Source organism: Ovis aries, chromosome 4, assembly GCF_016772045.2.
Source record: "Ovis aries strain OAR_USU_Benz2616 breed Rambouillet chromosome 4, ARS-UI_Ramb_v3.0, whole genome shotgun sequence".
NCBI classification, from domain to species: Eukaryota; Metazoa; Chordata; class Mammalia; order Artiodactyla; family Bovidae; genus Ovis; species Ovis aries.
The window spans coordinates 48,661,489-48,733,577 of record NC_056057.1 but is presented as its reverse complement, the minus strand read 5'-3'; the positions used below and the strand labels follow the sequence as shown (position 1 = coordinate 48,733,577).

At 40.9% G+C, this 72,089-nt stretch overlaps 1 protein-coding gene and 1 non-coding gene across 3 annotated transcripts; both read left to right on the top strand.

Annotated features, from left to right (window-relative positions):
- Positions 1–12,440: 12,440 nt before the first annotated feature.
- On the top strand, positions 12,441–12,547 carry LOC114114678 (U6 spliceosomal RNA). Its single transcript, XR_003589295.1, has one exon. It is a non-coding gene; the product is annotated as a U6 spliceosomal RNA (small nuclear RNA).
- Positions 12,548–39,923: 27,376 nt separating this feature from the next.
- On the top strand, positions 39,924–71,794 carry SYPL1 (synaptophysin like 1). 2 transcript variants are annotated; one of them, XM_027968587.2, is made up of 5 exons: positions 39,924–40,075; positions 61,463–61,584; positions 62,851–63,058; positions 67,440–67,628; positions 70,228–71,794. In XM_027968587.2, the coding sequence occupies exons 1-5, from the start codon at positions 40,007–40,009 to the stop codon at positions 70,354–70,356; spliced, it is 717 nt and encodes a 238-aa protein (XP_027824388.1). In that variant the 5' UTR covers positions 39,924–40,006; the 3' UTR covers positions 70,357–71,794. The 2 variants fall into 2 exon arrangements, with proteins under 2 accessions (XP_027824388.1, XP_042104452.1); XM_042248518.1 differs by lacking the exon at positions 61,463–61,584.
- The last annotated feature ends 295 nt before the right edge of the window (positions 71,795–72,089 follow it).

The window sequence follows — 72,089 nt, the reverse complement described above, 5'->3', positions numbered from 1 at the left end:
GTCCATCCTAAAGGAAATCAGTCCTGAATATTCATTGGAAGGACTGATGCTGAAGCTGAAACTCCAATACTTTGGCCACCTGATGTGAAGAACTGATTCCTTGGAAAAGACCCTGATGCTGGGAAAGATTGAGGGTGGGAGGAGAAGGGGATGACAGAGGATGAGATGGTTGGATGACATCACAGACTCAATGGACATGAGTTTGAGTAAGCTCTGGGAGTTGGTTATGGACAGAAAGACCTGGTGTGATGCAGTCCATGGGGTTGCAAAGAGTTGGACACAACTGAGTGACTGAACTGAACTGAACTGAAGGAAGAAGTGAGGGGGTGAAAATAACCCATTTCCTATTGAAGCTTGGTTTGTGTCAGCCAGTGGGCAGAGGTAAGACCATTATTCACAAGAACTGACGAAGACTGAGCTGGAAAATTTTAAAAGTTTAATCCAAAGCAGGAAAGAGAAATTATAAGGTAGAAAACATTTGAAAGGTGTGGATGCAGGGGTTAGAGAACAACAGTGTTACTAGAACTGTTAAGTGTAGGACTGAAAACATCAAGGGCCATGGAGAATAGGCAAAAACAAGGTCAGAAACCACTAGAATCTAAGGCCCTGAGTGCAGAAAGCAGAGCGCACACTTCTGGGCCTGAATCTGAGTGAAGAACTGACTTCAACCTCCTGTAGTTACTATACATTCCTCAACTGTGTCCCTTGGTAAAGAAAAAGATTTTAGGTTGTTAGGATTCTTCTAACGTCCTGTATTGCTCATCACCCTGGAAGTCAGTAGTCACTGCATAATCTTAAACTTTCTCTACACCTTCGTTACCTCACCTGTTAAATGGACACAATAACAGCCCAAGGTAGTTGTGTTTTCTATGAAGGATTCAACAGAGACTTCATATTATGGAAGACAGTAATTTAAGATTGATCCAGACAAAGAATATCAAGCAATTCTATTGTCAAGCTGCATAGTTTACAATGCACTCAACCAGTCAACCTTGAAGTTACACAATTCTTGGCAAAATTTGATTGTTGGGTCATAGAGGAGACACAGATTTGTCTTTATTTCAAAATTTTCACACAAACTGAGACTTTGATTTTATTACACTATATAAATTTTTGCATTAAATTTTAAATTAAGTAAGTACTAATTAAATGGAGTCTTGGACAAAAAGGACATGAGTAGAATTTGATAAATATTTTTATCTGTCAGCTACTGCAGTGTAACAAAACATCCAAAACTCAGTAAGTAAAAACAGAAACCATTTGTTAATTCCCACCTATCTGCCAGTCAGCTAGGGAGCTGGCTAATATAGGCCAGGCTTGCCTGGAAGGTTCCACTGGTCTCATCTGGTTTCACTCATACATCTAGTAGTTAGCTGCTGCTGCTGCTGCTGCTAAGTCACTTCAGTCGTGTCCGACTCTGTGCAACCCCATAGACAGAAGCCCACCAGGCTCCCCCGCCCCTGGGATTCTCCAGGCAAGAACACTGGAGTGGGTTGCCATTTCCTTCTCCAGTGTGTGAAAGTGAAGTCCCTCAGTCGTGTCCAACTCTTAGCGACCCCATGGACTGCAGCCTACTAGGCTCCTCCATCCATGGGATTTTCCAGGCAAGAGTAGTAGAGTGGGGTGCCATTGCCTAGGGGTCACATAATCTAGGCTAAATTAAACTGAGATGCCCCTATCTTTTCAGCTTCCTCCTGTGGTTATCAAGCCAGGCAGGGCACATCCCTTTCCTGGAAGTAGCAGAAAATGAGTGGAAATAGACAAAGACTTGAGACCCAGTCTTGGAACTGGAGCTCCATCACTTCTGCCTCATTCCATTAGCCAAGCAGAATTATACAATCAAGTCCAGATCAAGGATGTGGAAATAGAGTCCGCTAACACATGTCTTTTTTTTTTTAATGTCTCCCACAACTAGAAGGTGTGTATGCTAAGATCCCCTAAATGTCCAACAACAGGCAAAGAAATAAACATGTGATACACGTATACAAAGGAATACTACTCAGCCATGAAAAAGAATGAACTCATGCCATGTGCAGCAACATGGATGAACCTAGAGATTATCACACTAAAGGGAAATAAGTCAGAGAGAGAAAGACAAACACCATACTATGATATCACTTTCTACGTGGAATCTAAAACATAAATGAACTTATCTACAACAGAGAAAGAGTCACAGATGTAGAGAACAGACTTGCGGCTGCTAAGGGGGAGGGGGGAGGGAGGGAGCTTGGGTCTAGCAGATGCAAAAAATTATATACAGAATGCATAAACAACAAGGTCCTACAGTACAGCGCAGGGAACTATACTCAATATCCTGGGATAAACCATGATGGAAAAGAGTATGAAAAAGAATGCACCTATAACTAAATCAATTTGCTGTACAACATAGTAAGTAAACTATACTTCAATAAAATAAATTTAAAAGTATAGGGATCCAATCAGTCTTGTTCCCATTTTACTGGCGAGGAAACTGAGACACAGAGAGGTCACATAGGTATGAAGTGGTAAAGCCAGGATTTGAACTAAAATAGTCTGTCCCTAAAGTGCATGCTGTTAACCACTACATTATATCATCTCTCCTAACAAATGCAAATAATTAACAATACACAAGATTCTGGGCCCTAAATTAGACCTAATTACTATGCCTTTGACTATGTGGATTGCAATAAACTGTGGAAAATTCTTAAAGAGATGGGATACCAGACCACCTGACCTGCCTCTTGAGAAACCTGTATCCAGGTCAGGAAGCAACAGATAGAACTGGACACGAAACAACAGACTGGTTTCAAATAGGAAAAGGAGTACGTCAAGGCTGTATATTGTCCGCCTGCTCATTTAACTTATATGCAGAGTACACCATGAGAAACACTGGGCTGGATGAAGCACAAGCTGGAATCAAGATTGCTGGGAGAAATATCAATAACCTCAGATATGAAGATGACACCACCCTTATGGCAGAAAGTGAAGAAGAACTAGAGAGTCTCTTGACAAAAGTGAAAGAGGAGAGTCAGAAAATTGGCTTAAAGCTCAACATTCAGAAAACTAAGATCAAGGCATCCAGTCTCATCACTTCATGGCAAATAGATGGGGAAACAGTAAAAACAGTGAGACTTTTTGGGGGGCTCCAAAATCACTACAGATGGAGACTGCAGCCACGAAATTAAAAGACACTTGCTCCTTAGAAGGAAAGTTATGACCAACCTAGACAGCATATTAAAAAGCAGAGATATTACTTCGCCAACAAAGGTCCATCTAGTTAAGGCTATGGTTTTTCCAGTAGGCACATATGGATGTGAGACTTGGGCTATAAAGAAAGCTGAGTGCCGAAGAATTGGTGCTTTTGAACTGTGGTGTTGGAGGAGACTCTTGAGAGTCCCTTGGACTGCAAGGAGATCCAACCAGTCCATCCTAAAGGAGATCAGTCCTGGGTGTTCATTGGAAGGACTGATGCTGAAGCTGAAACTCCAATACTTTGGCCACCTGATACAAAGAGCTGACTCATTTGAAAAGACCCTGATGCTGGGAAAGATTGAGGGCAGGAGGAGAAGGGGACGACAGAGGATGAGATGGTTGGATGGCCTCACCGACTCAATGGACATGAGTTTGGGTAAGGTCTGGGCGTTGGTAATGGACAGGGAGGCCTGGTGTGCTGCGGTCCATGGGGTCGCAAAGAGCTGGACATGACTGAGCTACTGAAATGAACTGAACTATAATGCTTTTTTTCTGAAGCCAGAAGGTCTCCATGAAGCATCAAATCACTGCATTTATTATTGGGTCAGATGATAACACAGAAGGAAAGTGTTAAGAAAACTGAATTTGTTAGATAGGCTAGACAATCCATTAAACAACCCAGAAAGGTGATAATGTTCATCTTCCTGCTTCCAAGTAGGGCTGTGTATCACTTGTATCAGGAACACTACAGTTAGCTGTGATTTTTAGTCTTCAGAGACTATTTCTACAACCACCTATGGAAATTCTGTCCATGTTTCATAATTCCATAATTATGAAACATAATTCCATGTTTCATCATTTCATAAGGTAAGCAAGTTTCCTTACCATTAGACCTAAACTGTTCAATTTAATTGCACTATGACTTGGATCAGCTCTGTAAAGTTTAGATCAAGGGTTGCAAACTGGCAGACTGTGGGCTCAAACCAGCCTGCAGACATACTTTGTTTTGCCTGCACTGACACAAACGTTTCAATAGTTGCCAACATTTAAAAATAGGGATCTTCATATTAAAAATCCAGCTCTTGTTGAATTAAATTCTCTAAAAGGGTTTGCTTAGAATTGTCTCGTGTTTGAAAGTTTGGCAGTCACTTACAAAACCTGAACTTGGTGATTTTTCTGAAGAAAAAATGATGATGTTAACTACCAATTCATTTCTACATTTCTATGAATTTACTTATTTAGACTGTCTTCAAATATAATGACAGAAAGTTATCCATGATATCCTTTTATTATCTATACATATCTAAAATCTATACATATCTGTCAGAGAAGGCAATAGCACCCACTCCAGTACTCTTGCCTGGAAAATCCCATGGATGGAGGAGCCTGATGGGCTGCAGTCCATGGGGTCGCGAAGAGTTGGACACAACTGAGCAACTTCACTTTCGCTTTTCACTTTCATGCATTGGAGAAGGAAATGGCAACCCACTCCAGTGTTCTTGCCTGGAGAATCCCAGGGGCGGGGGAGCCTGGTGGGCTGCCGTCTATGTGGTCGCACAGAGTCGGACACGACTGAATTGACTTAGCAGCAGCATACATATCTGTAGTTGTTTTTCTCTTTTCATTCCTATTATTGTTGACCTACAGCTTTTTTTTTTTTTTGTATGGGATAAATTTGGCCTGAACTGAACCAATTCTTGGTTTTTATTGTCTCTATTGATTCTTTATTTGCTATGTATAATTATTGAATTAAGCTCTTATCATTTCTAAACTGCAATTTTTCACTAGGTATGATATGCTAGGTTTATTCTTAAATTTTTGAAGCTGGAATCTTAGCTCATTGATGTTGATCCTTTCTTTTCTGATATAAGCTATTGATTTCTGAGTATAATTTTAAGTGTACCTCACAAGTTTGAATATATAGTGCTTTCAGTTTTCAGTGCTAAATAATTTTAAATTCACGTTATGATTGTTTTCCTTTGACCCATGAGTTGTAGTGGGTTTGGCAAACTAGCATTCATCATTCATGCCAAACCTCTTTCTAGTTGCCTTCCAACCCTCCAGAGCATGGAAAGATAAAGCTTCATATGTCAGTCTCCCATACTTCATATTCAGACTCCCTGAATGTGAATTAGGTTCTTTCACTGGATGTGCCTACCCATGAATTGAAAGAAGGAAAAAGAGTACATATCATCAGGACAATCTTTTAAGATGGTGACATGGAAGGATCCTGAGCACCACCTCCCATCCCACCGCCCCCTGGACACATGGAGCAATTCCCTCTGAAAGAAATTTGGCATCTACCTAAGCAACTGCAGGCTTCCCTGGTGGCTCAGCAGTAAAGAATCCACCTGCAATTCAGGAGACACAAGTTTGATGCTTGGATTGGGAAGACCCCCTGGAGAAGGAAATGGTAACCCTCTTCAGTATTCTTGCCTGGCAAATCCCATGGACAGAGGAGTCTGGCGGGATACAGTCCATGGGGTCACAAAAGAGTCAGACATGACTTATCGACTAAACCACCACCACATAAGCAACTCCTCCACACTGGGCAAACAAGAAAATAGCCACATCAAAACATGTAAGAAGGGCTGAGACACACTCCCATCATAAACCCTGCTACAGTGCTGCTGCTGCTGGTGCTGCTAAGTCGCTTCTGCAGCGGCATACAACTGGAGAGAACCCCTAACTCCCAGCTTCTCCCTGAGTGAAGAGTTTGGAACTCATATTGAAAGTCTCTCACCTAAGGGACAGGTCCCCCAAAATACCTAGCTCTGAAAGCTAACCAACAAGGTTTGCACGCATGAAACCCACAAGACTACAGCCAGCAAAGCAGCTATTATTAAAGGTGCAAGCACTCACCACGGCTATGCCCTCAGGGCTTAAGGTAGAAAGAGCTGGCAGAAAGGGCCATTTCCCCACCTTTCCCTGAAAGGGTTCTAATTTGCAGACTTCAAAGGCCGCTGCCTGAGGGTCAGGCTTCTAACTCTGCACACATCTGTGATTACATACAGAGATCATGTGAAACCTCCCCTGTCCTTTCTCCTTGCCTACTCCAGTCACCAGTAGCTCCCTGGAAGGAGTTTGTACACCTGTCTGGTACGCCAGTTTTTGCTGCCGCTGCCTGAGAAATGACTCCCCAGATCGCCAGTCTCTCACAGCAATGGGGATTGATTCAGGAGTCCTGGAGATATATAGCAAATACTCTTCCAGGCCTGTACATCAAGACCCAGGGCAGAAGAACAGACAAAAACGCCTATTTTGCAGTTTCTTCCTGGAAGGGGCCTAACTACTGATTTTCCACGCTGTTGCCTGAAGGTCCAGCTTCCAACTGACCTGCATCTAGGTGCTGACTGCAATCTTCCCTTTGGGATACTTGAGAGTTTTGACACACCCTTAACTACTAGGAGCCACTAGGAATAAAGAAGGAAGTCTGGACAATCTCAAACGTTTGAGACACAGCCTGGGGCATAAGCCAGGCCGCTTGACAAGGTTCATCTCCTACATAAGACTACTCTATCAAGACTGGGAGAGGTCCAGTCTTGAAGTCCTAAGCCTGGTGGTCCAGTGGTTAGGACTCCATGATTCCATTGCAGGAGGCACAGTTTCCATCCCTGGTTGGGGAATTATGAATAAGATCCCGTATGCCACTTGGTGCGGCCCAAAAAAACCAAAACAAAGCCCCCAAACCAAATGACAAGTCAAGTGGCCAAGGCTCTTCCACCAATACATTTTAAAGAAAAGAATGGAGGGGGAACCTGTAGATTAAAAGTGACCTGACATACCACATAAACTTCCAAAGGGCAGATACCACTGAATGATGGTGTCTAGAATTACACACTTACACAACAAACTAGAAAGAAAGGAGACATTTGTGAGAAAGTAATTGCTATAGAAAGTAGTGGTGTTTGGATGTTTGTTCACACAAGGTGGATATTTACTTTTGAATAATTCATTAAGCTAGACTTTTGTAGTTTTGTGCATCTGGTTTCATTTCACAACAAAAAGAAAGTGGCAGGGGGGAATGATTCCTATTTCAAAACATGATCTTATTGCATAGCCTTTATTGATCCAACCCCACATGAACTATTTGCTGGATCTCAAGATTAGTCTGTAAGAAACCTGAAACAATCTCATTCCACTATTTTACAAACACATGGGTACATAAATAAACATAAGCTATTTTATACTTGTGTATACATATCTAGTAGAGAAGGAAATGGCAACCCACTCCAGTGTTCTTGCCTGGAGAATCCCAGGGACGGGAGAGCCTGGTGGGCTGCTGTCTATGGGGTCGCACAGAGTCAGACACGACTGAAGTGACTTAGCTTATACATATCTAGATGTGTGTGTCTATATAGTTAAGAGTGACAATAAGTAGATTCAGTTTATCAACCACGAATATCAAACAATACCTGAATATGGAATAAAGAGGGAAAAGAGAAGTACCTTCCCACAATAGAGTATATCACAGTCTGGACTCTATTCTCTGGACATACTTGACCACTCTCCAGTTCCAAACAGTCCATTCCTCCATTCTCCCCTCTACGGAGACCTTGCTCCTACAGTTCGTCACTAGAATACTCCCCTCTTCACAACCTAGGTGCATTTGCTGCTTGTCCTAGACCTCTCTGATCTCTAACTGAACCTGAGCGCTCCCTCGTCTGAGTCCCATCATGGTCTGGTACTGTCTCATGCAATTTATTTTGAATTGCCTGGTTTTGTAATTGCCTCTCCTCCTTTCAGATCATGTGATTATAAACTCACTGCAAACAGAAGCTGTATAACTCATTCTATGTGTCCCTTTAAGAATGAGCACAATATCTTATACAGTATAGCCATCAATTATCTTTTCTTTTTTTAGTACAATAAATTTACTATCTTTTTTTCTTGGTTGATAGTTCAGTTCAGTTAAAAAGCAACTGTCTTCATCAGTAGCTTGTTAACACTGAAGATGCACATTCTATGTTAACATAGCATTGATTTTACTTAGTATTCAGTTATAAGTCACAAAAATCTGTAACCTGTATGTCAGTTTCTCAGTTATAGTCCAAAACAAAGTTATCAAGAATTCACCAAAAGCTTTAGGAAGCTGTCACCTCTAGTGGTGCTGGCAGCAACCTTCCAGCAGAGGGCAGAAGAGGGCTGAGAGAAGGGCAGTGACCTGCTAGGAGGCTCCAAGATGCTTTTGTGAGCTGAGTGAGGGACGTGGACCCAGGTGGTTTAGTCGCTAAGTCGTGTTCACCTCTTGCTGCCCCATAGACTGTATGTAGCTCGCCAGGCTCCTCTGTCCATGGGATTTTCCAGGCATGAACACTGCACTGGGTTGCTATTGCCTTCTCCAGGGCATCTTCCCGACCCAAGGATAAAACCTTGGTCTCCTGCATTGCAAGCAGATTCTTTACCAACTAAGCTACCAGGACATAGACCCAGGGGAATCTCCCATTTCAAGGTAGAAGTTTTCCAGAGCTAGGGAACAAGCAACGCTAGAACACTCCACGAGCCTCTTAGATCTCAAAGCAGTCATAGCCCTGATGTGATCTTTTTTTTTTTCCAAAGTTTAGACTGAGAGGGATGCAGACTGGGTGGGAGTGGAATAGAGGGCTCAGTTTCCTCTTATGTAACATCCTGAAGCAACTTGTAGACTCAAAATCTGCCTCCTGAGAAACCACCTCCCTTCTAAATGCTGCCTTTGCCTGGGAATTCCTCCCAGGGGCAGCTTCTCCCATGCTAAGAATGGGACCAGCTCTTAAAGCAGCCTTGTTTCCTTCCGTGGACTGCCCTCTGCCTTACCTAATTCTGGTCAGCAGGTTCTCTGCAGTTACAGGCTGTCCCATCCGGGCTTTGAAAGAGACCATTATTTTCAGGCCCAAATAATGTATTAGCACAATTTTTCCATATTTCAAGGAGTACATGTTTAGAAGAGAGATTCTGTGACAGTTCTACCTTAATCATTTGTCATACAAGATGAGTTTTTTATAAGAAAGCCCATCTCTAGTCACTGGGGGTCCCTGAGTCTCACTGCTCAAGATTTACCCTAGCCCACAAAAGTGTAGCGGGTTCCTTCTAGAAACTGCAATGCCAAGAATATCTGCAACTTTGGTGGTGGTTTAGTCACTAAGCCGCGTCTGACTCTTGCAACCCCATGGACTGTAGCCCTGTCAGGCTCCTCTCTCTATAGGATTTTCCAAGCAAGAATACTGGAGCAGGTTGCCATTTCCTTCTCCAGAGGATCTTCCTGACCCAGGGATCGAATCCACGTCTCCCACATTATAGGTGGATTCTTTACCGCTGAGCCACCAGGGAAGCCATCTGCAACTTTCAGTTCAGTCACTTAGTCGTGTTCAACTCTTTGCGGCCCCATGAATCACACACAGCACGCCAGGCCTCCCTGTCCATCACCAACTCCCGGTGTTTACCCAAACTCATGTCCGTTGAGTCGGTGATGCCATCCAGCCATCTCATCCTCTGTTGTCCCCTTCTCCTCCTGCCCCTAATCCCTCCCAGCATCAGTCTTTTTCAATGAATCAACTCTTCGCATCAGGTGGCCAAAGTACTGGAGTTTCAGCTTCAACATCAGTCCTTCTAATGAAAAACCAGGACTGATCTCTCTTAGGATGGACTGGTTGGATCTCCTTGCAGTCCAAGGGACTCTCAAGAGTCTTCTCCAACACCACAGTTCGAAAGCACCAATTCTTGGGCGCTCAGCCTTCTTCACAGTCCAACTCTCACATCCATACATGACCACAGGAAAAACCATCGCCTGGACTAGACGGACCTTTGTTGGCAAAGTATGCCAAAGTATGTTGGCAAAGTATGCCAAAGAATGCTCAAACTACCGCACAATTGCATTCATCTCACACGCTAGTAAAGTAATGCTCAAAATCTGCAACTTTAGCCACTGTCAAAAGAATTCCAGGGGCCCAGCCATTTGTGGACAGAGGCAACAGGGGCATGACAAATAAGAACCTCTGCTCCTGTGCTGGCTTTCCTTGATCACCTGCATTGAGACCCCTGAGCGCTGACAGGTGCCAGCCCCGCTGCTGCACTCTGCCCTGAGGGTGAACATGGGGAGGACCCTGGCTGACCAACTGCAACAAAAGAACCATCTTGTTGAGCAGAGTTTCCAGGGCACTCTTTGTAACACCTTCAGTTTTCCAGTTTTTCAAAAGCCTACCTTGGTCCTGAAGTCTCTGGAACACTATGAAGTATGGACTTTGCTGTGAAAAGCAGAGCTTTTAGAATATCTGAGATGGCTTATTGCCTGCCTGGGATCTAGCTTCTCCCCCTCTTTAGAAACAGACCTCTGGACAATGTGCCAGGTTGTTTGTTTATAAAAATAAATATTTAAATAAAACAACTATTTATGCATGTACATATAAATAAGTTAGCTAACTACTCTGAGCCTCTCGTGAAGACTGGATGATTATAATACAATGTGTTTCTAGTCATGCCCAACTCTTTGTGACCCCATGAGCTGCAGCCCACCAGGCTTCTCTGTCCATGGGATTTCCCAGGCAAGAATACTGGAGTGGGTTGCCATTTCCTCCTCCAGGGGATCCTCCTGGCCCAGGGACCAAACCCGAGTCTCTAGCATCTCCTACATTGGCAGGCAGGGTCTTTACCAGCTTCACTACCTCTAAGCCTCTTGTGCAGATCAGATGTCACTAAATACAAGCTTTGGGGTGAGGCCTCTTGGAAGCCATGTCTGTTCTCCCCTCATCCAGTCCCAGCTTAAACAGGGACACAATGGCTGAAGGTCCAGCCCCGGTCTTGTGAGCCCAGTTCTGGGGCAGAGACAAGAAGAGCTTGGTCACTGAGGACCTCTGGAGCCACCATACCAGCCCCACTCTTCCTTCCATCTGTTACTTGAGAAAATGAACCCCTAATTGTCTTGGGCAGCCCCCACTGTAAACTGCAGAAGGCAACACTGACTGATGTTACACAAACATCACCGCCAGACACTGAGGACAACTAGACAAAAGATGCCTGCTTGTGTTTCCCCGATCTAGACAGAATCTTTCAGTTTTATTTTCCCATATTGCATGCAAACAACCTTAGCCACACCTTTAAGGTTTAGGTGGGGGGCGGGGTTTCACCCTTAAACTGGAAGGAAGCCCACATTTAGCAGCTGGTCAGAGGCCAACATGTGGAGGTAAACCTGTAACAGGTGTGTAAGTACGATATTTGTTACATGCATAATACGAGTGACGCTTGATCCCAAATACTGACTCTAACAGAAACCCGTGAATCTACCCCCATTCCAGACAAGTTAAAGGAAACATCCTAATGATGTTCCTTCTCTTTTTATTCTAATTATAAAAGTAATATAAAAACTCATACAACTGGAAAAATCTGCAGATGCAACATACAAATGCAGAAAACAGAGGGACATAAAAAGCATAAATAATTCCAACCAGAAATGATAACTTTTATGCCGTGGAAATAACCTCTTGAACCTTTTGAGACAGACAATTGCCCACACACACATTTACTGTTGGATGGGATCAGAGTAGAGGTGTAACTGTGCCATTGTACTTGTGTGATTGTGTAATTGGAACCCCTGTTCAGCACATTGCAAACATATTTCCATTTCAGTGCAACAAGTGCAGCCTCCTCTGTCGAGGTGCTGGACCTGGGACTGTCCCTCCTATACTGCTACCTCCCTGTTTCTAGAAGGCCTTCCGAGGTAGTGGTAGCCTTCGGGGAATGGCCCTGAAGCCAGGACAGCCAAAGCCACTTCTCTGGCAAGCCTTGGGGGAGGGGCAGGCTGGCTGCCCCAGGGCGTGTGGGCTGTTCTGGGGGACTACCCCACACCATCCCCCGACCCAGCCTTTTGACTTGCCCAGGACCACATCTCTCCTCTCCTCCAGGCCCTCAGCCCTGTCCAGTGTGCTCCAGGGCATTATACATACATATATACATACATGCAGACGCACAAACACACACTCAGTCGTTCACTCCTCCCCATCTCTCTCTCTTTCTCTCTCTCAGTCTCTGTCTCACTGCTATCCAGTCTCTTACAGATAACATATTGCTCTGCTCCATGGGGCTCTTTCATTTTCGTTCCCTAGTTTTCAGCCAAGAAAATAAACCATTTTTCCCCCCTGTACTGCTGAGGGGCAGATGATATTAGATCACTCTGCTAATGACTGTCCAGAGGAAAACCCTCTGCATCTAGAAACGTAGGAGGAATGTCCATCTGCCATCTTCCCAGGTGGGTCTCAAAGCCATGGGCGGGAAGAGGAATTCTTCTCAAGAATAATGGCATGCTCGCTTCAGCAGCACGTATACTAACATTGGAACAATACAGAGAAGATTAGCATGCCCCTTGTGCAAGGAGGACACACCAATTTGTGAAGCATTCCATATTTTTATGGAAGCAACCTAGATGTCCACTGACAGGTATGGGTGAAGAAGTCGTGGTACATATATACAATGGACCACTACTCAGTCATAAAAAGGAATGTATTTGAGTCACTTCTAATGAGGTGGATGAACCTAGAGCCCATCATACAGAGTGAAGTAAGTCAGAAAGGTAAAAACAAATATCATATATTAACACATATATATGGAATCTAGAAGGATGGTACTGACAAATCTGTTCACAGAGCAGCGATGGAGATGCAGACATAGAGAACAGACTTATGGACAAGGCTGGGGGAGAAGCAGGAAAGGGTGAGATGAACGGAGAGAGTAGCATGGATGTATATACACTAACATATGTAAATAGCCAATGGGAATTTGCTGTACATCTCAGGGAACTCAAACTGGGCCTCTGTAATAAACTAAGGGGTGGAAATGGGTGGGAGGTAGGAGAGAGATTCAAGGAGGCAACATATGTACACCTATGGTTAATTCATGTTGGTGTATCACAGAAATCAAACCAATATTGCAAACCAATCAATCAATTAAAAATAAATAAATATTAAAAGGAAAAAAAGAAAAAGAATGGTCAACATTTACCAAGCACTCATTCTATGCCAGGCACTTTTCATATATTATCTCATATAACTCTCATGAACACCCATGATGTAGATACTATTATTATCCCATTTTACTGACGAGGATGGACTTCTCAGGTGGTGCTAGAGATAAAGAACATGCCTGCCAAGAGAAGCAGGTGGTTTCAATTCCTGGGTCGGGAAGATCCCCTAGAGGAGGGCTTGGCAACCCACTCCAGTATTCTTGCCTGGAGAATCCCGTGGACAGAGGAGCCTGGCAAGCTACAGTCCACTGGATTGCAAAGAGTTGGACATGACTGAAGTGACTTAGCATGGATACAAATTGAGGATGGGGAAATTAACTAGGCCAACGTCACATGACTAGTAGTTGGTACACCTGAGAACTGAACCCCTAAACCTGACTTCAGAGTTCATTCTCTCTCCAGGGTGCAGTTCCCAGAGGAGGATGACCTCTTTGTCAGCTCTCCATTTCTAGAGGTCAGGTGACTTGACCTAAAAATTCACCAGCTATTTCAAATTCAATTTCTATACTTCAGCCTGAGAAGTAGAATTTAGCAACTGTGGGGATTCCAAACACTGGACTTGCATGAGCTCAAACCAGATCTTTATTTAAGCCTTGGATAGCAAATTCCCTGGAAAGGACCAACTAGGAATTTAGATAAATCACTTCTGAACACATGGCCCAGGAAAGACTAATAACCCCACGATCCTTATTCCAAAAGGGAAGCTCAGGTTTGAAGCTTGTATAAAATGTCAAAATCTGAGCCAAGGCATTCCTGAAGCAATACAGAAGAAGAACTTGAACAGCTGGATGTCAAGATTTAGTATAAAGGTACAGTAACTAAGAAAACATGTTGGTACAAGAATAGAAAAATAGAGCACTGTGTATAGTGGAGATCTCTCAACCCACACATATAGGGACTCTTGGCTCAGGATGAAGGTAGCTCACGGGGAAGGACCATGCTTTAACATTTATTGTTTTGTTTAGTTTTGGCTATGCTGGGTCTTGGTTGCTGCACAGGTTTATTCTCTAGCTGTGGAGCTTCTCATTGCAGTGGCTTCTCTTGCTGTGGAACACAGGCTCTGGGGCGTGTGGGCTCAGTAGTTGCAGCTCCTGGGCTCGAGAGTGCAGGCTCAATAGCTGTGGCACAGAGCTTTGTTGCCTTCGGCACATGGGGTCTTCCTGGATCACAGATTGAACCCCAAGTCTCCTGCACTGGTAGGTGGACTCTTTACCACTGAGCCACCGGGGAAGCCCAGGACCATTTTTTAATAAACCTGATGTTGCGGGGGAAGAAATGAAGCTTTTCCTGTATCTCACACCATATGTGAAAACGTTTGCCAGAGGACTTTACATCCAGTGACTAAAGGCAACTGAGCAGAAAATCTAGAAGAATATCTTTTAGACCTCAGGTTATGAAAAGTTCCTTAAACAGGTCATAGACATAGATATACTGATAAGCTGAACATTACAGATAAGAACTTAACCTCACCAAAAGATATTCTTATAAAAGTGAAAAGGCAAACCACCAAGTGGGAGAAGATATTTTCAACTGTTGACATAGAATGTCACCCGCCATATCAGTAGGGCTATCAGGCCATCAGCCACTACCACTGCCTAGACGGGGCGCCCTTAGGGGATACAGGATGGGAGAAAAAAGACAAAACAGGATATCGACCCTAAATAGTTAAGGTTCTTATTTTAAAAAAAAAAAGTTATCAGTGAGCACAGACTCTTGAATCTTCCCCAGCAAAGTACTAAATTCATTCACTTGAGATGTCTATTTTTAATTAACAGCAATCTTTTGATGTTCTAACCACCTGGTTTTTGTTGCGACACCCCTAAATATCCTGACTCCTCCCTTACCTCTGAAACAGTCCCTCAGAGCTATCTGAAACACTGCCTCCTGGGCTAAAATCCTCAGTTTTTCCACCGAATAAGATAATTCTCAACTTTTCGGTTGTGTACTTTTTTTCAGTTGACACAGCTCATACCAACAATAAGGCACTCCCACAAATCAGTAAGAAAAAGAGAAACACCAGAGTAGGAAAATAGACCAGAGAACTGAATAGGCACATCACAAGAAATCTAAATGGCCAACAAATATATGGAAAGGTGCTCAGTCTTACTGGAAATCCAACAGATGTGAATCAAGACCACAATGAGACTAGTTTAATCAAGCCTTTACACCTAACTTCCAATTTACAAAAAGTATCAGAGAAGAACAGGTGAGACACCAAGAGGGAACATCAGACGAATGCAGAATGTGATGTTTCTTCAAGACAACTGGCCTGGTTAGTGTCATCAAAACAAAAGAGACTAGATATGCACTAACCAAATGCAAAGTATTTGAATGGATCCTTATTCTTTTTAACTAGATATGAAAAACATTTTCAGGTCAATTGAGGAAATTTCAATATGGACTAAATATTGTATGATACTATGTAATTATTATTACTTCTCTTGGTTATTGTGTTTAAACAGTAAAATATCCATCTTAAGAGGGTCATATTTAAGAGTGTTATCATAATTTTTTATATGATTCACACACACAAAACAGGTAAAGAATAAATATGCCAAAATATTTAATTACTGACTTAATGGTAGGTATGTGGGTGTTCTGTGTACATTATTCTTTGTACATTTGAAATTTGTAATAAAAATTGAGTTAATCTGATAATAAATTTAGGCTAGAAAAAAATTTCATGTCCACACACAGTTATATACCAATGACAACAAAATAAAAGCTAAACTTGCAAAGACTAGCGTTACCAAGCATTGGAGAGAACGTGAGGTGCTGAGACCTCCCACACACAGCTGATGGGAGTATAAATCAAGAGAATCACCTTGTCATTATCCAGTAAATTTAAAGGAACATAACCTATGACCTGGTCATTCTACTCCAAGGTATCCAGCCTACTTAAATGTGTGTATTGAATACAGGGAGACACAGATGAGAATGCTCAGAACTGATGTAGTCATCAAATCCCCAAATAGGTAACAAGCTAGGTGGATGTGTAAACACCTGTTGATTGCCTAAATACTAGAGTAACAATTAACTACAGCTGTGTGCAATAACGTGCAGGACCCTCACACACACTGTGTTGATGAAAGCAGCCAGACACAAAGAATACGTGCTGTGTGGACGCACTTCTATACACTTAGAGACTTTGACATAAAAGATTCTAATAGCATTGTCCATGGGTGTCTATTTATAGTCAGATTTTAAAGGAAAACAAAGATGTGACTGACCATAAAAGTCGGGACAGCGATGATCTTTGAAAGGGGGAACTGCAGCGGAGAAGGGATATATAGGAGGGATCGGGGGAGCAGGGAGAGCAGAGTTTTACTTCTTGACCTGATGCATTTGCTTTGCAGAAAAATTAAATTGTGTATTGTGTTCTATATACTTTTCTCTATGACTGCTATAGCTCACAATGAAGAGATTGAAAATAAATGGCAAAAACTATCTGTAGAAAAATTAAAACCTGGCCCCAAATCCCTCAGTGTTATTGGGCAGGACTCCTCTGAACCATGTTTACCTGGGGGAAGATGGCATCTGAAATGAAACCATAGGTCTCTGGGCTCCTCCAAGGAAAACCTTTCCACTGACCTTGCTGAAGAAGAAATGGTCACCTGTCACCAGACTTTGAGTTTTGGTGTCCAGGAAATAAGCTAAATTTTTTCTTTCAGGATTGTGCCCATCCTACCAGAGAGGTAATTCTCATTCCTCCAGTCTATATGCTCTGTAAGAGAGAATGAAAATCTCCCGTATTTTTTACACCCAGGACCTGAAGCCCAAGGCAGAACATAGAAGGCATCACCACATGGCAGAGGGTGGGGTGCTCAGAGCTAGGTAGTCCTGCCTGGACACTGGGCACCTGGGGTACTGTGACAGGTGCACAGAGCAGGATAACAGATCCAGGCCTCAAACCCAGGCCAGGCACATCACCCACGCTCCTAGAAGGAAAGCTCTGTTTCTGTGCCCTTGGAGATTTTCCTTAATCATTCACTGTTACAGAATTTAATTCAGCTGTGAGTAACAGAGCCCAACAGAACCAGTGAGGTTTTCACTTTCTTTCATTTAACGATCATTCTTCAGGTAAGTGGTGGTTGGTGTAGAGTCAATGACTAGGGGAGGAGGGGATACCACTACTATCTTCTAGACCTTTTCTTCATGGCCCCAAACCAGGACCAGCATTAGGATATATGATGCCTTTGTGCAAGGTACAAACAGTTGTCCTACTGAGCAGATGAAGAGTAACAGGACTCACTCACCCTCAGACAAACAGTTTATTGAAAGACACCCCACTAACAAAATCTGGTTTTATAGCTGTATCTACCAGACTCACCAAGGTAGTCAAGACATCTCCAATGAACCTCAGGAGTTCTTATAGTACCGAAATCTACATTATATGAAGCCTAGGACCTGAATTCTGAAATTAAAAGGACCACCAGCCCAAACTCACACTGACTTCTGGAAATTAAATATTCAGAGGTTCATTTACTGGCAAAACTTAGGCAATCCATCAGACAGGCTCAGAAAGTTCAGTCTCAAGTTGGGAGTGTGGGGAGAGGGGAATGTGGCAGGTGTCCCCTCAGACGCAGGTGCCAAGTTCAATGGCATGGCAGTTTCAGTGCCTGTGGACATGTACCATAGCCAGTTACAAAACTGTTAGCTCTGCTGCGGCATTCACTTTTACACTTTGGTCAGCATCCCTTGACAATAGGGGAAAAAAATATCAAGGGGTGGGTAGTGGTTTTCATCACACAGAGGTGGAAATGGGGGCAAAGTGGGGGAAGGGGGTGTGCACAGCAGGTTAACGTTTGAATAAGCATTCTTCTTACATACAACTTGACCACTCCAAAGCCTTAATGGGGAAAGATCTGCAAAACAGGCATAGCAACTGCATTTATAAAGTATGAATCAAACTCTGACCTTTATAGCTGCCAGATAAGTCGCAAATTCAGGAAAGTGAGTGATATTTTCTCTCCCCATTCTACATCAATCCCTAAAAAGGATTTCAGAGAAGCCTTGTCTGAGTCTGTTTCTGGAAATCAAAAGACCATCCTCTCTGATTAGATTTTACCCTACTTTCAAGTTAGGTTCAGTTGCTCAGTCGTGTCTGACTCTCTGCGCCCCCGTGAATTGCAGCACGCCAGGCCTCCCTGTCCATCACCAGCTCCTGGAGTTCACCCAAATTCATGTGCATCGAGTCGGTGATGCCATCCAGCCATCTCATCCTCTGTCATCCCCTTCTCCTCCTGCCCCCAATCCCTCCCGGCATCAGGGTCTTTTCCAGTGTTGCTATTTGTCTCATGTTACCGGAAGAGAGGGAACAGAGATGAGAAACCTCATTGCAGCACAGCAGGCAGCAGACCATCAGCATCAAGGCTGCACCAGGCCTCCCCTAGTCTCACCGGAGCAGCCAAGATGGCCTAACCTAGAAGAACACCACGCATGCAGTCGGATGTACCTGTCACTAAGCCTGGGGAACCACTGCTTTTATAGCAAGCAAGCCTGCTCTTTGTCCAGGAGGAGACAATATCTTGACTCCCAATGTTACCAACTACATAAACAACCTTGAGAAATGGCTGAAGTAACAGACTGGTCAGGTTTTTGTATTCTGGACACACACAGCCCAGGGTGTGAGCCCAAGAAGACCAGGGAGATCCCTGTGTCCCAGCAGTGACCGCCTCTGTGGCTAGAAAGCCAAGCCTCCTAATTAATAGCCCCACTGGAACCTCATTATGCAAAGGAAAGTAGCAATTCCCAAAAGAGGGCTTGCAGGCATAAACAAACGTGGAAACATAACAGAATCAGATGTGGTCCTACCTTAACCACTGTCCTCTTGCATGCACACTGCAGATGCTGTCAGGAAATGGGAGTGTCCACTATTGTATTTCTGCCATGAGTCTTTCCAGGAAAACCCTCTGTCACGCTCTTTGCTCCTGCTAAGCTGTGGGAATGGCCTTGCTGCTGCCTCCGGGGGCCACAGAGAAGTGAGCGCTACCCCTAGAGTCTCCGAAGGGCTCAAATATGACGTCGGAAGCCACAGGTGTCCACCAGGGAAGAGGGAGCACCGGCCTTTATCCTTGGGTTTCTGACCAAAACAGTATTCCTACCATCCAGAGTCGGACACCTTTCAAAGAGCAACTTTGGCCATTTTACTGCCAATTCTCTCCATCTCCAAATTAAACTCAGAAGCTGTGTGTGGTTGGGGGCTGGATGGAGGGCAAGGCGCTGGACAGAAGGCATGGGGCAGGGGCCCAGGGCGAGGGAGGGGGCAGAAGTCTTCCTCAGCTCAGCTCCAGGTGGCCACACTCTGCACTGATTGTGAATGGTCTCACCAGGCTTAGCTCGTTTGCAGCACTCTGCCCTAAGGACGTTTCTCTCCTGGGAAATTTCTTAGCCTCTGTGGGCCGCCAATGCAGGAGACGAGGGTTCGATCCCTGGACGAGACGATCCTCTGGAGGAGAAAATGGCAATAGACTCCAGTATTCCCATGGACAGAGGAGGCTGGCAGGCTAAGTCCATGGCGCTGCAAAGAGTCATGACTGAGTGACTGAGAACGCAGGCACACATGCAATGACTCAGGTTGGTACCTTACAGATTTTGAGAGTTGTCAAAATGTGTCAAGGGTGGACTTTATTTAGGTTCAAATTCAACCATGTTAGTGTATAGAAACAATTTTAATGTTTCAGAACATAATAATCTCTCTTGTTCTGCCTTCCTTTTTGCTTCCCCTCCTTTATCAGCTCTTAATGGCTGAAACCAAAGAGGAAGGGGTAGGGAAGTACTGTCAGACTTGGAAACTGTCAGGACCAGTGGAAACAAACCATTTCCGATCCTTTCCAAATTAAATTTCCTCTTGGGAAATTTAAACATTTCAGCAAAGATTCCCACAGCCCCCAAGTGATACGCAGCATCTTTGCAGCCCTCTAGCAGTGGAGGCCTCCTCGCTGTTCTTGTTACCTGTGCTGAGGGGCGGGAGGCAAGTAGCAGAGAGTGAAGTGGACACTGCTGAGGGTACAGTGTTGGACGTGGATTTCAGGTGACCGGTTTCACTCACACTCACTTCTCTGTGTCCTTGTGACCAATGCATTCGATTTCTAAGAGAGCTAGCAAAGATTAAGTACCTATGGAAGAAAGAAAGGCCAAGCATGGCCTCCTGAGCACAATGAATGAGCTATTCTCCAAATTCTAGCCCAGCTCTCGAGCTGGGATGGCACGCCAGTCTACCTTTTGTTACCAACACACAGTGATGGATACTGGCTTCCTAAAACACGTATCAGCTTTCCCGCATTTCCATACAGGGTCAGATAATAAGGATTTTAGGCTTTTGGACTCTATGGTCTCTGTGGCAGTTACTCAACTCTGCCACTGGAGTGGGAAAGTGGCCACAGACAACCCATAATCAAGTGAGTGTGGCTGTGTCCCAATAAAACTTTATAAAAACAAGCAGCAGGCAGGATAAGGCCTTCCCACCATAGTTTGCCAACCTGCCCCATCTAGCAACCACTGTGTTGTAATGGAGTATCAAGGTGCCTCCAGACTCAGGGGGAGGGTTGTAATCAATTAGCTTTGTTTGCACAGATGTGTTAGAGTAACAGGTTCTAGATCAATTGTCTACGAAGTGGGCTGTGCTTACCCCAGGATGCGTATAACACGATTCATTGAGCTATGTGAAAAAAATTAGAATTTTTATTTCTTTTTATATTATCTGTTTTCATACTAGATGGTTGATCTTGGTCTACTTACCATGGATCCATGGAATTTGCAGTGAGTCAGTCCTACATAATGTGCTAATTAGAAGTCCGACTTACAAATCTCTGAAGAGAATGGCATAACACATGCGCCTTCAAGTGGCAAAACCTGCCCACTGCCTCTCCCTGCTGGTCTGATCTGAGCTTTGCATGTTCCAGGAATTCACCCAAGAGGAGAGCAGTGGTTCCTAATTCCTCGAAGACAGTTTTTTAGGGGGCGTATGGTGGACTTACCATGCTAGAGGAGTCTTGGACTCAGCCTTAAATCTGAGCATTGGGCTCAGCTACTGGTCAGAACTCAAAGAAAGGGAGCACACCATCACCCCTGACCCTGCGCATGCACACACATCGTTCACAAGAGCACTGAACAGCTGTACTTCCCTGGCTTCTGGTTGTCTCGCTCTTCTTGGTAATCAGACCTGCCATGGACAGGCGAACAGATTTATGCTGCATATGGGGCCTAGGTAAGGTGGTATCATTCACTGAGTAAATATGGTAGACGTATTTATTATGTCAATTTTCTGATAGATGAAAGTGTTGGTTGCTCAGTCCTGTCAAACTCTTTGCGACTCCCAGGACTGCAGCCCACCGGGCTCCTTTGTCCATGGAATTCTCCAGGCAAGAGTACTGGAATGGTTGCCATTTCCTACTCCAGGAGATCTTCCACACCCAGGGATTGAACCTGGGACTCCTGCATCTCAGGCAGATTGTTGACCGTGTGAGCTACCAGGGAAGCAGCATCTTACTCTAACATTAAGACAGTTTCTGACCAATGGATGCGAAGTATTTTGAGTAAAGAGTGCCTTTGTCATTCCACAAAGGCAGTGCATAGGTTAGCAGCAGCCATAGCTATATGACACTTCTAGTAGGTAAAGAATAGAGAGGAAGGGAAATACACAGAATACAATAGATTAAAACTCTTCTGAGGCAGAGGTATCTTGTGAGCGGCCTTTACAGTGTGGCGGGGGGAGTGGGGGTGGACCTTTTCAGAGTGAGCCAGAGTTTGAGTGCACAGTTATGAGCACAAGTCTCCATGGGTCTGCCCTCAAAAGTCACCCCTACTGGTGACTGGAAGAGAAGGGGCAAAAGCACAGAAATTATTTCTTTCCTCATTCTCACTGCTCCCCTTTCACACAGAGGAAGAGCCCAAAGAAGCAGTCAAAGCAGAGAGCTGTGTCTTGATGTTAACCCAAGTGATCAAGTGAGATTCTCTGGAGAAAAGGCCCAGCTGCTCCCTGGTATCCCTTTTCCTTTCTCCTGGTAATAGCTCCTACTTCCCGTTTGGGAAATAAAATCTGAATTGCCCAACAAAACACCCTGCCTTGTGCTGGCCAGGGGAGTGCTGACGGGATTCCAGCTAGGCCAATACGGCCTCCCCAGTCCTCTCTGTAGCAAGTAATGTTATGTGTCAACTTGACTGGGCCGTGGGCTGCCCAGATGTTTGGCCAGATATGATTCTGGGTGTTTCTGCAAGGGTCTTTTGGGGTGAGGTTAACATTTCAAACAGTTGGAGTAAAACAAATTGCTCTCATATGTAGGTGAGATCCCCCTGAATAGAACAGAACAAAAAGACCGTCCATCCCCATGTAACAGTTTCCCAGCTTCATCTCCGACATTGCTCTTCCTGCCTAATAGCCTTTGAACTGAAACATCAGCTCTACCTGAGTCCTCAACTCTGACCTGCCAGCCACCCTGCAGATTGGTTGCCAGCCTCCATAATCATGTGAGTCAATTCCTTATTGTAAGTCAATCTCTCTTTGTTTCTAGATAAATAGATTCTATTGGTTCTGTTTTCTTCTCGAAAACTCTAATACTCTTTGCCCCTGGATTTTGCTGCATATGTCAGTTCAGTTCAGCTCAGTCACTCAGTCGTGTCCGACTCTTTGCAATCCCATGAATCACAGCATGCCAGGCCTCCCTGTCCATCACCAGCTCCCAGAGTTCACTTAGACTCATGTCCATCGAGTCCGTGATGCCATCCAACCATCTCATCCTCTGTCGTCCCCTTCTCCTGCCCCCAATCCCTCCCAGCATCAGAGTCTTTTCCAATGAGTCAACTCTTTGCATGAGGTGGCCAAAGTACTGGAGTTTCAGCTTTAGCATCATTCCTTCCAAAGAAATCCCAGGGCTGATCTCCTTCAGAATGGACTGGTTGGATCTCCCTGCAGTCCAAGGGACTCTCAAGAGTTGCATATGCACAGGCACTCAAAGACATAAATATACTTGGAGAGCATTCATTCCAGCAGCAATAGGACTGTCAGGGACTGAGTTCCTGCTACCTAAACCCCTCCAGAGATATTCTCATTTTCACCTTTTTCAAAAACTGATGCTCAGTCTTGCTAACAATTTTTTGATCCAATCTGTATCTTTTTTAGTTCCACAAACATTTACCTACTATATGCAATGGTCAATGCCTACTATATACTCAAGGTACTCTCCTACTGAGGAAGCAGCAGAGAACAAGCTGGCCTCTGTGCTCATGGAACTTATTTTCTGATAAACCCTTTTCTTCTTAAGTAGGTGAACTCGTATTAAAGAATTGGTTTCTGTTGCTTGCCACCAACTTTCACCCTCCAGAGAATGCTAGCTCCACCCCTTCTCTGGGTCACCTTGGATAAGCCAGATGCTAGTCCTCTAGAAGTCAGAAGTAAAGATCCCGGCTCTGTGCAGTTCTTTTTTGTTTGTTTGTTTAATTTTTTTTTAATTTTTTTTTTTTACTTTATTTTACTTTACAATACTGTATTGATTTTGCCATACATTGACATGAATCCGCCACGGGTGTACATGAGTTCCCAATCCTGAACCCCCCTCCCACCCCATATCATCTCTCTGTGCAGTTCTTGAGAGATACTTCTCTGTTATCACCCCAACGAAAAACCTGAGAACCAACCAGTGGACTTGTCTAAGGTACTCATTTTAGAATAGTAAATGGCTTGGCTGGAACACTACATCAGAGGTACTTCTCAACCAGATGCCCTCCATCGAAACCCATCTTCTCTCCCACTCACGGCCTGAGCATACACCACAATGAGCGTTAAATTGCTTGTGCCTCATTAGCACTCGTTTCAGGTTTAATCTTCTTTGCCAGAAGGCTTTTTAATGCCCTCCCCCAAGGCCCACAGGATTTATTCTGGGATTAAATAGGAGACAAGATGAGAGAAGCTGATCGAAGTGGCCAGACATAGCTTTCTCCTCAGGTAGCAACAGACAGTTATTAAACGCAACTGCAACTCTATCGTGAAATGAGTGAACATGCTGTTTGCTTCACCGTGGGGGGGCTCCGTGACTATGGCTGGGAATTGTCACAGTTGAGTTTAGCACTTCCTGCAAACTTTGGAGCCAGCTTGCATAATGCAGTGGCTAAAGAACATGATTCCAGTCAAACAGAACATGTTCGCAGCTTTAAAAAGGACTCGGTCACATAACAATTCATACATAAACCATGAGGCTGCCGAACCAAATGAAATAATAGTCGTCAAGGGTTCCTGCACACCTGCCCCAGTCACTCAGAGCCTGCACTCACTGGGAATTGCCAGCACACGGCAACCAGCCCTGCCCTGAAGTCAAATGGCAAAAATAAACGTATGTACTGACCCAGTTAAATCAAGAAACACGAGTCCACCTTTAAGCAGGCAGCAGTTCAGGTGGCCTCTCCAGGCCAGGCCTCCTTGGGGATTTAGCTCTGTGTTCAAAGAGAATTAACTGTTGTAGATCCAGTGGCTTGAATGCTGAGATTGAGTTAGGTGTGAATTCCACCCTCATTGATGAGTTTTCACTGCACATGCACCTGTGATGCTCTGAACAGAACACACCAAACTTGGAGCCCCTGACTCTTTCTAAACAGATAACCCTCTGCTCGGGCTGGCAAAGAGGTAAGAATTACAAAAGAAAGATTTGGGCTCCCATACCAGAAAACACACAAAAACAGGATCATGTGTCTAATTGGAAAGGCCGTCCCAGAAAAAGAAAAGAACTCTCACGCCTGGTGTAAAACTAAGCCATCAGTACAGCTGATACTGTGATATGCCGCCAGAAAAAAGGATGTAGAGGAACCGAAAGGAAAGAGGTTCCCTCCAACCCCACCGCCCTCTTGCCCTCAGCAGTCCTCTGGCCTTGGAAAATTGCTTCTCCTCCTTGTGCCTCTCTTTCCTTCTTTAAAATTGGTCTGCAGCACTTCTTTCCTTTTCAAACTCTCCGAAATGGCGGAGTTTAATTGGAGGCTGTGTCAGTTCTTTGTTTCTGGTTGTGAAATTCTAGACCAATAATACCCTCAGTGCTTCAATCACCTGGGGAGTTTGTAAGAATTACAAGTACCTGGGATTACAATACCAGAGATTCTTGAGTGCTAGGTCCAGGGCACAGGTAGATTTAGTGTTATTTAGTGTTATTTTTTTAGTGTTATTTTAATATTTATTTATTTATTTTTGACTGTGCTGGGTCTTTGTTGCTGAACTTTTCTCTAGTTGTGGCAAGCAGGGGCTACAGTCTAGCTGCGAGGCACAGGCTTCTCATTGCGGTGGCTTCTCTTGTTGCAGAGTACAGCCTCTAGGCATGTAGGCTCCATAATTGCAGCACGTGGGTTCAGTAGTTGTGGCCCACAGGCTGCAGAGTGCACGCTCACTAGTTGCCCCATGGCATGTGAGATCTTTCTGGACCAGGGATCAAACCTGTGTCCTCTGCATGGCAGAGTGGATTCTTAACCATTGGACCACCAGGGTAGCCTAGCACACGTAGATTTTAAGAGCCTCCCCACTAGGTAATTGCAATGTACAGCCAGGGTTGAGAACCATGAGCCATGATGGGGAGCAGTGTTGCTCTATTGCATCCCTAGGGGATGGAGGCAGATGGAAAACATGTGGGTGCTCCCACCTCCTCCACATCTGCAAAGGATTTCCTTTCATGGGGTTGGACAGATTGTTTCATTCCCAGATTTTCTCTCACCAACTTCTCCCACCCCTCTGCCAGCATTGTTCAGCAAAGGAATAAGCTAAATTCCTTCAAAAGGTGACTGGTAACTCTTCATGGTTTTTAACTGGAGCAAACTTCTAAGTTACATGTAAGGGTATTACGGCCTTTACCTCCAAGAAGTTTATCTTTCAGGGATTATTCAGCACCGGAACATTTGAAGAAATGGCGGCTCACTTCAGTATTCTTGCCTGGAGAACCCTATGGACAGAGGAGCCTGGTGGGCTACAGTCCATGGGGTTGCAAAGAGTCAGACACCACTGAAGCGACTTAGCACAGCACAGGAGCATTTGTAACCAACCAGAGGGTCCTACAATCCTTAGTCTGCTACTGTGTTCACAACAGGCTGCTGCCTTCACCCCTGGCTGGGGATATCACAGCCTCTGCTGAGCCATAGGTCCTTAGTAAGGGGTGTGTGTGGGCATGCATGCTCAGTTGATTTATTCATGTCCAACTCTTTGTGACACTATGGACAGTAGCCCAATAGGCTCTTCTGTCCATGGGTTGCTCCAGGCAAGAATGCTGAACTGGGTTGCTATGCTCTTCTAGGAGATCTTCTGACCCAGGGATCAAACCCGATTCTTTGGCATTGCAGGCAGATTCTTTACACACTGAGCACCTGGGAAGCACCCACACCCCCCTGCATCCACCTGTGTGTGTGTGTGTGTGTGTGTGTGTGTGTTTTAGTCACTTCAGTTCAGTTCAGTTCAGTTGCTCAGTTGTGTCCGACTCTTTGTGACCCCATGAATTGCAGCACGCCAGGCCTCCCTGTCCACCACCAACTCCCAGAGTTCACTCAAACTCACGTCCATCGAGTCAGTGATGCCATCCAGCCATCTCATCCTCTGTCATCCCCTTCTCCTCCTGCCCCTAATCCCTCCCAGCATCAGAGTCTTTTCCAGTGAGTCAGCTCTTCACATGAGGTGGCCAAAGTACTGGAGTTTTAGCTTTAGCATCATTCCTTCCAAAGATATCCTAGGACTGATCTCCTTTGGAATGGACTGGTTGGATCTCCTTGCAGTCCAAGGGACTCTCAAGAGTCTTCTCCAACACCACAGTTCAAAAGCATCAATTCTTCAGCACTCAGCTTTCTTCACAGTCCAACTCTCACATCCATACATGACCACTGGAAAAACCACAGCCTTGACTCGACAGACCTTTGTTCGCAAAGTAAGGTCTCTGCTTTTCAATATGCTGTCTAGGTTGGTCATAACTTTCCTTCCAAGGAGTGAGTGTCTTTTAATTTCATGGCTGCAATCACCATCTGCAGTGATTTTGAAGCCCCCAGAAATAAAGTCTGACACTGTTTCCACTGTTTCCCCATCTATTTGCCATGAAGTGATGGGACCAGATGCCGTGATCTTCGTTTTCTGAATGTTGAGCTTTAAGCCAACCTTTTCACTCTCCTCTTTCACTTTCATCAAGAGGCTTTTAGTTCCTTTTCACTTTCTGCCATAAGGGTGGTGTCATCTGCATACCTGAGATGATTGATATTTCGTCCGGCAATCTTGATTCCAGCTTGTGCTTCATCCAGCCCAGCATTTCTCATGATGTACTCTGCATATAAGTTAAATAAGCAGGTGACAATATACAGCCTTGACGTACTCCTTTTCCTATTTGGAACCAGTCTGTTGTTCCATGTCCGGTTCTAACTGTTGCTTCCTGACCTGCATATAGGTTTCTCACTTAGTCATGTCCAACTTTTGTAATCCCATGGACTATAGCCCACCAGACTCCTCTGTCCATGGAATTCTCCAGGCAAGAACACTACAAAAGGCAAACAATTCAGTGTAGAGGATCCACAGTAAGTCCCTTGCTGCCGCTGCTGTTAAGTCGCTTCAGTCGTGTCCGACTCTGTGCAATCCCATAGATGGCAGCCCACCAGGCTCCTCCATCCCTGGGATTCTCCAGATAAGGACACTGGAGTGGAGTCGCTTAGTGGGGACTTAATACCTCAGCATGCACTGGTCAGCCCCGTTTTCCTGTCTGCTCTACATGTCATCAATTATGACCAGAACAAGTCCTAGAGGACCCATGGTTCATTCTGTATCCTCCATCAGCCTGAAGTTCAGTTCTTTGCCCTTGAAAGCACCCCATTTGCTCCTGCTCTGTCAAATCAAACATTTGGAAGGAGCTGGAAGCCTTGAAAGATGCAGCAAGGTCATAGAGTGTAGTGATTAAGAGCTTTGTGATTAAGGGGAATCAAACAGGTCTGGGGTTAAAGCCTGTCTCCATCACTTACTAGCTATGCACCTGGAATAACAGACCTAACCTCTCTGAGCATCAGTTTACTCAACTGTCAAATTAGTTTAATTATAAAGTCTGTATCATAGGATTGGTACAAGGATTAAACAAGATGTGCCTGCATCCTGGGACTACCCCAAATGTCAGCCACTGTTACCACTGTTCTTGGTAATAATGTCAGAGTGAGGGGTGCCTTGTGGACAAGTGGCATGTCCAAGAATCAATGTGAACTGTGGAGCAAACAGGACTTGGTTGAGAAAACCTGAGTTTAGACCCATTCCCTTTCTTTATGATTTTAGATAAATCACATCATCTCTTTAAGGTTCTGTTTCAGTTGCAAAATTGTGATCATAATAATAATATTAATAATGACTACTTCACAGGGTGATTAGACGTTTACTAAATGCCACAACGCATGTAAATGTACTTTGCAAACCACAAGTAACCATATAATATTAGTAATTATTATCCACATGCAATTCTTAACATTTTCTGGGTCTAGTCCTGATGATTGACAAAAGGAATAAATAGATTTTCTAAAATTAGAAATGAGAGAAAATGAGGTTCAACTCTCATGTCTTAAGAAAGTCCAGGCCAAAACGTGAGCCCTAAAGAGACTAAGGAGTGTGATTAAAAGGAGCTTCTGTGCTGGGCTAATTTCACCTTTGAATAAGCCCTTCCTTTAATTCTGTAAGTGCCCACTCTTTACTTACTGTATTATCTCATGATGCTTCGTGAGACCTCCTAACATTAGTTGTTAAAGTTATTGATTTTCATAAGAGATGACCTTCGCGAAAGATGACCTCATCTCGTGGGGCAAAGACAAAAAGGGCAGAAAACATCACAGTGTATGTTTCTTCTCTTGAGGAGCCTTTTTTCCTGGCTCTCAGTTTTTTTAATGTTTAATTTTTTTTTTAATACTGTGTTTTGGTTGACACTTTTTTTTTTTTTAAATGAGTTCTCCCACCTCTGCTGACTATAACCTACACTATGTTCCACTTCCCTGGTGGCTCAGCTGGTTAAGAATCCACCTGCAATGCAGGAGACGTGGGTTTAATCCCTGGGTTGAGAGGATCCCCTGGAGAAGGGAACAGCTACCCACACCAGGATCCTGGCCTGGAGACTTTCATGGAGTATATAGTCCACGGGGTCGCAAAGAGTTGGACACCACTGTGCCAGTCTCGCTTTCACCTTCGCCATAAACAAACATTTCTAATTTGAAAGTTGAAGGCAGGGAGCAGCTATGCCAGCAACAGAAGGGGAATTCAAGATCCAAATGTATCTTACCACCTGTAGCAGGTCCTGACGGCTGCTATCAAAGCGGTCTGGTCTTTTAGGAACAATCAGAATTCAGCTAAAGGAAAAAATTCCAGTAGTAGAATACTAGGCTCTTGAGGGCCCAAGAGGTATTACAGGAGCAGGCAGAAGGTAATACTGGGGTCAGTCGTATGAGGTCTTTAAATGACTTCCTACCCCTTGCCCATTGCCCACTAGAGAGAAATTGGGGTCAAATGGATCTGTGGACATTGAACTGTGCTAACTGGGAGGGGGAGGCTGAAGGGGAAGTTGCGAAGAGCATTCAGGAGTGCCACTCCTCCAGAATTTTTTGCATGTTTGTAGAGGCCTTGGGGTTAATTTCCAGGGAAGAGAGGCAACCTTGCAATTAGGAATGTTCTCCGTCCTCATAAAGGTTCTGAGAAGGAGTGTCTCAGGGTTGGCGCATGTATAAAATATGCATTAATGATAAGAAGAGCCATTTTTGAGAGCTTCCAGCCCCAAGTAACTTTATTTTACCCACAAATTAGAAAAGAAATTAAGAACAAGACAGGAAAATTTTAAGTTGCTCAAACCTACAAACTTAAAACCTCTGCTTCCTCAATACTACATTTCACCAGCAAAAGAGCAGTATGTGTTCATTTTAATCGGTGCCAAGTATTCAAACACAAGAACCTACGGAGGTGTTATGAAAGACACTGCACTTTGTTGTTTAAGACAGGCAAACCAGAAAATGAATATTCTTAAATAAACAGAAAGCAAAGGAGAGCCTGAATTCAAATGATATCCATCAGTTACCAAGAGTTCTGGCTGACCTAGAAACCAGGTTTGAGGGGTTCTAGATGTGGAAAGGAATAACTAGGTGGACAGGTGACCAGGGTAGCAAGTCATTTTCACATCCCTAAAGTGAACTGGAAATCTGCCATTGGTCCCCATGCCCCACTCTTGCCACACTGATGAAAGGTGCCTTCATCCTGCTGGGGCCAGCTCTGCCCCCACCCAAAGTAAATATTGAACAAATATTTGAAGAGTATCATTTAAAGGAGGTGGCAAATTATTCACCTGCTTGAAGCACTCATCATTATTTGGAATGCCTCTTTAAACTCTACAGCTTTTTAAACGAAGAGCACAGAGGGGAGGTGGTATAGCACCAGGATTGTTGATGTTGGAAAGTGGGTAAAAATTATCTTTACTCCTTCACCCCTCACACAAGTGCCCAGTACCCTTTGGCTGCCCATGGTCAGGAAAGGCTGACATGGCACAAGGAGAAAAAAATGCAAAATGAAGCTAGGCCTGTTCTTGCACCCAGTACTGTCTCAATTATGCTTGATGCCATGAGGCAGGACCAAGGGGAATATACTATTTTTTTTTAGGACTTCTTAGGTGCCAAAGATTCTTCTCATTGCATTAGCTCTTTTGAATTCTCACAACAACTCTTGGAAGAAGTCACCACTATTTCCATATTCCATATGAGGCTCAAGGAAAGTTAAGGAATTTATCCAAATTCACACAGGATTCAAATCTGGGTCTAACAAGCTCCTGCTCATACGAGACAGCCTTATTTACCTTTTAGACTCTGTGTCATTCTGGCCTGGGCCCTTGGCCACCAGTTCTGGGTCAGTTGCCTCCACATCCCAAGAACTTGCACCACCTGGGCTCAACCAAAGTCCTGCCTAGAGTGTCAGGACCTGCCCCAGGCTGTTGGGCATCTGGGCCAGGAAGCCACACGACCTCAGATTTTGGCTTCTCCCATCATTTCTGGACTTAGCTAAAAATGCAGGCTGATTTCCTGGACATCTGGTTTCCCTGACTGCCACCAAAGGAGGCCAGAGAAGCAACCCAGAAGTGGTGCCCAGGGAAAGTTACCTTCCCACTGGAGAGACCCAAGCTGACAATTTTCCTCTACCTCCTCTCTTCCAAGGACTGCTCCAGGCACAGTCTCTCTGAACATCCTCCCTAAAGACTTCTCATGTAGCTAAACAGACACATCTATGAACTCACAGGCCCCGAGTCTTTAGAGCTGTTTGTGAAAACATCCCTGGCATCACTTCCCATTCTTCCCTGACTCCCTTCACTTTTCCCTCACCATCATTGCTCTGAGATGGCACTTTCTAAGTAAAGCACCAGCTTCAGGCTGTATCCTAGGGAACCCAGGCTTTCTGGTTTTGTTTTCATTTAGCTATATGTTTATTTCATTGTTCTTAATATGTGATCAGTAGCTACAAGCCTACCATTCAAAACAAATGCTAGAACCTTGACATAACCTTCATCTAACCATGTGGCTTCCCATCCCATTCCCCATCTTTCCCTATACAACTATAACCATGATCCAGAATTCTTTCACTTTTTAAAATATATAGTTTTATTGCATCTATATATTTTTATATAAAGTATACTCATATTCATTTTCTCAACTCTATAAAAATTATGTCATATTGTATACATTTTGAGCATTTGCTTTATTCACTTAATGTTTTGTTTCATTGCTAGCATTTATCCCCATTGTTGAGAACTAGTGTAGTTCATGTGTTTTTATTGCCATGAAATATTCAGTTGTGTAAATATATCATAGTTTATCTATTCGCTGTGCTATTGATGGGCATTTGAGTTGTTTACAGGTTTTCACATTGTGATCAGTGCAACAATGAACATTCTTTCACACCTCTTCTGCTGTATATCTGCTTGAGTTTCCCTTGGGTCCATCCCACGGAGTGAATTAAATGTTGGGTCATATGTATATGAATATTCAACCTTAGAAGATAATGCCAAAGTGTTTTCCAAATTAGTTACACAAATTTGTGTCCTTTCTATCACACCAAGAGTGTTCTCTGAAATTCACTTTTTATAGTCCCCCTTGTTCTGATAACTGCCAAAAATAAGAGTTGCTGGTTGACAAGGAAATATTTCATATCTCCTCTGGGTATTTGCATTTTTAAAGAGAATGCTTGGAGAGGCAGTGTTTTAATCCAAAGCAATGGATTTCTCTGACTAAATATTTCAGGGCCTCTATCTCTATATGCTATATCATATTTACTCATTCAATGCTTCACTGGAATGCTTGAATTCTGCAGCTGTGTGAGGCCTGAAGACCAACTAGTGGGACCTGCCTTCAAACATCTTAATGTCTGTGTGAGAAAAACAAATAGCCTAATTATATTGGACTTGGATGCCATCTTGGTCTTCCTATCTGTTCATCACGGTTTCCCAGGTAAGTAAGGTATTTCTGATTGACATTTCAGTCTTAATTACCAGACCACTAGGGAAGTCCCTTGAAAATATATTTCTGTTTACTATTTTTTCTTTCAGCTTATCTTTCCTTTTAGAATGTAAACTCTCTGAGGACAAGAATATCTTATTCTGCTTTGAGGTGAGGTGAAAATGAAGTCGCTCAATCGTGTCCGACTCTTTGCGACCCCGTGGACTGTAACCTACTAGGCTTCTCCGTCCATGGGATTCTCCAGGCAAGAATACTGGAGTGGACTGCCATTTCCTTCTGCTTCATATGACTAAAATTTACCAAAGTACCTGGTCCATATAGGTAATCAATAAATATTGGAAGGAATAGGTCTGTTTTCATGCCTCTCTATCTTCTCAAATGATTGGCCAGCATCGAAATTAAATATGCTAAGAAAATTCAGTCTTCCCTAAACTAAATTGTGAAGGAATCCAAGTTTGTTTTATTTCTGCTTTCGCATTTTCCTTTTCTCCAACACTGAGCAGCCTCTCCCCATACTTCCCAGGCATTCAGAATCCCTTTTGCATCTTCTTGGCAGCCAGGAACTTTTTCCTTTAGTTAAGACTGTCCTGGGATGGTGCCCCAGATTCCAAGATTATTCCTTATTTCCTACATTCCAATTAAAATTCCCACTTTTCTCACTGCCAGGAGGAAAAATAATCAGATAATTTTCTGTTGAAGTATTATGCTGTAATAGACCACTTAATGCAGTAATTCTCCAAGGTTGGGTGGTTAGGGTTGTCCTTGTTCTCTTAGGATTATACCTTGATAATAAAAATCAAAGTTGATAAACTCCTAGGCTTCTCATCATTAGGTCATTCCAGGAAATGAAAAAAAGAAAAAGAAGAAGACAAACAAGAAACTAGAAGAGTTTATCTAAAAACAAACAAAAACCTCGATTTTATGGCAAGGAAAATTACAATAATCAAAGAAATTGTTTCAGAAAGCAAAGACCAATTTATCTAGCTTGTGAGAAAATTACAAGTATACTTGCTTTTAAAAAAAACTGGGGAGCATAAAATATACAAACTGATGAAGTATAAAGAATGATCACAAGGAGGTTCTCCAAAAGAATCCTTTAAATGGCCAACTCTTAAAGTGTATTTAAAGCAAAATTCCATTTACAAAAATTATCTTTACGGTTAACTTTTTAGGAAACAAGCTACTGGATAAAACACTTTTTTTTTGCCTCCTAGAGAAATTATGAACAAACTTACATTGCCATCATTCCATCAGCATCAGATTTTTTAAGGTCAGTTCCTATTCAGGTCTTTATTTTCCCTTTTGTATCACTTAAGAAGATTGGTTTCTGTTGTTGATAAGAGGACAGACTTCCTGGGCATGTCTTGGTCAACACTGACAGTGGTCATTCAGGCGATCTGTTCTCTCTTAATAAATGCCACAGTGTCACTCAGAAGAAGATCATGGTGGTCCTGATGCAAAATCGACAGGGTCAGAATCAGGAGGGAAATGCTTCCATGCATTTCTTTGGGTTTTTTATGTTAGGTACAGGAAGTTCAGATCCTGAGGCAAACCTGTCCAGCTTGCTAAAGAAAAAGCACTTCATCTGCTCAGTTTACTGTCCCATGTCTATCACACCCTGTTCTCTCCCTGGCAGGAAGGCAGTTCTCTGCACTTGCAAATAGAATAAACAAACTATCCATAGAGAACTAGTGGACATTTTGATTTTTATTTTCTAACTGATTTCACAAGAGTGAAATATTAGGTTGGTCTAAAATTAATTGCAGTTTCAGACCATGAATTTTAAATTGTTATAACTAGGCTCAAACATATCTTTATTAATCAAAATAGGAGCCATTACAATCAACACATTTTTGCCAATGAGAAATAAGTTCATTTATTCCTGTAGCATAGAAATCCATGCTTCAGGGCTTGATGAGCTCTTGGAAAGCACTTCCTGCCTTCTGTTGGTTGTGGAAGCGTTTCCCCTGCAAAATGTTGAGATGCTTAAAGAAGTGGTCAGGTGAATATGGCAGATGAGGCAAAACTCTGTAGCCCAATTCATTCAACTTTTGCAATGCTGTTTGTGCGACATGTGGTTGGGCATTGTTATGGAGAAGAATTGGACCCATTATATTGACCAATTACAGTTTTTGGTGCATCTCACCAATTTGCTGAGCATACTTCTCAGATGTAATGGTTTCACCAGGATTCAGAAAGCTGTAGTGGATCAGAAGGGCAGCAGACCACCAAACAGTGACCATGACTTTTTCTAGTACAAGATTAACTTTGGGAAGTGTTTTGGAGCTTCTCAGTCCACTGAACTGGTCATCATCAGTTGTCATATACAATCCCCTTTTCATTGCAGGTCACAATCTAATTGAGAAATGATTCATTGTTGTTTCGTAGAATAAGGCAAGACGACACTTCAAAACAATGAATTTTTTTATTTTGGGGTCAGCTCATGAGGCGTCCATTTATGGAGCTTTTTCACCTTTGCAATTTGCTTCAAATGCCAAATGACTGTAGAATGGTCAACACTGAGTTCTTTGGCAACTTCTTGTGGAGTTTTAAGAGGATCAGCTTTGATGATGTTCTCAACTGGTCATTGTCAACTTCCAATGGCCAGCCACTGTGTTAAGGCTCTCATCTCCTTTGCAAAACTCCTTGAACCACCACTGCACTGTATGTTTTTTAGCAGTTCCTTGGCCAAAAGCATTGTTGATGTTGCAAGTTGTCTCTACTGCTTTACGACCCATTTTGAACTTGAATTAAAAAATCGCTTGAATTTGCTTTTTGTCTAACATCATTTCTATAGTCTAAAATAGATACAAAATAAACAGCAAGTGATGTCATTAGCAAAAAAAAAAAGCAAGAAATGTGCATTAAAATGATATATAACATAACTACATTTAAGAATTATTCCAATACCAAATGGCAAAGTTCAACAATGTAAAACCGCAATTACTTTTGCACTAACCTAATACAATACAAAACTTGAAATCTCTATGTAAAACCTAGGGGGCAATCTGCTTTCCAGGGAGACAATAAAACAAGGAAGTTTTAAAATAACTAATTATGATTTAAAATGGCTCCGAATTGGACTCTAAAATTTCCATATCCACCATGTTCCATAGCCTAGGTTACCTCTTCCCCTCCATCCCTGGATATAATTCTGCAACCAGCTTATGACATCTTCATGTTTGTCTTCATTCCCAAGTCCTGATTTGTCAGAACTACGTCAATGTTAATCAACATATGTAAAGTTGGTACCTTACAAATATTCCCATTAAACAGAAATAAGTCAAAGGAAATCAAATGGTAATGCTCCAGGAAAATTTGTAGATTTGACAAAGCTAGGGCAGGAGCCAGTGGTTTATGCATCTAGATGTTATGCTTTTGTTGTTGGCAGTATTGTGCTGCTGGTGCCAACCTGCTATCTATTCCTGCTTATTGTCACCATATCTGGGACCTGAGATCTCATGACCGACAGGTTTAGAAAAGATCAGCTGTCTTGAACCTACCTGCTAAGGATCTTTCATCTTCTATACTACTCCTATAGTGTTTTTCCTACATGGAAATCTGACCATGTGTCTCTCTTTTGCCTCAAAACAACTCACTGCCAGAGAATAAAGTCCAAACTCCTAGCCAGGCATATAAATCCCTTCCTCCACACTGCTCCTCCTACTCAAAGCATCAGACATAAATCTGAGGTATTTGGTGCCCCAAGAGAACTCCTCTCTCCTCTGCCACCATGCCCTACCTTCTGCTGCACCTCTGAAGAGAACCCTCTCATCCACCTTTGGAACTCGCCTCATACCTCTCAGGCTTCAGTGCTATATCACTTCCTCCACAAGGCCTTTCCTGATAGGCTTTCTTTCCTCTGAGCTTCCCTCTCAGCAAAATGAATATCTTAATTCCTGTACCTCCCCTTAATTCCAGGGTCACATGGAAGAAATGACAACAGTCTCTGAAAAATGCAGAACACTACATAAACTCCAGGTTGTGTTATTATAAAAGTTATAATACAATAAGCCTTTTTTCTTCAGGAACCTAATTATAGCACTTGTGATCATTATTATGAAATTAGCCTCCACAAAGTAGAATGTTTCCCGTTTATTGCTTAAATGTGAGCTAAACTAAAAATGGGAATGAGAACTATGCTTACATCAGCCACAAATAGATTAAAATTGGACCTATACAGAGAGGATTAGTGTGACCTTTAAGGCTTCCCTGATAGCTCAGCTGGTAAGGAAACCACCTGCAATGCAGGAGACCCCAGTTTGATTCCTGGTTTGGGAAGATCTGCTGGAGAAGGGATAGGCTAACCACTCCAGTATTCTTGGGCTTCCCTGTGGCTCAGCTGGTAAAGAATTGGCCAGCAATGAGGAAGACCTGGTTTGATCCCTGGGTTGGGAAGATACCCTGGAGAAGGGAACAACTCCAGTATTCTGGCCTGAAGAATTCCAAAGGGTCACAAAGAGTCAGACACGACTGAGTGACTTTCACTTTTGCCCAACGCGATTTTCAGTATTTTAGGGTTAGGGTTATTGTATTTCATTATTTTGCAACCTTTCTGTAAATCTAAAATTATAGTTAAAATTTTTAAAGACCTCAGTTTAATTATTTTGGGATTAATTTACTGAGTCCATTGAGTCAGTCTATTGTATAATTTATACAAATGAGTGATTTCTGTATTTTTCTAAAATGACTGTAGAATTCATCAGTGAGAAGAAAAGAGCTGCATCTAAACCCAAAACTCAGACTTTAAACTCATGGATATTAAACACTATCAGATAAAAACTTTTGAAAAAAGGACAAATATTGGTTGAGAATGAGTTATAGTCTCATCTTACCAATAAAATGATCAGGACTCTGTACTGCCATTGACTCTAACTGCCAATGTTACAGTTAGCCAATGATAAGACTTCCCTAAACACAGCTTCCTCCTGACCTTTTGTACATCCTCAAATTCCAATGTCATATACTACCATAGGTAAGTCTCAACAATACTACCTCAGACAGGGAAGTTTTGCTGTACAAGTATTATTTTCCATAATGAACCTGGTAGAGAGTAGAGTATGTTGTGTCCAGAACTTCTGGGTCTTTCCTCAGATTCCAAGAACAAATCAGAATATGACCAATGTTATATTCAATGTTAAACAGTTATCTGAACATTCTTCTCAGATTTTGAACAGTTGTGCCTTCAGTGAGATGCTGTTTAAACACTCTTGTTTCTTGAGCATTCAAAAAATTCACAACTATCTAGTTGCCTAATCATATTGTACTTGCTCTGTCAGCCACTCCCAGCTCCTTCTTAGGGAAGTAGGAGCTCCTCTGAACTCAGGTGACTGGCAGAAGCAGTGATGGACTATACATCACCAAGGGTAACAGCTGTAGCTCACTCCCCCTTGGTTTTGCCCAGTCAGAGTATATAAATGAATTCTGATAAGCGACCACATTGTCTTAGCACCAATGGCTTCCTGAAGAGAAACAACCATGCCTTCCATTAGTGGGCGTGAACCAGAAGCAGAAGAGAAAGCAAAAAAAAAGAGGCAGAAGAGAGGAAATAGAAAGTTAAACTTCTCAGAGGCTGAGAAAGGGCCATGTCAATTCCAGTTTAATACAGAAAAGCCCAAACTGGCTTACTACATTAGAGTACATTTTTTATTTACATGAACAAATAAAGCTGCAAAGTGAGCATCGTTCTGACTTGTCAGTGTGTATCTGATTTGGAAATAACATGAGAGTCTAATTTGAATCTTTGTGAATATGAAGCCCAAGCCAGAGAGCACTACTAGCCAACTCCAGGGCAAACCCCAAAACCTCAACAGAGTGGAAGTAAAAGTTTAGAAAAACAAACTAAAGAGAATACAATGAGAAGAGTACCAAGGAAGCCAGTATGAAGATCACTACCATGGGAATCCCATAACTGGGTGCCAGAAGAAAATTTTTTTAAAGGGGGTGGGGAGCAGGAGGACCTGAGGTATTCCTTACAGTGGTCTCAGGAGTAGTGAGTACTAATGCATGGTCACCTTCCACTGATTCTGCCCTAAGGAGCAGCTCTGAAGCCTTCTTGTTTGGTAAGAGGAATCTACACTCATTCACTAGGTATCCACTGAATATAAGGCACTGTGCAGGGATTGAAGAATGGAAGTTAGGATCAAAAGAATAAGATTGTCTCTGTGGACCAGGAAATTGAAACATGTTCTCTGCATTCTCTAGGAAACAAACAAGGAGGTAAATAGGTCTCAAATGAGAAAGGATTAGCTTCTTAGAAAGAAGGTCAGTAACACTTGAGTAACTTCAGTGGCGAGGAACCTGCTGACTCATAGATAAGCGCTTGGAAAATCAGTATACATAGGTAAATAATTGGAAGCTGGTATATTGAAATTCCATTGTGCTAGATTCCTTTCTTTCGTATTAGGGGTACATGATGTTAGTCCCTTTACCATACACTCCAAAAGGCCAGCATTTCATCTCCGAGAACTTCCAAGATACTAGGAAAGCCAAAAAGATCATTTCTTCGGGGCTCCGATAACTGGGTGCTAGAAGGTAGGTGTCACCTAGGCGACTCTCAAATGGGGAGCAGCAATTAGCCTTTTGTAGAGACTCCAAGAGCGTCCCACGTAGAAAACTTGACTGACAGGGTAGGAGAGGTGGGTAAATGGGTTAGAAGAAGCCTGTCGGACCAAGTCTTTTTCTGTTAGGTATAACCTTATTTGTAAATCGTTCAACCCTGACTCCAATGGTAAGTTTGAAAATAAACAATTTCCGTAAGAATGTTTGATCAATCACGTTCCTAAGAGAGACCCTGTATAGCGTGGTCGCTCAAAGTCCGTTGTTCTGCAGTAACTTTCCATCATTTTAATAAAAGGTCTCTAGCACCAGCCTTGAATCGCGCCTTCATTTGTGTCAATGTTATAAACCTAGCTAAAACATTGGGAAGAGTGACGGGAAGCCAGTATAACAAAGCTGTTGGGCCAAAGCCGTAGGTTTCCGGTGGATGGTTTTCGCTGCGAGCAACACTGGCCCCAGCTACGCCGGCGTGGGAGTGAGCGCGCGCATGCGCGGCAGGAATCCGAGCGCGGAGGCTGGACTTGAGGGAAGGGGGCGCGGCGCGCGCAGCATGGCGTCTAACATCTACTTGGTTCGCCAGCGGATCAGCCGGCTGGGCCAGGTACGGCTCGGGGAGGCACCGCCCCTTCCCTGCCCGTGTCCGCCCTCGCCTCCCGTGCCCGCCCCTCTCCGTCTCCGCCCCAGCGCCTCGGCAAGCGGCTCAACCGCCGCCGCCCCGCCCCGCGGCCTCCCAGGCCCGCCTCCCGGAGCCGCCCCTCCTGCCCTTCCTCACGGCCGTGGAGCTGTGTCTGGTCGGTCCCCCTCCTCCTCCGCCTAACACGCTTTCCCTCCTTCCCTCAGAGGATGTCCTCCTTCCAGCTCAACCTCAACCCGCTCAAGGAGCCTCTCGGCTTCATCAAAGTCCTCGAGTGGGTGAGTGCAGCCTGCGCCGGCGAGGCTGGGAATCGCGTCGCCGCGCCCGCTCCGGTTCCTGCTCCCCTTCCGGCGCCCTCTGCCAGGAGACTGGGAGCTCTGGGAACGGGGGCGCAGCCCGCCCCGCACGGGCCGCGAAGCCGCCTTCGCCCCCGGGGACGGGCTTGGACGGGACTGGACGCGCGGGGAGGGGAAGAGAGGCCGAGGCCTGGGCCTGCGCGGGGCGGGGCCGCTGCGGTCGGCATTGAATCACGAGTCCCTCGGCTGCCTCTGTCCCAGGCGGAGCCCCCCACCCCCACCCCTACACACACACACCGCAGCTCTCCTCTGGGTGTCCCCCGGAGAGTGGGGGTTCAAATTTCTCTTTGGCTTCACAGCTTTCCGCAAGGGAAGAGAAAACTTCCTGTTGCGGTCTAACCGAACCCGCCGGGCTGGAGTCGCGCTCAGGCCGGCAGGCGCTGCCTCTGCGCCTCTAGCAGAAGGGGCCAGTCAGTGCATTTCTGTCCCCTGCGGACTCGAGGCCGCGCTCCCTCAGAAGTTGGTGTGCCTTCTCCAAGTGATTTGACGAGCTCTTGGGTCTTAATATGCTTTTAAGATTGGCTCCAAGTTAAAAAGGATAAAATAAACTGGGACAGGGAAGCGGGCGGAGGTGGGGGGAAAAGCTCCAAACAAAATGCGTTGTTAGTCTGATCCACTGAAACACACGTTAGGAATCGCATGTTGGGAACACATTAGGAATCCAGTTTGTTTTCGGTATTTCGCAGCAGCATCCTGCAGTCAGCTTTCAGTCCTTCCCTGGGGACACTCTCAATCATTAACATCAAAGCAGATTTATTACTTCGACCTTGGTAATGATCACTTTGGAGAGCTTAGTGAATACACCAGGCACTGCCTTCAGAGTTAGTGGCCTAGTACATATTCCAGTGCTGGTTTTCAGGCCCGTATTAATAGGCAGCTGGCATCTGTTCAGTGTGCAGGCAGGTTGCTTTTGTAGCCAGCAATATTTACATCCGTAACTCTTCAACCCCGTATGTTAATAATAAAATGGTGAAAAAAACTTAGATTTCCTGTTTTAAATAACCTGCGGAGGTAACACAGAAACTCAGATTCTCTAATGAATGCTCAGTCTGATTTCCTTCCTACACCCGAAGTTTCCTATGTTTCCCCCAAAGTTTTACTTGGTGTTTTCTGAAAACTGTGCTAATTTCACACAAACGTTTGCGTTAAAGACACCTAAATGTACGTATTTAGGGTTCTATAAACATCTGTCCAGATTTAAATATAAAGATAATTACATTTGAGTATATAAAAATTTCACATTGCAAGAGGAAAAACACAGTTAACTTGGCTAATCAAATACCAAGTTTAAGGAAAAAAATCTTACACCTAGTAGTTTAGTCTTCTTGAGGATTATAATTAAACTTATAATTAATTTAAAATTTCACTTAAATGAAGTCAGTTGTTTATATTTGTGCTTACATTATTCATCAATCTTTTTTAAAACAACTTTTTTTCCTTTATATTTTAAAATATTAGTGGTAAGTTTATTAATGATCATAGGTGACATTTTTGAAAGATACCCTTTTTAAGCTTAGGAAAATACTACTGTCAGTTTGAACAATTCATTTTTATACAGAGACTCTTTCATGAAAAGAATATCCATTGTTGATGAGGTAGAGAATTATTTATTCAACAAATATTTGAGTATGTACTATATACCAGTGCTGTGCTAAGCACTAACAGACAAATGGTGAATAAAACGTGGTTTTTTTCCTTGTGACTTAATAAAAAACATGAACACAAATATAAATATGCTGTATGACCAATACTATAATAAAGGTATAGGTTAAGTGTAGTAGGTGAAAGGAAGGAGAAATCAAATTGCTTGGAGGTGTAGAGAGGATTTCATAGACTAAAGAACTTGTTCACTTGGGGAATGGGTGGGGAATGGCTTTCTAGGTAAAGAGGAGCTTATGCTCAGTGGTGTGAAAAGCTGAAGCAGCAGAGCCCTATTTGAGAACTTAAGTAGTTGAGGTTGACTGCAGTCTTTACTGGGAGGGAGATGGTAGTTTGAGATGATTCTGAAAGGTTTCAAATAGTTTGAATACTTTGGAGTTCATTCTACGAGCCAGTGCTTCTTAACCCTTTGGGTTACCCTTGGATAATCTAGGCCCTTAAGAGAATGCGTACATGCAGGTACAGAATTTTGTATTGTTTATTGTACAGCTTCCACTTAAGACCAGAATTCCTATTGTGTGTAGTGGATTTACTCATTCAAGAGTAAATAAACAAGTGGATAATATAATTAGATTGGCCTTTTAGAAATTTTTATTTTGTCAGCAGTGTAGGGGATGAATTGAAAAGGAAAGGCCATAATTGAAGAAAGGGAAATCTATTGTTGGAAGTATCAGTTCAGTTCGGTTGCTCAGTGGTGTCCGACTCTTTGCAACCCTATGAACCACAGCACGCCAAGCCTCCCTGTCCATCACCAACTCCTGGAGTTCACCCAGACCCATGTCCATCGAGTCAATGAAGCCATCCAACCATCTCATCCTCTGTCGTCCCCTTCTCCTCCTGCCCTCAATCTTTCCCAGCATCAGGGTCTTTTGAAGGCCTAAAACTAATCGCAGTGGAATTAGAAAGCAAGAGGTTTAGAAATTAGAATATATTTGTGTGTTTGCATGTGTTTAGTCGCTAAGTCTTGTCCATCTCTGATCCCATGAACTGTAGCCCACCAGACTCCTTTGTCCGTGGGGTTTTTCAGGCAAGAATACTGAAGTGGGTTGCCATTTTCTTCTCCAGGTGATCTTCCCCATCCAGGGACTGAACCCGCATCTCCTACATTGTAGGCGAATTCTTTTTTTTTTTTTTTAACTCTTCCTGAATTTTATGTATTAATTTTTAACTAATTTATTTAATTAGAGGCCAGTTACTGCAGCCGTGAAATTAAAAGATGCTTACTCCTTGGAAGAAAAGTTATGACCAACCTAGATGGCATATTCAAAAGTAGAGACATTACTTTGCTGACTAAGGTCCATCTAGTCAAGGCTATGGTTTTTCCAGTGGTCATGTATGGATGTGAGAGTTGGACTGTGAAGAAGGCTGAGCGCCAAAGAATTGATGCTTTTGAACTGTGGTGTTGGAGAAGACTCTTGAGAGTCCCTTGGACTGCAAGGAGATCCAACCAGTCCATTCTGAAGGAGATCAGCCCTGGGATTTCTTTGGAAGGAATGATGCTAAAGCTGAAACTCCAGTACTTTGGCCACCTCATGTGAAGAGTTGACTCACTGGAAAACACTTTGATGCTGGGAGGGATTGGGGGCAGGAGGAGAGGGGGACGACAGAAGATGAGATGGCTGGATGGCATCACTGACTTGATGGACGTGAGTCTGAGTGAACTCCGGGTGTTGGTGAGGGACAGGGAGGCCTGGCGTGCTGCAATTCACGGGGTCGCAAAGAGTCGGACACGACTGAGTGACTGAACTGAACTGAACTTTACAATGTTGTGGTGGTTTTTGCCATACTTTGACATGAATCAGCTACAGGTGCACGTGTCCCCCCATCCTGAACCTCCCTCCTACCTCCTTCCCCACCCATCCCTCTGGGTTGTCCCAGAGCACAGGCTTTGAGTGCCCTGCTTCATGCATCGAACTTGCACTGGTCATCTGTTTTGTATATGGTAATACACATGTTTCAGTGCTGTTCTCTGAAATCATGCTACCCTCGCCTTCTCCCGCATAGTCCAAAAGTGTTCTTTACAGCTGTGTCTCTTTTGCTGTCTTTCTTGCATATAGGGTCGTTGTTACCATCTTTCTAAATTCCATATATGTGAGTTAATATACTGTATTGGTGTTTCTCTTTCTGGCTTACTTCAGCCTGTATAATAGGCTCCAGTTTCATCCACCTCGTTAGAACTGACTCAAATGCATTCTTTTTTATAGCTGAGTAATATTTCATTGTGTGTATGTACCACAACTTCCTTATCCATTAGTCTGCCAGTGGACATCTAGGTTGCTTCTATGTCCTAGCTGTTGTGAATACTGGGCAAGCAAATTCTTTACTACTGAGTTACCAGGGCTTCCCAAGAATATATGTGTAGGATGAAGAAAAGGCAGGGCTCTAAGATGACTGCCAAGCTTCTGACTTGGAGTAGTAGTGGCACATGTAACTAAGACAGGTCACTAAGGAAAAGCCGCAGATTTTACGTAGGAGGTCAATAACGTTTTGGATATATTAAATTTGTGGTCTCTTTAGAGCATGTAAGTGGTGGTACCCTGTAGATATATAGGTCTAGAATTTAAAAGAAATACAGGCTGGAGATTCAGCAAATATTTGATTGTAAAGGAAAGGGAATAGTTAAGAGAATGGAGAGAAATAACCTCACCGTTAGAGATATTTCAAGAAGAGTACTCAGCAATATTAGGTGCAATGTGAAAGAAAGTGAAAGTGAAGTTATTCATTCGTGTCCAACTCTTTGCTACCCCATGGACTGTAGCCCACCAGGCTCCTCCATCCATGGAGTTTTCCAGGCAAGAATACTGGAGTGGGTTGCCATTTCCTTCTCCAGGAGATCTTCCCAATTCTCGGGATTGAACCCAGGTCTCCCGCATTGTAAGCAGACACTTTACCATCTGAGCCACCAGGGAAGCAGATTAGGTGCAATAAGTTAAGTAAAATAATTACTAAAATGCCATCTGTTGATTTTGGTAATCAGTAGGCTTTAATAAGGGCAGTTTTGGTAAAATCAGAAACCAGATGATAGTAGACCAAATGGATGTATGTAAGAAAGAGAATACAGTGAGGGTAGACCACTATTTGACTGTGAAGATGGGAGAGAATGAAAGTGTTAGTCACTCAGTCGTGTCCAACTCTCTGCGACCTCCTGTAACCCGGCAGGCTCCTCTATCGATAGAATTCTCCAGGCAAGAATACTGGAGTGGGTTGCCATTCCCTTCTCCAGGGGCTCTTCTGGACCCAGGGATTGAGCCTAGTTCTCCAGGATTGCAGGCAGATTCTTTACCATCTGAGCCAGCAGGAAAGCCTGGGTGGAAACCTATTTTAAAGATGGGAAAGATTGAATGTGTGTGTACACTGTAGAGAAGAAACTTTTGAATAGAAGGTTTAAAACAGAAGCTGAGAGAGATAAGACAAAGTTCCAGAAGAGAAAGGCCCATAGCAGGAATTTTTAAATGTGTTTTAAATGAATTGTAAGTTTCATAAGGTGTTGAAAGATATATGAGTTGCTTCTAAAAATAGTCAATAAGTTTCAGTCAAATATAAAATCTAGATAAAGGCTGTTTATTATAAATATTACTATCAGAATAATTCTCCAAATCAGTTTATCTTTAATAAGATTCTAGAAGATGTTAGACTAAGATGCAGTCTGATAATATATAACTTTCAAGGGGTTACAAATCTGAAGGCCTCGGAGACATGAAGACAAGTGCCCAGTAAATATTTATTGACAGGATAAAAATCCAGTTGCCAAAGCAGAAGCATTTCTACTTTGCTTCTAAACTGCAGCTACTATGCATATAATATATATGAAACTGTTATCTCCATGTTACTGAGGTTTAGAGAAATTAAATAACTTGCCCAGTATCCCATGGTTGTGATTACTATATCCTGGACACAAAAGTCTGTTCTTAGGCTTTTCAGTAACTTCCATTTGTGTTTCTGATTGGTCTTTTAATAAAGTTAATGAAAAGATTAGCAAAAATTTCAAGTTTAAGAAACAAAAATGTAAGATTCCTAATGTATTTTTTTCTTGTTACATTTATGTTTCTACTAGATCTTAGAAGTTAAAACAAATAGGGTTTTCTTGATTCATTTATCAAGTTTGAATTTTTTTTCTGATTTTATACTTATAATTAATGAGCAAATTCAAAAGAACATTTAAAAGCATTATTGTTTAGTCCCTCGGTCTGACTCTTTTGCAACCCCATCGCTTTGGGGTAAATTATTCTCCAGGAAAGTTAGTGTGAAAAACAATGATTAAGAAAACATACAACCATTTGAGCATTACATATGTCAATTTGTTTAAACAGCATACTTTTAGAAATAGGTGCTAGTTTATATAGAATAATCATCCCAAGTAGACCACTAAGATTTTTGCAAACAGGGACCATGTTTTATTGTAATTTTGTGGTTCATAATATAGCACAGAAGAACACAACAGAACATACAGATTGTATTACAGAGTACAGGGGATGAGGCATATTTAGACTCATGTTTGTTTCATCCATTTGCTTAATACTTAAATTTTTAGGCTATCAGTCTATGACACTGACTGCATTTTAAGGAACTTAATCTTTCTCTTAACCTTGCCATTTGTGTTCACTTTTTTTCTCTATTGTGGAAAGGGAGAAAAAAGGATTTCAAATGGTATTTTGTGCCTGACAGATCGTCTCTCTGTACATGTAAAACTTGGAATAGACTGATTTGACTTACCTCGTGCCTTTGCTTTCTATTTCTTCTACCTGGAATCCTCTCGGTATTTACTTTGAACACTCTCATGGGATATACAAAATGTTTTTTCCATAGACTATATATATATTTATGTTGTGTGTATATATATATGTACATATATATAGTCAGTGCTCTTAGAATGCACAAACATATACACATATGCACTTACCTCACACAAATAACAACCTCTGATAAAACATTAAAGGGAAATTTAAGGTAACGGAGCAATGCTGTATTATAATAAAGTGTTCTCAAACACTGGTCTCAGAACCCCTTTAAACACCTAAATATTGAGCACCCCAAAGAATTTTTGTGTATGTAGGTTATATCGGTCAGTATTTACCATATTAGAAATTTAAGCTGAGATTTGAAAAAAAAATTTTATTTTAAAATAATCACTTGAAAGTTAGAGTACACCAGTGACAACAAATGTGGCTGGTTTTTCTTAAAGTGAAAGGCTCATTCTATTCATTAAAAAAAAAAAAGATCTGACAGATATCTGAGTCTGAATAACTATATTATGTCTATTACTCATTCTTTCAAGTAAAACTCGTATTCAACGAAAAAAGTGACTATTTCAGGGAACAACTCAGTTGCTTAAATGTTCTCCCTGGAGACAACCATTGTATTTCGGTATGCAGTAAAAGTGATTTTTGTTTGTTCATTTGTTATTAAAGTACTATAGTTAATTTAAATTGTTGTTTTAGTTTCTGGTGTACAGCAAAGTGATTCAGTTATACATACATATATTCTTTTTCATTTCCATTATAGTTTATTACAGTGTATTATAGTTCTCCGTGCTAAACAGTAGGACCTTATGTTTATGTTTTCTATAGTAGTGTGTATCTGCTGATCCCAAACTCCTAATTTATTTCTCCCTGCCTCTTCTTTGGTAACTATAAGTTTGTTTCTTATGTCTGTGAGTCTCTTTCTGTTTTTTGTGTTTATTTGTATCATACTTTTAGATTCCACATTTAGGTGATTTCTTATGATATTTGTCTTTCTCTTTCTGACTTACTTCATTTAGTCTGATAATCTCTAGTCTATCCAAGTTGCTGCAAATGGCATTATATGCATTATTTCATTCTCTTATGGCTGAGTAGCTTTCCATTCTATTTATAGACTACATCTTCTTCATCCATTCATCAGTCAATGAACATTTAAGTTGCTTTCATATCTTGGCTATGTAAATGGTGCTGCTACGAGCATTGGAGCATTTTCAAATTCGAGTTTTCTCCAGGTATATACTCAGGAGTGGGATTGCCAGATCAATGGCAACTCTGTTTTTAGTTTTCTTAAGAACCTCCATGCTGTTTTCTGTGACTGCACCAGTTTACATTCCCACCAATAATATGAGAAAATTGCCTTTTCTCCACATTCTCTCCAGCGTTTATTTGTAGACTTTTTGATGACTGCCATTCTGACTAGTGTGAGGTGATACTACATTATTTGCAGTTCCCTGATAATTAGCGAAGCTGAACATCTATCAGGTACCTATTGGCCATCTGTATGTCTTCTTTGGAGAAATGTCTATTTAGGTCTTCTGCCCATTTTTGATTAGGTTACTTTTTGTTATGGAGTTGTGTGAGCAGTTCGTATATTTTGAAAATTAAACCCTTGTCAGTTGCATTGTTTACAAATATTTACTTGCAGTCCTTAGCTTGTCTTTTCAGTAGTAAAAGTATTTGCACATCTTGTTTCATCCCACAGAATTTTAAGAAGACGCAAGAGTCAGGATTTAATAAAAGTAATGATTTTTCTGTTTCATCAAAGACACTTTCAAGTAAAACTGGCTTTTTTCATTAACTGCAAGTGCATGGCAATGAACTGACAGTTTGATGCTTTTGCTGATTCTTACTGAAGCCTAGCAGTTTTACCCATCAGTGCTTTTGTGTTGGATCAGCGCAAATGCCAACACAGTGTAAAAAGCAAATGATGTAATAATATTGTGAAAATATTTTTGACCTCACAGACCCCTTGAAAGAGTCTTTGGTACTCCTTGGGATCCACAGACCACACACACTGAGAATTGCTTTTCTAATACAGGGTAGACGTCTTTGGGGACCAGCAATGGAACAGAAATATGGGTGGGAGAAGGACTATTCTTGGATCTGGGAAATAAATCTGAGAAAAAGCTTCAACCTATTTTTTGGATTTATGACTTCCATGGAGTAGAGTACTTAATGTACTAACAAAGACTTTAATCAGTCTACCTGCTTAAGGTCTGCTTTGTGATAAATTGAATATTCTCCTATGTTAGTAGTTTGGGGTCCCAAAATATAGATACAGTGTTTGCAAAGTAGGGAATTAGAAATGATTATAAAACTACTGGGCAGGGAAATTACTTATAAAACCACTAGACCAAGATGGAAAATGGGGAAATAACATACTCAAGTTGAGCCTGCATCAAATGTCCTGAAACACATGAAGAAACTAGTTCACTTAAAAGCTCAGATTATATCAGAGTACGTCAAGGCTGTATACTGTCACCCTGCTTATTTAACTTATATGCAGAGTACATCATGAGGAATTGCTGGGCTGGAGGAAGCACAAGCTGGAATCAAGATTGCCAGGAGAAATATCAATAACCCTTATGGCAGAAAGTGAAGAGGAACTAAAAAGCCTCTTGATGAAAGTGAAAGAGGAGAGTGAAAAAGTTGGCTTAAAGCTCAACATTCAGAAAACGAAGATCATGGCATCTGGTCCCATCACTTCATGGCAAATAGATGGGGAAACAGTGGAAACAGGGTCAGACTTTATTTTGGGGGGCTCCAAAATCACTGCAGATGGTGACTGCAGCCATGAAATTAAAAGACACTTACCCCTTGGAAGAAAAGTTATGACCAACCTAGATAGCATATTGAAAAGCAGAGACATTACTTTGCCAACAAAGGTCCATCGAGTCAAGGCTATGATGTTTCCAGTGGTCATGTATGGATGTGAGAGTTGGCTGTGAAGAAAGCTGAGTGCCGAAGAATTGATTCTTTTGAACTGTGGTGTTGGAGAAGACTCTTGAGAGTCCCTTGGACTTCAAGGAGATCCAACCAGTCCATTCTGAAGGAGATCAGCCCTGGGATTTCTTTGGAAGGAATGATGCTAAAGCTGAAGTTCCAGTCCTTTGGCCACCTCATGTGAAGAGTTGACTCATTGGAAAAGACTCTGATGCTGGGAGGGATTGGGGGCAGGAGGAGAAGGGGACGACAGAGGATGAGATGGCTGGATGGCATCACGGACTCGATGGACGTGAGTCTGAGTGAACTCCAGGAGTTGGTGATGGACAGGGAGGCCTGGCGTGCTTCCCTGGGCATGCCTCATGGGGTCGCAAAGAGTCGGACACGACTGAGCGACTGAACTTGAACTGAACAGATACTCATTTTTCTGTGAAGTGAAAGACAGCCATCCAAATCAAGAGTTGGAATACTGATTCACTCCAAAAGACATAAAAATAATAGAACAGTCTGACATGATTTTAAAATAGGTATATTTTGGTTCCCCTGAGATTTCTAGTTCCATATTCAGCTAAAAAATTGTCTAAGAATGTGATATAGATATGTTTTCAACATGTAATAATTAAGAGTTAGCAAAAAACACCTAGCTATTTCTTTCAATAGGAACTTAGGTTTACTTCTCATGGTTCAAATTCTTACGGTTTATGGAAACTACTAGCAGGCTATTTTGGAGAAGGCAATGGCACCCCCTCCAGTACTCTTGCCTGGAAAATCCCATGGACGGAGGAGCCTGGTAGTCTGCAGTCCATGGGGTTGCTAAGAGTCAGACAGGACTGAGTGACTTCACTTTCACTTTCACGCATTGGAGAAGGCAATGGCAACCCACTCCAGTGTTCTTGCCTGGAGAATCCCAAGGATGGGGGAGCCTGGTGGGCTGCCGTCTATGGGGTCGCGCAGAGTTGGACACGACTGAAGTGACTTAGCATTAGTAGCAGGCTATTTAGAACTTTCTGTGATTGTACTTTTCAAACAGATGGAAATAATAGAAAAGTGAAATTGAAGCACTTTGAAACTGACTTTACTGCTCAGTGCACAGTGGAAAGAAACTGAAATATTAACATTAGTAACAAAATGTTTTTTATATCTTTAATAAATGCTTCAGACCTTGACTTAGCAAAATCAGTACCTTGGCTCTAGGCATCTAATCTGACTGACTGTAAAAGCAGACATGCTATGATGGTTCATCTAAAATACTGAATGGTCATCTGATTTAGTAAAACAGCATGCATTGATTTTGGACATAGACCTTCATTTACAGTATACTTTTAGGTCTATTTCTGAAGATTTCAGTTATATAATTTTCCTGAATAGCTCAGTCATGAAACGAAATAGCAGAGGACCGTGCAACTAAAAACATGTAAAAGATATCTGTAAATTAGATGAGTACCAATGTCCGTCAGTAGGATCTTCTGTGAGCTGTGCAGTGTCTGGGAGTAGGAGCTGGAACTGGGACTCTGGCTGACTATCAGTATAAGATTTTATAGACAAAGCCCCAGATGCATGTTTTACTATGTCGTTATCTTAAGCATATTATATACTCTCATTAAATTTCATTCAGATTTTTAAAAACCCTTATTTCAGGTATTTGTCTAATAATTTTTTTCCCCCAACTTTTTCTGATTAAGTAGAATCTTTTTTTAACCTGGTCATATGGCTGGTGGATCCAATTCACAAAGAGTATTAATGCTCTTGGACATGAGTTTTTGTATTGTTACTGAGTAGTTTCTGTGAAGACATTTTTAAGCCACTAGTCCATTTTGTGAAGGTTAGTTTGGTTAAAAGTAAATAGTTTATTCTATAAAGTCAACTTGCCATGAACACTCACATTATGATACATGAACTCTGAAATAGAAGAATGGGTGATGGTATCACTGTCTGTCCTATGTTATGGGACTCCCTTACCTTCAGGATACCCCACATACTGTCCCAGCAGCTGACTCTCTGACATACAGGCCCAACATGGGTTTCAGCAGTATATTAAATTTAATGAAGCTTTACTTCCTTGTTTAAGTCTAAGAGTAGATATAAATAGACACATTTTCTTCTTGTACACCATTTAAATTGAGTACTCCAGTCTACTTTCGAGAGTAGTATTCTGGAGGGCCAGTCTAAAGTATGTATGAGTTACAAATATCTAAATCAATGAGGCATCTGTTGTGTCTCTAATGTGGGTCCAATGGGCCAGAGAGGTGAGTGGAACTCTAGACTGTCATCGTGAATATGGGACCTTTTGACCTGAATGGAAGCTTGCTCTCATCCTGTGCCTGGATTCTTAGTCATTACCCTACAAGTGGAATTTTATGTCAGCGGTTTCAGTCATTCTTAATGGGATAGAGTGGGGGCGGGGGGTAAGATTAGTTTCCTAAGTGACAAGGAAGTGTAAATCAGCATACCACCACAACTCATTTTAGACTAGAAGTACAAACTGAAATGCATATTGGAACCCCTCGTAAAGTAAATGAGTATAACAAGCTCTTTGGAAGAAGAAAGAATAATATAATTCATTGATTACTGGTAACTAACATGCATTCTGAGGGGTGGAGAGATGATAGAAAGTGACAGCAATCTGGAAAGCATATTCCATTTCTTAAGTGTCATCTGTCACTCATTTCTATGGGACTGTCACTTTATGGGAATATAGGTCTGATGTTGCCATAACTTTGTTTCCCCATTCACATGCGGGAAATCCAAATTTTCATGTGCAGCATGCTGATAATACTCACAACAGATTCACATTTTTCATGAATACTGGGAAGACCATAAATCTGTTTTCAGGCCAGGTTTCACCCGTGGGCTGCCAGAATATAAGTTCTAATTGAAATCAAAGTACTAGTACAATACAGGGAAAGGTGAGATGATTGGATAGCTTACCCTCAGATTGTTTGTACTTCATTTAGTAAAAAGTGTGTGCCTCATCCCTTTTTTCCCATAAAATAAAGACCAAAATGACAAACATGACATTTATTTATCTTCATAACAAAATGACAAACTTGAAATGATGAATATGTAAGACTTGAAATATTATTTTATATCTACATTATTGAGTATTTTTTTTCCCTTTAGTTAAGCAGTTACTTAGCATTTGGTGTATGTCAGGCCTTCTTCTAGGTAAGCACTGAAAACCCAAGAATGCAAAGATACGATAGTCTGCCAAGGGAGGGGTAAAGGCAATAATCTTAAAAGCAATAAGCTGTGGTACAGTGTGCCATTTATTAACTAATTTTTGTCTTAAGTGGCAAACTAGTTTTTATTATTTTGGGTTTTTTTTTTTTTTTTTAATGAGCAAGATGCACAAAAATGCCTATAACAGAAGTAATGAGCTCAAGTCTGGCAGCCTAGTAGTCAGAATATTTCCACCACAAGGAATCGGACAGGGCCTTAACAGATGAGCTTATTAGAGATGCAGGGTGGGGACAGAGGGGGAAATCCTGGCAGAAAAAAAAAAACATACATTCAAGACATAAATACTTGGTGTGTTTCAGAAACAGTAAGTATACAGTGCAATATGACAGAATTGTATAGGCCCTCGCACGGAGTACAGTGTATAAATCTAGAAAGATAATGTTGAGGCTATGCCTCTCAGCCCTGCCTCTTATGCCAAATTAAGAACTTCGGGCTTTATATGTTTTCTCAACCATGAAATCTCAACCATGGGAATGACACGACCAGATTTTTATTTCGTATCAGTATGACGTCACTCTAAACAGCTTTATGCCATAGAAACAGTGCAGACTACAGATGCCAGCCGTAGAGTACCTTTAAGCATTCCACTAGCCACACTAAAAAGTACGAAATGGGAGGTTAGTTTTAATAATACATTTTGTTTAACCCAATATATCCAAAATATTATTGTTTCAACAAGTAATCACTATAAAGTTTTTGATGAGATATTTTGCATTCTTTTTTTCGTACTAACTCTTCATAAACCACGGTATATTTTACATGTACAACCATCTCAGGTCAGGCTAGCCATTTTTAAAGTGCTCAGTAGCCACATGTGGCTTATGGCACCTTAATGGAGACTGCAGCTCTAGAGCCCACAGTAAAAGATGGATGGCATTAAGAATGAGTTTAAAAGTGAAGAGTCTGTTGGGTTAGTCCAAGGGAAAAATGGTGAGGGCCTGAACAAAGATAGTGGCAGGAGTGATGTACACAAGAAGTGTTACTTGCTCATTCATGTCCAACTCTTTGCGACCCCATGAATCACAGCACGCCAGGCTTCCCTGTCCATCACCAACTCCCGGAGTTCACCCAAACTCACGTGCATCGAGTCGGTGATGCCATCCAGCCATCTCATCCTCTGTCGTCCCCTTCTCCTCCTGCCCCCAGTCCCTCCCAGCATCAGGGTCTTTTCCAATGAGTCAACTCTTTGCATGAGGTGGCCAAAGTATTGGAGTTTCAGCTTTAGCATCAGTCCTTCCAGTGAACACCCAGGACTGGTCTCCTTTAGGATGGACTGGTTGGATCTCCTTGTAGTCCAAGGGACTCTCAAGAGTCTTCTCCAACACCACAGTTCAAAAGCATCAATTCTTTTGCGCTCAGCTTTCTTCACAGTCCAACTCTCACAGCCATACATGACCACTGGAAAAACCATAGCCTTGACTAGACAGACCTTTGTTGGCAAAGTAAATGTCTCTGCTTTTTAATATGCTATCTAGTTTGGTCATAACTTTCCTTCCAAGGAGCAAGTGTCTTTTAATTTCATGGCTGCAGTCACCATCTGCAGTGATTTTGGAGCCCCCCAAAATAAATTCTGACCCTGTTTCCACTGGTTCCCCATCTATTTCCCATGAAGGGATGAGACCAGATGCCATGATCTTCGTTTTCTGAATGTTGAGCTTTAAGCCAACTTTTTCACTCTCCTCTTTCACTTTCATCAAGAGGCTTTTTAGTTCCTCTTCACTTACTGCCATAAGTACTGTATACCAATATATTTTGTCTGCTTTCTGGTTGCTTCTCCTCTCCCCATATTCTGATATTATAAACAATATTACTGTGAACATTCTTAATGCTTGTCATGTGGTATGCATGAGCAAGAGTCTGTCCTAGATCTATATGCTAGTAAATTCTAATCATTTGTAACATTTTTGCAAATATCTAATAGTTTGTAGTGTACCCCAAAGCAGATGATTCAAGGGAGTGAGAAATGAAGACAAAAACTGCAGTCTCTCTATTACCTAATCTCAGAAAGGACATCGCATTAAGCAAGTCACTGTTCTATCCACATTTAAGTGGGGTAGGTGGAGATTAATCTCTACCTTCTGAGGGGAAGTGTATCAAGGAGTTTGTGGATGTTTCTTTAAAACCACCATTCTCCTTTCCTTAGTGCCCTATAAAGCCAGTTCTGTTAGATACAGTTTGTCTCTATACACAAGTCTGCTTCTGGCCTTTTTATTCTGTTGATTCAGTTGTGTGTGTCCTGTTTCTTTTTTCTAATTCAAAATATGGATATATGGGATATCCCAGGACTCATTTCCTGGCCTTGTGTTCTCACTGTATATTCATATATATTTATGCTGAAGTAGTATTCTTCTTTCTTAACTTTTTAACTCTTAACTAAAGATACCAAACTATGTATGGACATTATACCAGACTCTTCATATATACAACTAAATTCCTTTTCATATATCTTTCTTCGTGGAAAAAAAATTCCATGGATAGTTATGATCCTGATTATGGGTGGCCTGATTCAAGGCCCTGGATTAATCCATGGGAGGCATTATGTCAGTGTTCAACAGTATAGGACTTGCACTGAATTCCATCTATTTGCTAGATGTGTGTAACCTTGAGCAAAACAGTGCCTGCTCTCTTTGAGTTTACATTGTAGAGAAAAATGGACAAACAAATAATGAAGTGCTGTCAGGCACTGTTCATTACAATGGAGGAAAAATAGATCAGTACAAATAGAACTGATTGTGTGGAGTGGGACGGGCACTGTTTTTTTAACATAGTGTGGTTAGGAAAAGGCTTTTCTGATAAGGTCACATTGGAACAGGGAGCTGTGGAGTAGGAAGCTAACCATGTATTCCAAGCAGAGGAAATAGTCAGTACACAGGTTCTGAAGGAGTTTATTCCATGTCTTTAAAGAATAACAGGGAGAACATTTGTGTAAAGAGTTTTGGCAGGGGAAAAAGTAGCTACATGAGATCGGAAGTTTTAAAGGAGGAAAGGATCTTGTAGACCACTATATAAACGTTGTATTTGGAGAGAACTCAGAAGCCAGTAGAGAGTTTTGAGCAGATGATAAAGTTTTCTGCCTTACATTTTTAAAAGATGGCCCTGGCTGATGTGGAAAATAGATTGAAGAAGAGGCAGAGACTGAAGTAAGAGGATCAACTTAGAAGACTGTTAGCATTTAATTCAGGCAAGAAGTAATAGTGGCTTAGATGAGGATGTTGTGATGATGGTGGGAAAAGTTAACCAAGTTCTGAATATATTTCATAAATAGAGCCGTCACCATTTGCTGAAGGATTGAGCTTTTGGTTATTACACTATATCTTGGGTTTTTGTTTGTTTGTTTTGTAGAAAATTCATGAGATACAAAAAGAAAAAGAAATTATCTTTTGTCTTCTTTTCAGAGGTGACCACTTAAAATTTTGATGCATATTCTTTTTAGTTTTCGTTGTGTATGTGCACAGATAATAGACTCATGCACAATGCATTGTTTAAACAAACTTTATATGTAATGAACCTTTTTCTCTATCATTAGGTATTGCCCATCATTTTAATGACTGCATACTGTTCTCTTTCAGGAATGAATTACAGTTTATTTGACTCCCTGTCAATATTTAGGATGCTTTCAGGTTTTTCCCTGTTTGAATAGCATTTGAGAAAGCATTGGTACATTTCTTTAAGCATATGTATGATAAGGAAAACAAATCTCCAACTACTTTCTGAGACCTGGAAATAGCCACAAGTGAGGCCTTATAAGCTCATGAAATAACATTTCTGCTTATAGTTTCTTGACTTTATAGTTACCCTCGGGTTTCAATTTATCCCCTTTTGGTTTTGATACTAATACATAAGACTTCCTTTGGATTTCATACTAATATTTAATAGGTACACTGTAATAGGAGCAGATGTGTTGTTATATGGGCTGTTATACTAATTTCTATATTATACTCAGGAAAATAAAATCACATATGTTGAGAGGTTGCAGCTGCTGCTGCTGCTAAGTCGCCTCAGTCGTGTCCGACTCCGTGCGATGCTATAGACGGTAGCCCACTATGCTCCTCTGTCCCTGGGATTCTCCAGGCAAGAATACTGGAGTGGGTTGCCATTCCCTTCTCCAGTGCATGAAAGTGAAGTGAAGGAGCTCAGATGTGTCTGACTCTTTGTGACCTCGTGGACTGAACCCTACCAGGCCCCTCCATCCATGGGATTTTCCAGGCAAGAGTACTGGAGTGGGTTGCCATGTCCTTCTCAGCATGTGCTACTATATGCTAAATACTATATTGAGTCTTAAATTCAACCTTCACAATAACGCTCTGCAGTAAATACTATTACTATTGCCTTTTTCCTTTTTTTTTTTTTAACATTTTAGAAAACTGATGCTTGGTAGGGTGAACACAGTATAAAATCCTGGTTAAAAACAAACTCTGAAGCCAGACTGCCCAGGTTTGAATCTTGACTTAGCAGTTATTAGCTGTGTAACCTTGGGAAGTTACTAACTTCTTTGTGCTTCTTTTCTTTTTTAATGGACATTACTTTTCTTGTTAAGAGTACAAAATAATGACACAATTAAAGTGTTTCTCACATTATGACAATCTGGATTCTCATCTTCCCCTCACAGCATGGAATACAGTTTCCCTCCAATATCCTAAACTATTTCTAAGGACCTCACGCTCGCTTTGCCTTGCTTTGAATTCTTCCTTTCTGCTAGCATGGCTAACATGGCCAGCTTCTTTTCTCATTATTAAAATTTTTTTACCTAAGTCTGCAAATAACAAATGCTGGAGAGGGTGTAGAAAAAAAGGGAACCTTCTTACACTGTTAGTAGGAATATAAATTGGTACAGCCATTATGGAAAACAGTATGGAGGTTTCCCAATAAATAAAAACTAGAGTTGCTGTATGATCCAGCAGTCTCATTCCTAGGCATATATCTGGATAAAACTATAATTCAAAAAGATGCATGCCTCCTTTGTCAAAGATAAGGTGTCCATATGTGTGTGGATTTATCTCTGGGCTTTCTGTTTTGTTCCATTGATCTATATGTCTGTCTTTGTGCCAGTACCATACTGTCTTGATGACTGTGGCTTTGTAGTAGAGCCTGAAGTCAGGCAAGTTGATTCCTCCTGTTCCATTCTTCTTTCTCAAGATTGCTTTGGCTATTCGAGGTTTTTGTATTTCCATACAAATCTTGAAATTATTTGTTCTAGTTCTGTGAAAAATGTGGCTGGTAGCTTGACAGGGATTGCATTGAATTTGTAAATTGCTTTTGGTCAACCACTTGTAAAAGAATGAAACTAGATCACTTTCTAACACCGTACACAAAAATAAACTCAAAATGGATTAAAGATCTAAATGTAAGATCAGAAACTATAAAACTCCTAGAGGAGAATGTAGGCAAAACACTCTCAGACATAATTCACAGCAGGATCCTCTATGATCCACCTCCCAGAATTCTGGAAATAAAAGCAAAAATAAACAAATGGGATCTAATTAAAATTAAAAGCTTCTGCACAACAAAGGAAAATATAAGCAAGGTGAAAAGACAGCCTTCTGAATGGGAGAAAATAATAGCAAATGAAGCAACTGACAAACAACTAATCTCAAAAATATACAAGCAACTTATGCAGCTCAACTCCAGAAAAATAAACGACCCAATCAAAAAATGGGCCAAAGAACTAAATCGACATTTCTCCAAAGAAGACATACGGATGGCTAACAAACACATGAAAAGATGCTCAACATCACTCATTATTAGAGAAATGCAAATCAAAACCACAAGGAGGTACCACTTCACACCAGTCAGAATGGCTGCGATCCAAAAATCTGCAAGCAATAAATGCTGGAGAGGGTGTGGAGAAAAGAACCCTCCTACACTGTTGGTGGGAATGCAAACTAGTACAGCCACTATGGAGAACAGTGTGGAGATTCCTTAAAAATTGCAAATAGAACTACCTTATGACCCAGCAATCCCACTGCTGGGCATACACACCGAGGAAACCAGAATGGAAAGAGACACATGTACCCCAATGTTCATCGCAGCACTGTTTATAATAGCCAGGACATGGAAACAACCTAGATGTCCATCAGCAGATGAATGGATAAGAAAGCTGTGGTACATATACACAATGGAGTATTACTCAGCCGTTAAAAAGAATTCATTTGAATCAGTTCTGATGAGATGGATGAAACTGGAGCCAATTATACAGAGTGAAGTAAGCCAGAAAGAAAAACACCAATACAGTATACTAACACATATATATGGAATTTAGGAAGATGGCAATGACGACCCTGTATGCAAGACAGGGAAAAAGACACAGATGTGTATAATGGACTTTTGGACTCAGAGGGAGAGGGAGAGGGTGGGATGATTTGGGAGAATGGGAATTCTAACATGTATACTATCATGTAAGAATTGAATCGCCAGTCCATGTCTGACGTAGGGTGCAGCATGCTTGGGGCTGGTGCATGGGGATGACCCAGAGAGATGTTGTGGGGAGGGAGGTGGGAGGGGGGGTCATGTTTGGGAACGCATGTAAGAATTAAAGATTTTAAAATTAAAAAATAAATAAATTAAAAAAAAAAAAAAGATGCATGCACCCTTGTCTTCACAGCAGCACTATTCATAATAGCCAAGACATGGAAACAACCTAAATATCCATCAACAGATGAATGGATAAAGAAGACATGGTATAAACGTACAATGGAACACTACTCAGCCATAAAAAAGAATGAGATGCCATTAACAGTAACATGGATAGGTCTAAAGATTGTCATACTGAGTGAAGTAAGTCAGACAGAGAGAGACAAATATCATATGATAGAATTCGTATGTGGACTCTAAAATATGACGCAAATGAGCCTACCTGTGAAACAGAAACAGACTCAAAGAGAACAGACTTGTATTTGCTGAGGGAGGAAAGGGAGTCTGGAGTTGGTAGTTGCAAACTATTACACATAGAATGGGTGAACAAGGTTCTGTCATACAGCACAGGTGACTAAAAATCAGTATTCTGTGATAAACCATAATGGAAAATATGAGCAAAAATTATATATATAACTGAGTCACTTTGCTGTAAAGCAGAAATTAATTGTCAATCAACTATATCTCAAGTTAAAACAATTTTTTAAAATTCCTTATCTTACAAGTATGATCCCCAGTTTCCAGAATGTGATTAATAAGTATCATTTCTCATTCAAGGAACTAAGTTTCCCTGGAGATAATACACTGGATGAATCCACAATTAAGGCAGGACATGTACAAACTTATCCTGAAATATTGTGTCCAGAAAACAAGTAAACTATCAAAAACTGTAAGGGTCAAGGGGGAAAAAAAGGAAAGCCACTTGAGACTACCATTAGCTAAATACAGGACAGTTTGAGTATTAAAAAGGTAAAGGCAAACAGTTGGAAAACATAAAATATATTAAACCTAATTTACAATAATGCTAAAAATAATCCAGTTGTTACATCTGGAAGATACTAACAAACTAGTTTGCTCTTCTAAAAATTGGTAAAGAAAAATAAAGAAGCAAGCATTTATACTGTTTGCCTCCTATGAACCGTACCTCAGGTTAACCACAATGATTATGTGACAGAGTTCTACACAGAATTCCAGGTAACAAACAAACAGATGACAGAATGCTGCATTTCCCAACCTCTAATAAAATAATGGAACCAAGTCATGACCATCAGTAGCTGCTGAAACCACTAGAGGAAAGTCTAATGGAGAAATTAAAGGGTAGATCAGGCTGACAATACCTGAACCCACTAATTCATCTTAATATCATAACAAGAGAGCCAACTAAAAATTGGCTTTCTCACAAATAAACAAGACAAAACAAGTGACGAAAAGAAAACACAAACCAGAGTTTAATCTAGCCTCTTTAGAAAATACAGACAGAGGAATTATGCCACACAACACCATATGGAAATCTCTGTAAGACAAATGGCCTAGTTTCTTCAATAATAAATGAGAAAGAAGTGTGGGGCTATGGAGAGAAACCCATGACTTAACAAACTTTATATTAAACAAATGTAATGTGCAGACTCTGAAAAAAATACTTAAGATTAAAAACTATGAATCAGCTTGGGAAATTTGAACTCATGACTTGCTATTAAGAAAGCATTGGGACTTCCACCTGGTGATCCAGTGGTTAAGAATCTGCCTTGCAATGTAGGGGCAAGGGTTCAAGCCCTGTCAGGGAACTAGGATCCCACACGTCACAGGGCAACTAAGCCAGCAGGCCACAACTACTGAAGCCCACATGCCACAAGAGAATCCGTTCACTGCAATGAAAGACTCCACGTGATGTGACTAAGAGCTGATGGAGCCAAATAACAAGTGAAAAAAAGAAAGGAAGGAAGTATTAGTTGTCATGGAGTGATAATGGTATCATGGTTTTGGGGTGGGATGAAGGGTCTTTTGTTTCAGAGACAAACCAAAGCAGTCATAGAAGAAATTATATAATAGAAGCAGTGTACATAGAAAGGTAACAGACACAATAAGGTCTGCCTGTGTTCATAATTTAAGTTGGTGACTAGTGCATGAAGCTGGGAGGTCAGAGGTTGCAGATACATTTTAAAATATTTTTCACCATCTTCATTTGTAAATAAGAATTTGAAGAATGTTAGTGAGCCAATTTTTAATAGTCATTAATAGTCACTGTATTTAAGATTTTAATGACCTATGTTTGGGTAGAGTAATACTTCTTTCTTTTCTTTCTTTGGTCTTTGTATAGATTGCTTCTATCTTTGCTTTTGCTACCTGTGGAGGTTTTAAGGGCAAAACAGAAATTCTAGTGTCTTGTGTTAAAGAACCTGAGAATAAAACGATTACAGCTGCTTTTGGTTATCCATTCAGGTAAGTTTGCTTTTGTGGTTTAACAACTCTTTTCACTCATTAAGATTTCCCAACAACTTATCGATCTTGGGAGTTAGACATTTTTAATTTCATGCTCGTTTGTAAGTAGTGATCATTGCTACTGAAAGTATGGTGTGTGGACCAGTGCCTGTCTGCAGACTGTTTTCCTGAACTGTGATGAAATAAATACAGAAAATGACAGTAAGCATTCAGAAACTTTCAAATGACATTGCCTTGACACTTTTATTCTGTCATCCCACAGTGGATTGGAAATTTCAAAACAAGACTGCTCTGTCACCTTAGTTTGAGAAGCCATGTTGTAGAAGCAAACACAGCTTATGAAAAATCCAACCTTTTCATGTATTTGAAGTTACTAATGTGTAATGTATAGCTTTAAGACTGTATTTATATAAAGTGAAGAGTTCCTATGTTTCTTTCAGCAGCATAAAACTTTATTTTCTGAATATTTATGGCTATTTTGTTCTGTTTGAACCTCAGGATTCATTAAATGTTTACTCCATCTGTCCTATGTTTAAGTGAGGGTATGAATCTTTCTCCACTTACTGACTACTTACTTAATTCTCTAGACTCAGTTTTTCTGTTCAGTGAATTTAAACCATTTAAGGTTTCTTTGATGATTAAATAAAATCTTACATTAAATAAAATAAAATTGATGATTAAATAAAATCTTTACATTAAAGATATGTCAGATAGCAAGTGCTTGGTTATCAGTCTTTGCCTCTCCATCTCTTAGTCCTTCTCTTATAAAGTTCCTGTATAAGGAACTGTTATAGTAGCATCTTTAGTGAAAAGTGCTTTTGTGATTTATCAATAGGGAAAATTAAAGACTTTGTGGAGTTAGCTAATTAATGAGAGTTAAAATGTGAATCATTATAATTGGTTCTCCTGGTGCTAGTCACACAGACTCTGCCTCCTAGAATGGAATACAGTTTCTCAAATTGTAAACCATTTTGTAACAGTGCTCTTAATCTGCTAAGTTTTTGTTACAGGAAGATAGTATCTGGGTGTGAAAGTGTTTAATTCAGTCTGTATTCAATGTATCATAAACCAAGTATTGGGGTAATAAAAGATTTATGTACTTTTCTTATGAAAATTTTAATTAAATATTTGAATTTTTCACTTTTTTTAAAAGAAAAGTGTTTTAATATATTTGGGGAGTATATTTTACTTAAATATTCTGCCTATGTGTTTCTGTTAGAAGAGTCCAAGTAATTCATAAATTGGTTTGTCCCTTCTTTTTAATAGGTTAAATGAAGCATCATTTCAGACACCTCAAGATGTAACTGTCTGTGGTGTAGATTGGAAAAAGTATGTCCTTATTGGAGATTACTCCTCTTCTGCGCAGTTCTATGTGACTTTTGCAGTCTTTGTCTTCCTGTACTGCATTGCCGCCCTTCTGCTGTATGTTGGTTACACGAACCTGTATCGTGATAGTCGAAAGCTTACCATGACTGTAAGTAATCCCTTTCTTTTTATACAAAAATAAGTTATGTAGGTATATATTATATTTGAATTTAAATACGGATTTTCTTACACTGGGAAAAAAAACTCTTGGCATAAACCAGTTTCAACATGCTTGACTTCTGCCACGAGTTTATGCTTGCTCTTGTCATGTTTAACCCAATTCTTGTGGCCTGTTTGCAACACTTCCTCTGTACTCCTTATACAGAGAGAGGTTTGTTTGTTTGTATCTAACTCTTTTTTAACCTGGAAAGAACTCGAATATATGACAAAGCATATTAGGTTGCAAATAGCAGGGAAATTAAGTAGAAATTAATGTGTTTGATTTGAAGAATTGCTAACAATGCTAGTAGTCTCATAACTGTTTTCCTGTTTATCTTTTTTCTCTTTTCTCAGAGATACACCCTTTATGCCTGACACCTGGTCTATATTCTTAAATTCTTTAATTTAAAATCTGACCAAGGTAATTCTATAAAAATTATAGAATTTGGCATTAGTGGCATTCGTGAGCTAATTCTGAATCTTTAAGATGGCAACAAAGGATTTGAATTTGAAGTCCTAATACCTTCTTTGGCCTCAGGGTCTACTGAGCTAGAAATAAAAATAATCTCTGAGATTTAGTTAGTAGAATTCCCTTAGATTATTGGTGGCAAACCCAGAGATAAACTGTAGTTTTAAAGTGGACCTCCACTACTGAAGAATAACTATGAAGTCAGTATTGGAATTACTGATTTGAAGGGACAACAGAGATGTTTTCGTGATACTGGTCATTTGTATCCTAAGAAAACAGTAACTACTCATATCTGCTTATTATTTGTGAAGTTACTTTAAAGGATAGGCCAAACTATTAAATAACAGGTTTTATTTATTTACTTATTTATTTTTAATTTTTGCTGCCTGGATCATAAGAATGCACATGGTAAGTAAGTAATAAAACAGTATTTTATCCATCATATTTGTTGCATGTCATGTATCTGAGAAGAAATTCTCAAACCTGATGTTTTCATAAAACATTTCTTGGTTGTTAAGTGACTTTCAAAAGATAGACATCAGCCATTTTAATTTGCAATACTTAACAGAAATTTCATGTTAGTAACCTGTAACTTCTGTGGACTTTTCAAGCCTTATTTATATTTTGTTAAAGTTCTTTATAAATTCTGAATGAAGATGTTTCTTGCCGTCTTGTCATTATCCCAACAAATTTTAAGTTAAATCTTATAAAAGCAATGAACCTTTTATTTCTCTAATTTTGTTCATTAAGCCTTAAAAATATGACAGTTTTTAAAGTGGCATTCAAATCTACTTTCAAGGAGGCTTTTTCTGCCTAATAAAACTATAAAACTGATCTAGTTGTAGCATTCAGAAAAGTCAAAAATAATTTTCCACCTCAGAGTGATCATATAGAGAAATAATAATGGTCCTAGAGAGACATAATCTAGAATTAGTTCCGTAAGTGGTTTTTTGTTGATACAATGTATGATGGATACTTCTTATTTGTAAAAGTCCAGCCTCTAAATTAAATTTTGGATTTTACTTTAACCATATAAATGTAAAAAAAAATTTTTGTGATACCTAAATTTTTAACTATAGCCAAATTTGACATGAATTTTTTTTTAAGTACCGTTCGTTAATGATAGTATGCTCTTTCATCACTGTTTTCAATTCTCTACTGAGCTATCTCTAGGAGAATTTCAGTTGTGACATTTTAAAATCAACTTTAGTTTTTAAGTAAATTCAACACATTTTTGTGTTAAATAGCCAGAGGTTAAGGATTCTAGGCTGTGTGGAGGATCAGAAATACCATAAAACGAAACCAAACAAAGATAGGGTATCCCAAATCCTAAAGCTCTGTTATGAGTTACATCCTTCTTACTGGTAGCACTAGGGCTGCCACAGGCGTGTTGTGCATTGCCTAATTCCAGGTGGCATCATTCATGTAGAACTAGCTAGAGTCCTGAGTCACATGGACTGTCTTCCGAGGCCCGCATTTCTCCCACTTCACCTCATACTAAGATTACTTCATGCATCATTGTCAGAAAAGGACCTGCTTTTGGAATATAAAAATGTCATTCATAAGCCATTAATAGCTTGGACATAAAGAGCATAATCAGGAAAAAACATTATGCTTTTTTGATTAGGAATTTGGAAGGAAGAAACCTTAAAATGAAGATTTGACATCTGTTGGTCAAAGTGATGAACTTTAGCCCAGAGAGAATTTAACATGTGATAATCTCATACTAATCATCAGCTCTTTCTAGCAAGTGCTTAGAAAACATTTGCCACAGCACGATATACAGCTGAGAACAGCAGCGAAAAGGGGTGTACTCCCACAGTGCAAAATACTTAATGTTTCTATTCTTTTCTCTTTGATACACATTTTTTTAAAGAGGACCAGTAGCAGTGGAGAGCTTAAATGCAAATACTGTGACACCATGCTTGTAAAATTAGTCATTGTTTCAGTTCACTAATGCAAGGCGTTGATTCAGTGCCAGCTTGACCAGGTAGACAAGCTATATATAGCAGTTTCTGTATCTCATATGTGATCACTGGTATTTATCTGACATAAATGACTAAAAGCTCATTGGCAAAAATAATTTAAAACTAACCAGATTTATTAAAAAAAAAAAAAATTATGTGATAAGCTCCAAAACCCATTTCTGAGCTTGGAGAGATTTTTGCTGCGGATGGTGAGAACTCAGTCTTGAGCATACCTGAATGTTCAGAATACACCTTTCAGTTCAGTTCAGTTCAGTCGCTCAGTCATGTCCGACTTTTTGTGACCCCATGAACTGCAGCACGCCAGGCCTCCTTGTCCATCACCAACTCCTGCAACTCCTGGAGTTCACTCAGACTCACGTCCATCAAGTCGGTGATGCCATCCAGCCATCTCATCCTCTGTCCGTCCCCTTCTTCTCCTGCCCCCAATCCCTCCCAGCATCAGAGTCTTCTCCAATGAGTCAGCTCTTTGCATGAGGTGGCCAAAGGACTGGAGCTTCAGCTTTAGCATCAGTCCTTCCAAAAAACACCCAGGACTGATCTCCTTTAGGATGGACTGGTTGGATCTCCTTGCAGTCCAAGGGACTCTCAAGAGTCTTCTCCAACACCACAGCATCGAAAGCATCAATTCTTCAGTGCTCAGCTTTCTTCACAGTCCAACTCTCACATCCATAAATGACCACTGGAAAAACCATAGCCTTGATTAGACAGACCTTTGTTGGCAAAGTAATGTCTCTGCTTTTGAATATGCTGTCTAGGTTGGTCATAACTTTCCTTCCAAGGAGTAAGCGTCTTTTAATTTCATGGCTGCAATCACTGTATACTGTAGTGATTTTGGAGCCCCCAAAATAAATTCTGACACTGTTTCCCCATCTATTTCCCATGAAATGACAAATTTTACATTGTTCCCACTTTGGTTGTTAATTCAAAGGAAGACCTAAGGATATGGAAACTTATACTTTATACTATCCAAATACATACTTTAAAAAAGTGTTACTTAGATTTTTATAGCCGGTACTATAGTCAACAGAGTTCTAGTTCCCCAGCAGATTAGATTAGGGAGAGTACATTTTTTTCTTATTAGTTCAATAAGAAATTATCTAAAATATTAAAAATTCACTCCTATTCTTGAACTGTAATAAGTAGCAAACACTTTAGTAGAAAACTGGTAGTGACAGGGTGTTTTGAGAGAGATTTTATTGTTGTTCTTAATATAATGAGCATTCTTAAAATTTTGTAGTCATGTATTTAAAAACAGACAAGTCATCCTGGATATGTGCTTTTCACCATCTCACTATTCATATCATAGAGCATTAGATTTAACTAAAGTTAGAGGTTTGCCAGAACAGTATGAGAAAGCAGGGGAGGATAAGGGAATTGAGAGTATATGTAAGAGATTATAATGAAGAAGCTTAGAATCTAAATTGAAGGAAATGGAGATCAGATTGTAGATCTCAGTGGGGTCAAAGGACTTTTAAGGTTGGGATGCCAAAGAGAATGAGCTAGAAAGAGAGGTGATATTTGAGAGGGGTGATTAAAACAGAGATTATGGAGGTATACAGTTATTGGTGATAACAGAGTCTGATATATGATCCCAAGAGGGAGAGGGTTAGTTAGATAAGGTTGTGATGAGAGCTTTATAAAACTTTTATTTCTCCGTGTAAAAATCTTAAACCCTTCAGAAGATGACTGGTGTAGCTCAGGCACTGGTCTGGCAATAGTAAACAGCAGTGTTTGCTATGTTGATTGTGGCCTTTTTTTTATAAAGTATGTCATTTCTCAGGACTGAGAGTTCAACATCATTTCCTTGGTGGTGGATTTGAAATTTTATATCTTTTTAAGTATTCATTATTAATTCATACTTATTTTTGCTTTAGGACTTTGTAATTACTATTGTTGTGACTTTTTTGTGGTTGGTGAGCACTTCAGCCTGGGCTAAAGCTCTTACAGATATTAAATCAGCTACCGGTTCCAGTATTGTCCAGGAACTTAAGCCTTGTAGTATTCAAGGAGTGATGTGCCAGTTTGTCTCTGTGACTAGTATGGGATCCCTAAACGTGTCTGTGGTGAGTATGCAGTGTTTATAAAATATTTTATTTCACTTATAAAAACCTTACAGTGATTTAAGAAAACAATAGTTTTAATATTGATATTAAATATTAAATATTTAATATTGATTTTATCTTTACCAAGCTTATCAGAATCCTAGTTATCATATAGTCTTTATAACAGCAAAAAAAAGTTTGTGAAGAAAGTTATTACTTGTAAACAAGGTTAGACAAGATCATGGTTACATCTTTATTAAGATTAACTAGGTAAAAAAAAATTTCTTTTAATTAAATTAAAAAAAAAAAAAAAAAAGATTAACTAGGTAAGACTTTGACCCTAAAGGCACTGCTGCTGCTGCTAAGTCGCTTCAGTTGTGTCTGACTCTGTGAGACCCCATAGATGGCAGCCCACCAGGCTCTACCTTCCCTGGGATTCTCCAAGCAAGAACACTGGAGTGGGTTGCCATTTCCACCTCCCAATGCATGAAAGTGAAAAGTGTAAGTGAAGTCACTCAGTCGTGTCCGACTCTTAGCGACCCCATGGACTGCAGCCTACCAGGCTCCTCCGCCCATGGGATTTTCCAGGCAAGAGTACTGGAGTGGGGTGCCATTGCCTTCTCTGCTAAAGGCACTAATATAACATTTATTAAGACTGTATGCTAAGGTCATTACACATATGTCAGTTCTGAGAGGAATGTGGGAAGTAGTGTTATTATCTTCATTTACAACTGGGAAAGAATATAGTTTATATGTTAAATCACTCAAAGTGACAGGGCTGTTAAATTGGCAAAGCCAAGGTTTGAACCAGATCTGACTTCTGTTGTTGCTGTTTAGTCCCTAAGTCATGACCAACTCTTTGTGACCCCATGAACTGTTCTCTGTCCATGGACATTAGCCCTTTCTCTGCTTTGCTCTGGGTCTCTGAAAATAGTACTTTCATAGTTCCTTCAGTTCAGTCACTCGGTCATGTCCAACTCTTTGCGACCCCATGAATTGCAGCACACCAGGCCTCCCTGTCCATCACCAACTCCCAGAGTTTACTCAAACTCATGTCCATCGAGTCGGTGATGCCATCCAGCCATCTCATCCTCTGTCCGTCCCCTTCTCTTCCTGCCCCCAATCCCTCCCAGCATCAGAGTCTTTTCCAGTGAGTCAACTCTTTGCATGAGGTGGCCAGAGTATTGGAGTTTCAGCTTTAGCATCAGTCCTTCCAGTGAATACCCAGGACTGATCTCCTTTAGAATGGACTGGCTGGATCTTCTTGCAGTCCAAGGGACTCTCAAGAGTCTTCTCCAACAACACAGTTCAAAAGCATCAATTCTTCTGCTCTCAGATTTCTTCACAGTCCAACTCTCACATCCATACATGGTCATAGTTCTTTAAATAATCCTAAAATTTTAGCCTCTAAGTTTAAATATTATTTTGTCTGGTATTTTATCTGAATACAGATATATTATTTAATGAGGGTATTATTTTTAAGGAGGTTTCATGTCTTTTCAAGAAAGTATTTTTCAAATGGATAAAGTTGGTCTTGCCTTATAAAGCAATTTGGCCAAATTTTTGTTTTAAAAGTCTTTTTTTTTGCATATATATTGACGATGAGCTGAGATAATTTCAGAAGTGTTTTTATACCCAAATAATACAAAAAGATAGAAGAAAGCAGTTGGGGCTTCCCTGCTAGCTCATTGGTAAAGAGCCCACCTGCTGGTGCAGGAGACACAGGTTCTATCCCTGGGTTGGGAAGATCCCCTGGGAGGAGGAAATGGCAACCCACTCCAGTATTCTTGCCTGGGAAATTCCATGGACAGAGGAGCATGGCGGGCTACAATCCATGGGGTGGCGAAACTTGGCTTAACGACTAAACAGCAACAGTACAAATATGATAGTACCCAAGCTTTTTACCCTGCTCTTACCTCATAGGTCACTACTTGTCTTGTTTTTGTTTCTTTTTTTTTTTTTTAATTTAAATACTGTGAAAATAGGATATCTGCAGTTCCTTCATCTCTGAGACTTTCAATTTTCAGATTTGTACCTGGGAAGGTTGATTTCTTTTAGGTTGATTAATACAGGATGTGACGTAACGTTTTCTTCTAAGACTCCTTTTCTCTTGTGGCTGCAGCTGTGGAAGTAAAGGTGAATGCAGCAGGGGGATGAAGTAGGGAAGTAGGAAAAGGTGCACAAAGGATGTTTATAACCATTCAGATGGGAGAAAAATAAAACCCCTCTTAGTGAAGGAACCATGGATTCCTGTTGTTCTCTTCACCTAGAACCACTAAGGTCTAAATATAAAGTAATAAAAAGAAGATCTTACTTTTCTCAAACAAATTTAATTCCTTTTTTTAATTGGTAATAGTGCACATGTAAAAATAAGATATCTTTTAGTCATGATTTGATATGTTACAGATTTAGAGATTTCACTGGGAATAAGTCATTATATATCTAAATCGGGCATTGAAATACAGAGTCTTCCATTTTTATTCCACTTGATGTATCGTTCAGACTTCAAATGAAATGATAGTATATGGCCAGGAAATATTAACTATTAATAGGAAAACTAGGATAGGTATGAAATTTTAATAGTATACTAGATTTTCATGCTTGTTTTTCTCTTTCTTAGATCTTTGGCTTTCTGAACATGATACTTTGGGGAGGAAATGCATGGTTTGTGTACAAGGAGACCAGCTTTCACAGTCCATCAAATACTTCTACTTCTCAAGGAGGTATTCCTCCTCCAACTGGAATATAATTGAAGGGAGAAGTACACTGTATGAATTAAATGTCTGTACTATGACCTGTTGCCAACACCTTGAGAAGCATTTTTTGTTTCTAATAAAAGTAATGGCTTTTTCAGTAAATTGATGGGTTTAAAATTTTGCTGCTTTTTTACATAAAGCTTGTGCCTTTCCTAGAAATTTAAGATGTAAATGTATTCTCACATGTGAATTTGAAAATTCAGGGGCCTATTATGAGATGTGATACACATTTTTAATGAACGGTAATTTTCTTCACTAAGTTGTTTTCCTTCCAGAGTGTTTACACCTTAAGCCTTAACGTATATCTTCACTCAGAAAAGAGTTTTATTGTCATATCATAATAGGAAGAAAATCTCTTTTGGAATATACACTACTGTAAGTTTGTACAGATAATATTCCTAAGACCTATCTTTGTTTAAGAAAGTCTTGATTACATAAATCATATTTAGAAAGAAACAAGTTTATATCTGAACATTGTTTATATGTTATGAAAAATGCTTAATTACAAAGGCTGATGTATTTTTTATTTCTGTTTTTCTAAATGATCTACAGTACTTGGTAGATGTACTAAAATTGTTTAGGGAGTGGGGCTTAGAGATTTCTAATAGATGTATAGTTAATTTGGTAATTCTCTTGCATGAGGTGTAAGCTTCCATATGCTGGTTATTTAGTAGATCTGCTACATAAGTAAAACATGGTTCACCTAGATATATTGACATGTACGGGCATTACTCCTAGTGATATTTGTTGGCTGTCTTTTGTTGCTTATGCTCCTTCAGTGCAGGCTGAGACCTAGTCTCCTGCAAGTAGAGTAAAATAATCTACCTTTTTTTTGCAGACCCTATTCATAGGATTTAAAAAAATTAAGATTGCCTTTTACTTTTGAAACATTTATATTCAATGAAGTTGCTGTCTTGAGTTTAGTATTGGTATTGTGAAAATGAATGCAATTTGGATTTCACATTTCTTAATGTTTGTTCTTATTTCACAAATGGATAATTAAGGAATTATGCATCATAAAGAAGGAACCTAAGTGAGCTATATTATGGGTGTACTGTCTTTGCTCACACATTTGGGTGGCTTCTGGAATATAGGGCTTATTCACGTTTTGCTTCCTAATCTTTCTGTTGTACAGGGCCAGATCTCCTCTTAGCCACATGATTGTTTTTATGTGAAGCACATCTTACTATCGCCTTATTTTGGTTGCTTTTGTTCACAAGAATTGTTAATATGAGAATGTGTATCCACCTTAATAAAGAAATTAAAATAAAGAGTGCACTGATTGTTATGTTATAAAGAAACTTTCATCTTAAAGGCATGAGCAGTATAAAATAGAATTGATTTACAAAGCAAGAAATAGAATATTACAGTAGTTTTTTTGTTTGTTTGTTTAATGTTTGGCAAGGAATAAAAAATGCTTTGGAGACCCTGGTTCTATTTTTCTTTCAGTCTCATTTTTTAAATGCTCATCTGTAACTTTGAGGTTGAGTGTTTCTGATAAACCTTTTCTAATTGACTGTCCAGTTGGCAGCCAAGACTCTTAATTAAAAGTGCATGCCCTGGAGACAGACTGCCTGGGTTTGAACCTTGGCTTCACCGCCTACTAGCTCGTTGTTGGCTCGGTCTTGTCTGATCTTTGCGGCCCCATGGACTGCAGCCCGCCAGGCACCTCTGTCAGTGGGATTATCCCAGCAAGAATACTGGAGTAGGTTGCCATTTCCTACTC

Excerpts from the sequence above, each read along its gene's own strand:
- SYPL1 (XM_027968587.2), top strand. The coding sequence starts at position 40,007 with ATGTCCTCCTTCCAGCTCAACCTCAACCCGCTCAAGGAGCCTCTCGGC. Across the intron at positions 61,585-62,850 it reads GCTTTTGGTTATCCATTCAG|GTTAAATGAAGCATCATTTC; the intron begins GTAAGTTTGCTT and ends TCTTTTTAATAG. Across the intron at positions 63,059-67,439 it reads GTCGAAAGCTTACCATGACT|GACTTTGTAATTACTATTGT; the intron begins GTAAGTAATCCC and ends TTTTTGCTTTAG.